Source organism: Amblyomma mixtum, chromosome 4, assembly GCF_055824585.1.
Source record: "Amblyomma mixtum isolate Tamu chromosome 4, ASM5582458v1, whole genome shotgun sequence".
NCBI classification, from domain to species: Eukaryota; Metazoa; Arthropoda; class Arachnida; order Ixodida; family Ixodidae; genus Amblyomma; species Amblyomma mixtum.
Window position 1 is genome coordinate 87,262,730 of NC_143015.1, and position 72,089 is coordinate 87,334,818.

The window sequence follows — 72,089 nt, forward strand, 5'->3', positions numbered from 1 at the left end:
ATCATATGCCGGGAGAGAGCTGACACCCCCCCTGGCGCAGTGGTGCAGCGGTTAAGCGATGCACCACTGCCCCGAGATGGTGGCTGCTCAAAAAACACAGCCACCGTTGTAGTTTCTCAGACGCAGGTTGCTCTCCGCGAGCATCGGCTGGCGACCTGTCCCTCATTCAGCTGCCACGTGCCACCGTGGATAGTTTACTCACGATACGATGAGCAGGTTGCCACCTGCCACGATTGATGTGTTTTGATGACGTCACAAGGAAACGGGGAGTAGGTGGCAGGCGGCCTCTGCTTTCTCGCTTAGAACGCCGACGCCCGTTTTTTTTACAGAACGGAAACCTTAATGCTATCTAGCTAATACTCTGGGATCCCTGTCGGCTTAAGAGTGGAATCCAATGGCATTAGATTTCGCATTTGTAGGTCGCAACTCCCGTTGCGACAAATACGTCTGTTTCTTGGCAATTTTCAGCGCATCAACGGCAACATTCGCACCGCTACCTTCAGAATAATAATAATAATAATAATAATAATCTTTATTTCCATCGGTATGATGGAGAAGGTTGCGGGTAAAAGCTGCTCGTAAATGGCAGCTTGCCAAAGGCCCACAGCCCCCCTCTACAGGGCAACAGCAGCAAGGCATGGAACAACACAAATATACACATCTAAACTCATTCGCGATTTAGCAGAGCCAAAATAAAGTACAGTAGAAAAAAAAAGAAGAAAAAACAACAACAATGCAATAAATACAGAGGGCACAAAGAAGTACAATAAACAAAAGATTAAATATACATATCACAGGAACACAGGTACAATTTTTAGGAGTGTATGCAATGAAGCTGTCGTAATTCGCGTTTAGATATATTAAACAGGTCAGTCCCGGATTTTTTATAGTTGTTTAATAGTGTTGGAAGGGTGAAGGATAATTTTTCCATTGCGCAGTTGGTTCTAGGAGTTGGTACAATGCACTCCTCTTTATGACGGGTAGGGTAACAAACAGTTCTTTTTTCCAGTAAAGACAACTCATGCAAAGATTCAAGATGATTTTTTAATTCGCGCTGGAATGCAAGTGTTAGCTTATAATTGTATAGATTGAATACTGGTATTATGTTTGCTTTTGGGAAAAGACCATGCGAGTGACTGTTGTATGATTGATTGAAAAGTATTCTGATAATTTTTTTGAAGTATGAAGATCTTTTGCAAATTTGTATACGTGGTTGTGCCCCAGATTAAAAAACAGTAATTAAGATGAGAGTAAAACAGGTAATTATGAAGCAGAATCTTTACTTGATACGGACGAAAAGCTCTGTAACGAGAAATAATGCCAACTGCTCGAGAAGAAGGTATCAGTTATGCTGTGACGGTGCCGAAATTTGCACATATTTCATGTTTTCCGATTTCTAATGTCGATTCTCTATGTACCTTGCTGTCTGGGAACTAGGCTGCTCAGAACCTGTTGGGCAGCTTGTAATGGCGTCATGAAGGCCCGAGACGCTACCTCGTCTATGCAGTAATTTTATTAGAACCTCCCACGGTGAGCACGTTGTGATGACGTCAAAAGATCACTTGACTTCTCTCTACCAATCAGTGACTTCCGTCTCTTACATGAGCGGAGATTTCGTCTCGCGCACACTTTCATGTTTTCGCATTGAAAACAACAGCCGCGCTGGGCGGAATCTTGCGCCAGTGGCACATCTTCTCAAGGGCCTCGCACGAGAAAAGTCGCCTCAGCAGTGCTTCCTCGGTCAATATGAATCGCGCAGGGGACGAAAAGTGAGCGCAGAGGAGCGAGGCCAAAAACGAAGCCATACCAAGCAGAGCGGAGGAAGAAGACCAAACGCCGCGATAAAATCGAGGTTGAGACAGTTTTGTTGTAGTTCGATCGTCGAAAAGCAGGGAAGGGTGGTGGATGAGGCAGGAAAAAGCTATTGTTAAAAAAATGAATCAGCAACGGGGGAAAGAACACTCCCGAAGAACACCCCCCCTGCCTCCAAGCAGTAGTCGTACCAACAACTGAGACGCGAATAGAAGAACCTATGTTAAATTACCATGGCTGTCAGCGGAAAGGTACAGCCGGCCAAATCTTTAGCTAGCGTGTGTGACGGCTGGTTCCTCAGCGCTCTTGCGCTTTAGGATGAAGGAAACTTGCGCAAAGCTCACTATTAAGCACGGGCTTAATGAGCCTGTGCTTAGATTTGATATTTTCGCAAGTTTGCTCCTTGATAAGCTGCAGCGGCATGGAAAGCGCGGCTGTCACGCACGTCAGCTAAAGATTTGGCCGGCTGTACGCTTTTTCTTTTTCACTGGCGGCCATCGAAGGTGCGCTTTTGATTTGATGGCTTGTATTTTAAACCTTGAGTATTCGCTGTTACTCACGGTATGTCTTCTTTATACTCTGCTTGATTAACACAAAATTCCAGGGGGGCACTTAAGTCTGCACAGGTGCAGTGATGCGAAACCATTTCACTTACTGCTGCCGATTATGCTGCTCCCTGTTCGTTTCTTTATGCCTTCGCTGCTTCTGAATCGTATTTTCGCTCTATTTTCGGTTCTACCACATCCGAAGACGTGGGTCCCGTTGCTGGAGCGTCTAGTAAGCACAAAAAAGTACTAGTTAGTTAACTACTCATTAAAGTGAATAAATAACTAGTTCAGACATTGATTCCTTGATTCGATTAAATAACCAATGAATGTGTTTTCATTAAGTAATTGAAATAAATGATTATTTTAGAATAATTAATATCCTAATTAATTAATCGCCTTGGTGACTTAATTGTATGTAGATAAATCTTTTATTTCGAAATCAGTAATTAAATAATTCGTCAATTAGATTGAAACACCAACTAATTAGAGAAGTAATTTGCTAATTTAAACTAATTACTCCTCCAAGTTATTTAATTATCTTTATTCCATGCTAATTGCATGTTTATTTAATAAACTGTTCTCTTCATTACCCCTATCATGGATGATTGACGGTTCGTGCGGACAGGCTCCGATGACACGCTCTGTCGACATGGTCTGCCGACAGGTCCTGTACAAGCCACTCAAGAGACAAGAAATACTTTCTCATCAACAAAAATAAACATTCAAGAAATGGGAGCCCCAAGTCCCAGTCATGGCCCATCCACTCTTGGGGAAGAAAGGCGAGACAAAGCCCGGGCCTTCTTAATGCGCAGCGACTCAGCAGAGTGTGTCTGGTTTCGACTCGATCCCAAGCATCCTGTTCTTTGAATCGATCGCCACCATGCAGCTGCCTGTGTTGCTGCTGTTGGCAGCGTTGTATGTTGCACTTTCTAATCAATTTTCTTTCAGCAATTCGTCATTTCACCAGAGTTCAAACTCGATGTATTGAATCGCGATTACACGAAGTTCCGGATCTAACGTACGAACATTCATTCCACGGCATGGGCTCATTCGTTCCAATGTTCACATTGAACCATAAAAACGAGACTGCCCCCACAAAACCCGGTATAACGAAGTTTTTCCTCGTCCCCCAATGCATGTGCCATCACTAGATGTGGGCACCTTGACGGCGGCAGGCCCTCATGAGGTCCTTCTCACCGTCTCTCATGACGGATTCAGTTGGCAGGCCTTTGGGGAGATGCGCCACTGGCGTGAGATTTCGCACTGCGACTTTGTTGTTCAATATGCGAAAGAATTGAGTCGTCAAAAGTTGAAATCTCCGCCCATGCCCGTAAAGAAATTCGATGATTGGTAGATGGAAGTCACGTTACCTTGTGACGTCATCACAAGGTAACATAGTCGAAACAGCTCACGTGACTTTGTAACGTCATTCATACCTGCCGACTGGTTTGTGAGCAACCTACCTCACAGACAGCAATCTAGACAGGTAATTGAACTCAAATGTGTGTACCTTCACAGCATAGGGGATAAACTCTACTGCAGCTAGCAGTCCGAATGTTGCGGTTTACGGAATGAACATTGCAGACACCGACGCAAACAGGCGCAGAAGTTGGAACAAAATACATTGAAGGAATACACAGCAACAGAGCTTGCTACAAATGCTAACTTTATTGCTATTACATTCCATTCTTAAGGTGACTGGCTTTTCCAGTGTTTTAACGAGACAGCGTTCACACTCCAGTTCTGTAGAAAATAAAGCTTCGGCGTTGTGAGCGAAAAAAGGGGGGCCCACCTGTTTAGTTACCTGCTTTCAACTGTGCTCTAAACAGCCTCCTGCTGGGCCAGGGGCGCATCGCTTAACAGCGGCACCACTCAGCCAAAACTGGCATGATTTCTCCCCACGATCTATGATTGTAAAGAGGATAATGACCACGTTTGCGAACAAACACGGAGAGAGGACCCCAGGCAACTGGAGGAACTTATACATTTGCTATCACATCAAACACCTAAAGTGGAACTGCAGTGTCCCCTCAAGATTTTTTCCCGGTCTTGTTTCTGCTCACCCGTTTTGCAGCTATTTTCTTTGTCGCCCTCTCAGCTTTGCGCCTCGCTCTACAAAATAAATTCTCAATTGAAAGTCAGCGGTGCTCCGTGTCCAGTCCCTACCGCTATGCATGTCATCGCGTTCCTTTCGTGATCTAGCTTTATCTTTTGCGCGTGGGTCCTTTTCATCACCCTTCAATACTTACTAGAATGTGGCACTAAGAGTAATGGGAGCTGGGAAGGTCACGTGTGGGCAGTCGGCGCGAACATCGCTCGTGAGGCTAGTGACGTATGTGGCCGGCACACGCTTTTGGCCGTGCTTATATGCAACTACGGCATCCCGAAGGTGCGGCCTACCTGGATCTGTGTCACTATATCCGTTGTTCGGGCTTCGGAGATTTGCTGACCGTGTTCTGCCTCAGACAATCGAAGCCAGCCCAATAATGACCGAGCAGTCGCCCGCGAGGATTCGAAGGGCTGGAAAGTTGTTGCGGCTGGGGAACAGGAGGCTTTGTCCTTTGCCGGTAGGTAAGCATGGATGATCCTGCAGTCTCTTCTCAATGGCTATTAGCGCGATAGAGTTAGAGCCTCTGTTCTCGTGAAAATCCAGTGTCGGCTTTGTCGGCGTCGGCGTTGTCTGCGAAAAATTACGTGAATCACTCTGACAGGTGGTCCCAAGAGAGCAGCCAAGGAGGCACCTAGGTCACATGTCCTTGCAGCGTCATCACAACCTGAAAACCGGTTAGTGAGAAAACTGTGGGCAGAAATCCGAGGGCATCTGCCCATATCTGGTCATGGCTCCCTTGCTCTGCAGTATTCCCTCAATGCTACCTGTCTCCGCCAGATTTAAGAGGCTATAGTAAAGGCATATTAAGGGAAAACATCAATTTTAGAAGATAAAGGTTCTCTGTAACCAGGAGGAAGCGCGACCGGTTGCTAGGTGTTGGTACAACTTCGTACGATCAAAGTGCACAACTTGTGTACGCCTTGTTCTGTGCGGTAAGCAGGCGTGGATTGTAGGTGAAACTTCGTGCGCCATGTTCCTAATTTGGCGGGTAACACGTTACAGGCCTGAGTGTAGGCGCAGTAAGTTTTCAGAGTTTCCAGCGACGAACGGGATTCCGTCGTATACGTATACTCGCCTGGCTCGTAGATAACCAACTGGCATCTTTGGCTGCAGCGGTCAGCGTCTACCTGCTTTTCATAGTGCATTCTCTGTGCTGCTTGGTATGTTTCCAAAGCAAAAGGCGTTCTTTCAGAATGACCAGACCGCTGCAGTGTGAAACTTTTCCCTACGAATCGAGAAGAAAGGACCTCGGCATAATTTGGGCGGCGATGTCGGTGGTAATTCAAACGTTAAATATTGGAACTCATTTAATTACTTTACTAGGTAACTTAATTCGCCTGTTTTTTCGCGTCCACCAAAACTGGCACTAGTATGCCGCAAAGCGCTTCCATCTACATCAATGACTTTAATTTCAAAAATCAGTAGCGTCTTTCCCTCCAACACCTCACATACCGTATATTTCAAAGACGTCAACATTTATTGAACCGAAGGAAGGAATGGGAAATTTATGTTTAATTTATTTGTTGGGATGATAAATTTGAAAGAAGACATGCGATAACTTTGTCTCTAAAAGGTAATTGATCAGAAAGCTAAGAGACGTTGTAGTGGACAGCTGTTCAATAATGAAAGTGGCAAAGCTCCACCGAGCATACTTTCATTCTTTGTAGGACAAGTCTGCGGCATCTGTACAGTTCAATACGTACTTGAACTCTAAACGAGCCGCTTAGTTGAGAACAAGACACAGGACAAGGTGAACTTTGAACAGAGCGCGTTTATTGCTGACGCTACTGATTCGCTTGATTACCTCGAGAATTATGTGTATAACGAGTACGACATCTTTATCTTCTTGTTTGTGAAGTGCGCAAGAGGCAGAATAACTCGTACATCTTGGACGATACAAAACATTCTTGCTTGTCGTAGTCGTTTCACTTAGGCCAGTGTTGTTAGACACCTGCAAAGGAAAGTGTTATTTCAGATTCACAATTTCTAAAGTATAAAACGTACCAAGGACCAAGAAAGACACTGCAACCAGAAAGTGAAAGCTGCAGATTTTGTGCACGTTTCTTAGACGCTTAACAACAAGCCTATTTCTGATTGCCGCAATGTTTTTCGATGGCGCTGTTCCATTTGTCGCCCTTAGCTTCCCTGCCCGAACTACTTTGGCTAAAATGAGCGGCTTGTGCGGGCGCACATTTTCTTTTCAATATTACGTTACATAGTAAAGGGAAGCAAACCAGATATATATTCAGGGTGAGGTTTTCTGTATATTTCCTTTCTATATTTGGTTCCCACTTTCCAAGGGAACTTACGAATATGCGAAAAAATGATGTAATTCAAAACCCATCCTCGATTCATCATTTCAATATAGGCAAACAATTCGAGATATTTATATTGTCTTTATGAAAACAATCCATGGCACTCCGTGTAAAACAGTTAAGTGCGCTTGATTTGCAAGGCTGAGAAAGCGAAACAAATAACAGGATAAATAATTTGCCCGACGTTAGCGATCGATTATAGGAACAAAATTCCATCAGCATCCTCATAATTATATCTAAAAAACGCCGCATTACTGGCTCCCTGCGATGGTTGCCGATGGGAACTTCAGTATAGGGTCACCTTATGTGCTGTAATTCTGTAAGTCTTTATCATCATCAGCAGCAGCATGGCTACATTTACTGCAGGGCGAAGGCCTCTCCCATGTCACTCCAATTAACTATGTCATTCGCCAGTTGCGGCCATTGTATCCCCGCAAACTTCTTAATCTCATCCGCCCACCTAACTTTCTGCCGCCCCCTGCTACATTTGCCTTCTCTTGGAATCCACTCCATTATCCTTAAGAACCAGCGGTTATCTTGCCTTCGCATTACATGCCCTGCCCAAGCCCATTTCTTCCTCTTGATTTCAAATAGAATGTCATTAACCTGCATTTGTTCCCTCACCCACTCCACCCTCTTTTGATCTCTTAACGTTACAACTATCATTTTTCTTTCCATAGCTTGCTGCGTTGTCCTTAACTTAAGGTGAACCCTCTTTGTTAGCCCCCACGTTTCTTCCCCATAGGTGAGTACCGGTAAGATACAGCTGTTGTATACTTTTCTCTTGAGAGATTTTTGTAAACTACCATTCATGATCTGAGAATTTCAATATTTTGGAGGACTGGCAGATTTTAACGGCGCGAAGGCTAACTGGAAGTAAAGCATCATAAGGAGCCAGGCTGTAAAATGTCGGCAATTTCCCGTCAGTGCCGCGAACACTTGTGCATGTGCCCTTGTGCATGTATGACATGCAGAACCTAAATTGTTGTTGAATCTTCAAGGACACTTTGTTGATAGCAACTTTTAATTTCGATGTTTAGATAAAGAAACATTCAATCCATCTTTCTTGCTTTTTTGACGTTTTCTGTAGCGAAAGAGGCATTCCTCGATAAGAATATTATAATTGAAAAATCTTCACATTTTTAGCCCAACTACTCTACTCGCACTCGCTATTCGTGTTCAAGACTGGTTACCACTCCGTGATCCCCGAGAGACCTGAATAGGAATGCAGCCTAGCCCCAATGATCCGCGTTTCAATTTTACATGTTGCCATATTTTGAGTGGCAAAATGTTCGTCCACATGGCAACCTATAATTCACATATTTGTTCTTAATTACTGCCTTATGAAAGCCCTACTTTCGATGAAAGTAATCTCTTCCCAGTAGAACGCAGTAATGTACTCAGTGAAGGCTAACCTCAGTTGCACTTTAATATTGATTAAGAAGAGGAAAATAAAATAATATGTCTGGTCCCTCATGAGGTACAAAGCTAATTAAGGAAGGCTGTAAAGGTCCCAAAATCATATTAATCGTCGCTCCAGTGAAAGTCTTTGTGGGCGCCGATGTGGGGAGTTTTACAACGCCAGGCTGCAACTTACATGTGACGGAGAGTCTGATGGCAGCAGCCACTGCCAGACACGCAACCTTTATTAAAAGGGTGGCAGTCACAACAGCGCTCTCCAACAAGCCTGCACAGGCGCAGGCCAGCCCGTACAGAAGGCTGCCAGGATTCGAACCAAGAAGCTTTTTCAGCAGGCACTGCAGAGATCCAGGATTGTTACTTGTCAATGTAGGAACAATTCGCGGCATTTGTAGTTCCACTTCTTATAAGGAGTTATATTGTATTGAGGACCTGACGCGCTTTGATCTATGCTCATTAAAGTCAGGTAGCGTGCTATCAGTCTGCACGCTGCGTGTACGTGCAAAATTAAAGCAGGCGTTGTAACTGTAACGTTTGCGCAGTAATACCAGAATTCCATGTTTACGTTTAGGGCTATCACGTGTAGCCGCCGTATATATCTTCCGAAAGCCACCAGAAATGCATGCGCAGGTGACGCCGCAAGAGCAGTTGCAGGTCTGCTCATGGTAATTGTGTGCGCATACGCTGTTGGTGGCTAGAGGAACCGGTATACGATGTGGGTACATGCCAGCACTAAGCTAAATAATTCAAACAAATGATTTATTTGTGCGGCAGCAGCAGCATAGACGCGAAATTTTGCTGCTTGGCTGGTCATATGTTTATGAAGGTTATTTAAGGAAAAATCCTAGAACATGCAGCAGTTCAGCATTTCATATGTTGTCGCATATTGCTTGTCAGAGCGCGGTGCTCCGGTTTAAATAGAGCCCTAGCATTCCTAACGAGAATAAATACTTCGTGATTCCACAATATTTTCGGCTGCCAGCAAAAGAAGCTTAAAAATCTCGGTATCATTGCATAAGTCTTACCAGCAAAGCATTTATAAGGCTGACGAGAACGTTGTCCTGAAACGGGAAAGAAATGGCGAGGTCACAGAAAGCACCGCTACGAAGCAGGTGTGAATGAAACATAACACTGTAAAAAACAAAATGATCTGTTTGCCGTTATTCTTGAGGCGTTGGTAGGCACTTGAGAACGCGGTAGTTTTGATGAGCGCGTTTTAACGTACTTAATACGGAGAAATATTTCTTGCATTCAAGGAAGGGGCTACAATTCCTGGTCCGCTCAAGGAATAAAAAGGGTTTTAAGGCTGTGCATACCAGGTGGCAGAAAGCAATGAAAAAGATGGTTTGAAAAACCACAAAGAAAATGAATGTGCTATAGCCCGCAGTTCAGAGTATAAAGATGGAACAATTTACAACACACAGCCACTCTTTCAGGATGTTACGGAGAAGAATGTAGTTTTAGATTGCTAAAGATTTGTCTATAGAAACCTTTCGCGATATTTAAAGGCGTTTGAATTCTGAACACACTTAAATGATATGTCACTGACCGTAAGGAAGAAACTGCTGCCCTCCGATGGCAGGACCACTGTAACGTTTTATTTTCTTCAAGAAATAATGATAATATATACGCAGGCCAGTTTCCAGCTATTTGATTTTCGTCTGGTTACTGATGCCTTTTGTTTATGTTAAGACGGGTTATTGTAGAGATTACAGTGTGGACTCTACATAAAACGTTAGTTACTATGTCACAAGGACATGCGCAAAATAAGAACTTGAATGCACTGGCTTACCGTGCAAGGACCGCCTTCATTGCAGAGGAGGAGAGAGTCGGTGAAGCACTGAAAGGGAATGATTTTCAAGCATAAAGGCAGGCCATTAGATTTCAGTAACTCATGTCACCAATCGTCCTGACTGTAGCGAATATCTGAGCAGAGGTTTACAAATGTAATACGTAATTAGTATTTGAAAGTTCTACTTTCATTTCACTGATTTTTTTTGACGGCGCTAGAGGCACATTGGGCCTCTTAACTGAAAAGCTCATCAGCATCATGACATTGAGGTAAGAATTTTTTGCAGACGGTCTGCAAGAGGCTACTGTAGGGAATATACCCTGCTTGGTGTTGGGTTAAGGCGGGCGCCTATTTCACGCGCTGTTTACAGCAACCGAAGCAGTGGAACCAAGCAGTGGAAGTCTACACGTGTTTTCACGCAGTACACCGCTGTGTATGCTTGTCACGGCCCTTGCAGCGTCTGTAAAAAGACTGCGAAGTCAGATTTGGAAAGAAGTGCAGACAGAACAGTGACTTTAGCACTGGTCCTTGTTTTTCTATTTCCTTCTTATGTCCATGCCAGAGCGTGCATTCTTTGGCTGATAATCGAGCATTTCTTTGCCTAATAATCCACCCACTTAAACTTTTTTTTGCGCTCATAGCCGTCAGCCATTCTTTTAAAAGGCCGCACTTAACCTCGGTTACCAAGGTGAAATATATTTGAGAGTGCCAGCACTAAGCCCTACATGTGCCTTTTGACCGTGGTATACCTGTATCACTTGTGCGTTACATGTCGCATTCGTCCAGTAGCAATCAGAAGCTTTATACTGCTCGCTATGAAATTTAATTTTAGCCAGTGTGAACCGTGTGGATGTCCCGGTGAGGAATTTCTCTCTGAACATAAATGCGTCAGCTAGCTGAACGCAAATCCATAAGCCACTTACACAACGGGAGTGAACTGCGCTGTGCTAAATGGAGCTGAGCTAATCGGAGCTAATCGCAGCCAGGCGATGTTCAAAGACTTAAAAACTTTACTTCGCAGCTTGAGAGGGAAGACAAGCATCTTTGCCATGTTATGACGTGTGGATGCATGTTCTGGAGATGTGGGTATATTTATGCGAGGAGTAGATTAGCGATTTCCGGATGTGTAGTGTATCAGACGGGTCTATTTTTCAAGCATTCATGAGCCTGTCTAAACTGTTTGTCTAATATGTGGAGTACTAAATGAAAATTTTACTTTTCTTGAAGATTACTACGCGCGTCTTGAAGAGCTGCTCGCGGAGGCGCTATTCGAAGTTCGTCAGCTGGCTGGCAGCTGAGGCAGTGTCAGGTGGGATGAAGGGGAAAAATAATATTTAAGCTTCGTCTTAAGCTCGTCTTAAGCTTCTTTTAACGCCTTGTCTTATGCATGTAAGCTAAATAGAACTGGAGAAAGTGGTGCTCTTTTACTGCATTCAGTAAAGACATTTCAAACACTTTAAAGGAACGAGGACATGCTAGTTATGTATTTCTGAATGTTTTCTTCCTGACGTCCTTCTGCAACCGGTGTGTCTGACCGGATAAACCAACCTCAAAAGTGGTGTTTTATGGTGACTGATGTATCTTATTTAAAACTGTAAATGGGTCAAATGACGCAAATGAAACCTTTCAACTTTTGTAGTAAACTTCTATTTTATGTGGCAATAAAGATGACTTCGTACTGTTGAATTTCGGATCTCCTTTTGAAAACAAAAATATCGACCAGGAACTTTCAATTTGTATTTTTATTGAAGTGCTATGCCAGTAGTCATCGATAATATTATTTGATTATAGTTTCTGAGACTATTTTTTGTGATAAATGACGTTTCTGCCTGTTTTGGGTATCTATGGAAATTTCATTATTAAGTTAGTCATGTCTCTAAAAGTAACAACTTGAGAAAAAGTGGCCTAAAAACGAAATAACTTCAATTGCGATGAAATGCAATTTTCTATCTGCGCCATCGGCTGCAGGGAGGACCCATCAGACATGCAATAAAATTGAATGAGGAGAACTGCCGGCTTTTTTAGAAAGATTGTTCTGCTGGTTAACCAGGTTGTGTTATCGTCCATTAGAGTTCTGATTTCACGCTCGAGTTAAAGAAAGCGGCAAGAAATTATATATGTACTTTGCAGAGGTACATAGCTGGCTAATCTGTTTCAACAATGAAGTACCGAGAGATGCCAAGTAAGGAGACCCAACTACATCTTTTCTGCGCACACAATTACACACAGGTGTTTTTATGGTGTCCTATGCTGATGAACGTATTGTTTAGGACCACAACAAGCTTATGCTCTCCCTATATTCGCGCAATGCAAAAACATAAGGCAACCGGAGAAGAACATAAGGCTTGGCTGTGAATCCGGGTTTCACCTTAAAGGTTTCTCCAACTCAAAGTAAACAACCAAACGGGAAAAAAGTCTAATTTTTGCTTATTTCTCTACTAAAGCCAAAAATACCTTTATATATTACACATGCAGTGAAACTTAGTCGTAAAGCAGAAAAAACTGTGCTCTAAATCGTTAATTTTTTCAAGATGTCAGTCATGATATCAATGAACTTGGTTGCTTCATGTTGAAAGTACAATTACATTCAGATGAAGTGTTAAAGAGTGATTAGATAAATAACCTCTTTTTCGTAAGCAAAACTGTGTCTACGCTCCCATGTAAGCGGTTTTCACTTCAAAGACTTGATCCCAAAAACTGTGATGAGCGATGTCCGCGCGGAGACAATGCAGTCACTTTCTCAGGAGCCTCGGGTCAAGCGAGAACAGTTTCTTAAGGGTTAAAGATGTATTTTCGCGCCCAGATTTTTCTTTTACATTTGTGTACGGGACTTTTACATACAACTACTGCGTCGACTCACTATTCTGGCAGAAAATGTAAATAAAGGGCATTCTCATTCCAATCATCTTTAAAATTGGCCATCACTAGGAGTATAACTTCACAATTAAAGTTGAAGTTCCGGAAAGCATACCAAAATAGCAACACAGCACAAATCGTTCACTTGCTGTCACTGCGAATCTAGGGACGGACTGGTGTGAGATATGAACCCAATTAAAACTACCATGCAAATAATAGAGTGCACTTCTTATATTAATCGCATGACATGAGCTCTGCTTTTTACGTCAGTACCGCTGTTTGGCTGCCGGGAAAAAAAAATAAAACTCAATGGCATACTTTAGATTATTTACTTGGCCAGACAAATTGCATGTGGCGATCCGTGTTTACTAGTTAGTCTATAGCGCATCATCTCAACAGAAGGGCGCACTGCAATAAATTATTCTCCACCTCATTAAGACGAGTGACGTAATTATGCGATCTGTCCCCTGGCGTCTAGTGATGAAAATAAAATTTGTGGCATCGAAGACGGCCGGAGTTACCTGTTCCAGGTTGAGGTTTCCGGGAAGAGTAATGGTGATCGGTTTCTTGCAGGTTTCAGTCCCCTTAAAGATCTTATAGCATCCTTGCACGTTAGAAACGCAGCACAGTGGCTTGAGTATGGCCGAGAGGTTCACCACATCTACAGTGACATAGCAACATAGCAAAATGAGTCAACCATGCTCCCAATCACAGCGCTTAAGAACTAAAGCGAACTGCTATCCTAAACGCTAAGCTTTTCAAAGCATTTGTGCATGCTTTTAATTGCTAAGTGAAAACGTATTGTGAAACCTTGGTAGTTCGAACATCTGACAGCTTACCGGCTGAGAAAGACGACGTTGAAGATGAAAAAGGCATTGAGTATTGCGAAGAGTTACACCAGTCAGCTGCCTGGCTTTACATTGCCATCGCTGCTAACTCATGCCGTGATTTTATGAATATATCATTTGAGCTCATTAACAAAGCATAATTGAACGGTAGCTCAGTAACATATTCAGGATAAGGACTACTTGCACCGAAAAACGTGCCACCAAACATTGAGTAACATTTTAAAAAGGCACATATTACCTGATAAGGCAATTCCGATAATTGCTAGGAACGAGCCATGGGCGAAAATTTTCTTCTTTTTCTTGAATCATAACTTAAATTTTCTAAAATAATTACTTTAAGGTAATCTAGATAATACGTTTTCGTACGCAATAATGCAAAGTTACTTAGCACTTATGCGCCGTCATGTTTATGTTCATTACGGCCATAGAGCAGTTAATAATAAAACAGGGAGGGAGATATTATTTCTATAAAAAAAGGGCACGCCCCTTAAGAGCTGTTAAAATCTCAGCTAGTGTGAGACGTAATAGACTCACCCAGGCCTAAGAGGCTGAGGACGAGTTCGATAATATCGAGCAAGGCAGCCACAGCACCCACAGCATTGATTTCCAGTAGCGCTGATATGAGGCACTGCGAAGCAACAATTTCTCATTAGCAGTCAATGTGTTCATGAAAAAAAAGACATCATGAAATTAAGAAGCGACTAGTAGTATCACCGGGAAGCATAATTTTCTCTCATTTCTGTCCGGAAGAATATTAGCCATTAGAAATTACGGACTTTAGAAGAGAAACAACCGCATATGTACATCGCTGCTGTGTAAGCTTGCTCCTTCTTTCAATAGAGGATAGGCCTGCATTGCATGCATCAGCTCAAAGGTGGGGAGAAGAATTGTTAGGTTCTGAGAGTACGGCATGTTATGTTATCCGACAGTAAGGTCGTTTGTCGTTGTTGTCCAAACTGGAACTTCTTTGGCATTTCGTGTTCTGCAAAAGTGAATAAGAAAGCTTGCCTATTTCGCTGCATGATTTTTCTTGTCTTCTACTGACCTCCCTGTGTTCGCACAAATATTCCCGGCCTGGTTGCATCTCCTCCCCGCATATTGAAAAAAAAAAAACAGAGTTTTTTCTCGGTTCTTTAAACCGGGCCAAACCACTTTAAGTACATTGTTCATATTATTCGCGAAATTATCACTACGCTGAGATTCGTTTAAAAGGGCTACCTACTTGAGATGCTTTGATATTTCAAAAATGTCTGCACAGCCTTTGTAAAAACTCTTTTTTATGTGACTAGCCGAACGACTTCACAGAAGTGTTATGTTATGGGCAACTCCACTTTATAATGAAATAGATATGTATTTTATGTCTTTCAACTTGTTAACGTAAAATGCACCAAATTCTGTATTTAAGGAATAATGCTATCTTTACTTCGATTTCATCATTCTTTATCGTCTCACTTATGCTATTCGGTCGTAATGCTAGTTGCTAAAATTATGCACACATTATCCAGTGCGCACTACACGCTTCCCTCACGGCTCTGATTACAATCAGCACTTCCGGAAACGAAAATTCTCCAATTACCGATAACTAATGGGGAGTTTGTGACATGGTTATGTAAAGAACAAATTCTTCATTATCATACAGTCGTTACAGCAGCACCGATTTTTCTGACTCTCATCTCATGACCGCAAATCACCGTACTGCGTTAAAACGAGTCAGCCAATGTAACTTGATCACGTCATCGTACATGAGGCCACAGAAAAACTAATACTCGCTTTACATCGTATACGACATGTTTGCATTGTCGCTGGTACGAAATAATCTTCCCGCAGAAATAATAGCTGCAACCTTGGGCAGTAACGATTCTGGCCACCTCTTGTCAACTCGACCGCAAGTAAAAACTACAAAACCAGTCAGAGAGCATTTAGAGTCAATTTCAGAGGCCAGATATATTCTTTACCTTCACCAATAAAGAAAAGCGCGGTGATAATTTTAAGCCCCAGTACGGGTGCCATGGCTGTTATCCAATCGCTCACCTTGGTGCTCGGTCGATAACCGCCTCCGCCACAAAAGTAGTGTATCGGGAAGCAATAAGTACGCTTCTTTCGCAATAGCTCTGGTAAGAGTACACAGAAGCAGATGTGTGGAGGGTTTTTGTGAGCGTCATGTCCAGCTTTACATCCGACTCTAGTGACTTCCAACTGCTAGCGATTCGAAGGCATAACAGAGGAGCCTCGTAGCCCCAAAAAATGTTGGCTGGGTAACAGAAAGAAGCTCTGCTTACACTGCAGCCAGTATCTCTTCCGGTTTATTCGTTAATTTGACCTTTCCTTTTCTCTCAGCTTAAATGCGGAAAAAGTCGTAACAAATCGCGCACCTCGCTGTGAATCGGCTGCATTCTAGCGCTTCGAAGTCGCAGGCTAAAAGGCGCTTTCCGACCCAATGCTGAAAGTTGAGCGCATCTGCAGAGTCGACCTAGCCACACATCCTTCTATTTCGAAATATCGCCGCCGTCGCTAAGGTTCCGTCGTAGGCTAAAGCGGCGAAGACGGTTTCATTTCAAACTTAAAGATCTGGGCTTTCCTTCAAAGCTTCAATTAACGGAAAGACGATTCCGCTGAACACGGGTACTGTTATTAACTGGTAGAGAGAAGCGTTGCTAGCGCCGCGCCAGCGCCTCAATCGTACTACAGACAGAAATGTGCATTGAAACGCCAGCTCTCAGGGCCTGATCAGTTGCAACAGTAAGACAAATTTGCAAAGAAGCCGCTATACTTAGCAGCACTGGCAGAACAACCTGCCGCGTCGAGCAGAAAATATTAGGGCGATATAAACGACGACAGAGCTCACTAAACGTTTAGATATCTCGCTTCCTTTAATAGGTGTCCCTGCGAAAGCAATAACAGGAGAAATTCGCCTGACGGTAAGCTCAATACCCGGCCATTGTGTTCCGATTTCGAGCTATACGAAATGCAGAAGCGGCTGCTAACTTGAGCTCTATCTGTTATCTAAAGAACCCAAAAAAGACAAATTACAAACTTTCTCTACTGCGCTATCAGCAGTGGCTGCAGACTTAAAAAGGCGTATTAATAACCACAAGGCAGAAGGGCAGCCGATCGAAATTCGCTATTTATTGCTGATAACATTCTAGCATGGGTACCAAAGCTCGCGATTCACTGCAAATTGTTTGTAGCTTTGTGTGCCACTGCTGACATGCTAAAAGCACAAGTGGACTTTGTGTTTCGCAGTAGCTCAGGCGGACACAATCGTTCTCGCGACGTGCAGTCAGCGAAGGCCAACACGTCCGGCGCCTGCCAGAAAAAGTCATGCGCCAGGGCAGGACATCTTGTACTTGACAGTCATCACTTTTTAAGCCACCGGCAGGTGCAATTTTTGACATTTTAATTTTCAAGTGTTCTCGGACGCTGTCATGCGTACCGCATCTTTGGAGGTCCTTACCGGATGACTCCAGCGTGACGTACGACTGTCAGGAAGGTCTATCGTCACCCTTAATTATTTGCGCGCCGTATAAGTACTCACTTTTTCCTGTTTGTCGCCTTAGCACTAACGCAGTACCAACCTCGAAAAATATTTCAGCGCCTTGAGCTTGTTGCAGGCAATGAAAAAGCACAACCGAAATGTGTGCCTCGATATCGGTCGCATGCATTCGAGTGTAAGCACAATAGGTTTGTACTAACTCGAGCATACAGTACGCTTTTTAGTGTTGATTTTGCAACGCCCTCAAAGTATAACAAATAATTCTCTTTCATAACTGTTCGGGACAGTGGTCTGGATTCGGAACTCAATTTTCTGCGGTTTCCTAACGGGCACTGAGAAAAGCTTTTTTCCAGCAGCGCCCAATCGCGAAACACTCCCAGTGCTGAACAAAGTAAATTCCACCGCACGAATGTCGACATGCGCTAATGATTATAGTACTCACCTGAACAAGCTTGCACAGGGCTGCCACAATGTCCTCCTGAGTCGCAAAGCAAGATGAAAAAAAATTGTATGCGCATTAAGATCTTGGTGTTATATCGTTTTTCCAACAATCCTTTTTTGCATTCGTTATTTAATTTCTTCGGGAGACCTGCCTGACACTGCTCCTTCCCATGAGGCTGTCGAATCAGCGCAGTCGGCATATGCTTTGCTACAGGGGAAGTTCGTAGTTATTTACGTGACAGTAATCATTTTCGCTCAGCTTTTTGTCCTCTTTCTTTATGCCCCTTGCCGCAATAGCTGGATATGAAACCAGCGCCTCGTTATTGTTAACCTCCTCACCTTTCCTACTGCATTCTCTCTCTCTGTCTTTGTATATATATATATATATATATATATATATTGTGACGGACTAGAAGACGACGGAGCGGGCAGTGGCATGGGCAGGAGTGCTCGGGCTAGGCTCGCAGACATTACATCAAATCACCGCCATCGGTCGTGTAGTCCTATCTTCATCGCTTGCAGTCATCTAACAATATATACAGGGTGTCCCAGCTAAATGTAACCAAGCTTGTAAAAAAGAGGATGTTCCCTAGCCCAGTGAGACCAACTGAGGGTTGTTGACAGTCGCGTGTCCTAGTGTGCGGTAGTTTTTCATTATGCAAAAGTAATTAATTAGCAGAGACTAATTAGCTATCTTTTTAATTATTGCCTTCAGGAAGAAAGTGTCAATGCAGGAGTTGTAGATCGCATAGAAAAATAACCGTTTGCCGTGTTTCCAACCAAGTACCACTGAGACAGCTCCTTTTATTCGCTTAAAAGAAAGCCCGCGAAATACAAAAAGAACCACCTGATATATATATATATATATATATAGGTTGCGAAATCATAAAGTACTTGACTACTTACAAGAGTATATAGCGAAGTATACGCTTCATTAAAGGAAACATATTTATTTGACTCGACGTTTCGATCGGCAGACCGATCTTCTTCAGGAGTAATTTTACTTTGTTAATGCATCCCCTTTTATTGGCGTGGGCACAGTACAGGTAAATATGTTTCCTTTAATGAAGCGTATACTTCGCTATATACTCTTGTAAGTAGTCAAGTACTTTATGATTTCGCAAACTATATATATATATATATATATATATATATATATATATATATATATATATATATATATATATATAGGTTGCTAGATCTCACATGAACTAGATCTCATATGAACATTTCTTTTTTTGCGCGACGTTCTTCAAACGATGGTAAATTTCGTGCTGCTTACGTATCAAAGAGAATATCTTGCGTTCCTGGCAGTGAACTTACGTAGAAACGATTTCATTTCGTTTTATCTTGTACCCACCTTTCCACCTCTTATTGAAATCACACCGCTCGCGAAACCAGCTGCTGTCAATTTAGTCACTTGGCTATGGACGCTCTCCGCCGCCAGTGCTTGATAGAACAGCATCATTCTTTACTGTTCATGATTATTCGGAACCAAAATACGAGGGAGTTTTTATGGTTGTACGACGAAAAATCTGACATTTTCTGGCCGCTTTAAAGCTTAGAAGAATGTCAAAAAAACAGTAGCTGGTTATCCTTAGGCAGTTAAAAAGTGCTGTTAAGGCCTCTCGCAGATTCTTTTAAAACCTTCTCAGCATCAAAATCCACTTCTTCTGCGCCTCCCGTCAACTTCCTCTTCAGTTGTCCGTGTCTGCTAGCACAGTACACCAGCTTAAAAGATGTTATTGGGTCGAGTTGCGCCCACAAAGAATTCAACATTCGATGGCCGCTGCAACAGCAGCAAAACATGCTCAGCTGTTCTCAAAATCAGAATGGCTGAGCTTAAGGCTTTTAAGTTTAAGGCTTTTAAGCTTAAGGCTTTTAAGTTTAAATTTGACTAGTGTCTTCGAGATGCGCCGCCAAGAGTAACTCTAAAATACTCTAACAACATTGGAGGAAAACCTGCTGGCAACAAGGGTCTGCAGCGAAGGGATAAAGCCCCACATGGGTGGCTCTCAGCATGAACAAATATTACAAACCCTCGCTGGAATATGGTAGATTGTTTTACATGTTCGTTATGTTATGCCTTCCAGACAACAAAAGCACTGCAGCATTGGGGACAGAAAATAAAAATTCGAAGCTAAGCAAAACTTCGAATAAACTAATACACAAACGAAGAACTTGGATTGCCGACGAGTAAATGAACGGCAGTGCGTCAAAAAATGCGACCAGCAGCGGAGCGGATGTTAGTATTTAATATCTCGCGGCAGATCTCTTTAGCGTCTACATCCGCATTAGGTTGGCCTGCGATGGGACGTTGCAGACGACCATACCAAGTGGACTCTAGATAATCGCTATATCGCGAACTTTTGCCGCTTTTTAAGCGAGGCTTGTTTGCACTCCTTTTTATAACTTTCTTTCGATTTTCATTATGCCTGATGGCAAACAGCTCGGATAAAAAAAAAATCTTCTCCGACACACATGCCGCAGTTTTACAGCCAAATTTTCCTATTTTTTTTCTGGGGTGGGGGGGGGGGGGGGGCATAAAATATTCTCGGAGGAGCACCGGTGACCGACTTCCCTAAACAGTCCTAAAACACTTCAGTGTTTCCAGAACTGAAGTTCGTTCATATGCCGTGCTCATACATTTTTGTTTTTCTGCTATATATATTCGCTTTCCCAGCTTTGCTCTTTTCCTTTAGCACAGATGGCGACCCATTGCCACTCCGCCGAAACTTTTTGTGCATTGTATTTGACTCTTTCTTCTAGTTGTTGTTCCAAACGTATAATAAACGCGACTTACCACGGTTGCTGTGCAAAGATCCAGAGAGGTCCCAAGGCACTGAAAAAAAGACATTCGCTAATTAGTGTGACATTTTTTAAAGGATTATTGTAATTGCATTATATCTTTTAGATTCTGTTCTGCCTGGTCTCAAGAGTCAAAATATTGCAAGTTTTTGTTCCGCCACCACTTGTATATTTAAGCTTTGACGAAATTTCAAGTTCCTTATTCAGGAGATTGTGAACTTTGCAGTCCTTCATATCTTCATATATCAATCAGGCATTTAGATGCGCGTTCTATTTCAAACATTTACACAACCAACTTTGTTTCCAAGACGTTTTTACTATGCATTTTCGCGAATAGACGTTTTGTAGCACACACATGTTTGGCTAATTTCTGCTGCATTGGCGGCGTAATTATAAGCAAAGACGGAGGCCATGCGCACAGTCGGAAGTTCAAAACTTCTGCTCGAACGTATATCTGGAGACCAGGAGGCATTTTTGACTGATGAAATTTCTACTATAAGCGATGACCACGTTTTCCTTTAGGGCATTTACTGGAGAAAAAAAAACCTTGCTTTCAATGGACCGTTTACAGCCTCACATTCATGGCACTCAGCTGTGCTCTAAAATGGTACCAACGACAATGATGTAGTTGCATTCACCTTTCCAATGTCCAAGATGTTCGGCAGCGTGGCATTTAGGCATTTGGGGGCTGGAAAAGAAAAAATTGTGCTTGTTACCTGAAACGTCTTAAGATAACTACTACTGCTATAGCTAATCCGTTACAAGAAATGCAGGTGAAACACGAAGAAAAGCGCGCAAATCAGCGTCACTCGAAAGCCGCTTTAATCTCCTTGGTGAAGACAATGTCCTTTGCCGTCACAAAGTTGCATTCTGAGGATGCTCTTTTTTTGCAAGTCACTTTCCAGTTACTTAAGAGTGGAACCTACTGAGGCTTTGTTGGCTCAGTCATGTATAAAAAGGGAAGCCGAGCTTTTACATGTGCCCGTACCCTGTCATTTCGTAATTCGCCGAGCTCAAACTCCGTTTCTCTTTGTATCTCTCGGTTCAATTTAACTACGGCTGTTTCTGCGGAATAAAGTCATGCTGCCTTATATTTTCTCTTTATGAACCTGCATTTAAACATACGTGGATTTTTTTGTTCTGCATTCACACCGATTATCTGTCAATTCTGTTTTATTGAATCACATATTCCCCTCTCCAGTGGATTTTCTGGATGAGGTTGTAAATTAATTGAATAGTGAAATAAATATTTACTGCGTTTGCTAGCACATGTGCGAGACTAACCCATTTCGTTTGGTGTTTGTCTTTCCTTCTTTTAGTACTCGAGGTCATTTCTTTACCAAGCGGCGCGATACTTAGTGGCGATAAATGAGCCTGTCTGCTTCATCATTTTCATTTAGTGCCTGTTTATTTGCACTGAACGACGAGGCGTGTGTCCAGAAATTGGGCTTTTGGTAAATTTTGATCGAAAACGATGAGTTATGCATAAAACCGTTTTTAGAGAGGTACAGATCCTAAATTCATTCTTTTCTCTTGCTTCTCTGGAGCTGTGCGTAAGATATTACGAAACATCGATTTCCGCGGGAGATTCCCCTGCGCTCAGTAAAAAAATTGATAAGTGAATTTCTTTCCCCGCAGAGTTCGGGTTACGCTTTCATTAGCCGAGCAACACTAGCGACGGGCCCGTTGTGTATCACATCACGCGAGGCAGAGAGATACTGCACTAAAAAAATTGGAAGACGCTTAAGCTTCGCCTTTAGGAGTGAAACGCGACAGCGTGTTGCAGCGCTGCCATGGAGTGGAACGCCATCGTCCGTTCAGTGTGACGCCTTGGCCGTTGGAAACCGCTTTGAACGCAACGCATTTCTGAGTAGAGGAAATAGTAATTGTCTCACACCTGGTTATATGTGAGACAATTACTATTTCCAGATATCAAAATTAAAGTCAACGGGAACGAGGTCCCGAAAGTAGATTAAATTAGAATATTATATATGATTAACAACCGCAGGGGTAGTAACAAAAGCCTGATTAAAGAGTTTTTAAGAAGACGTCCAACAGAAGGAGTGGCCTCACGATGGCAAGTAGACTCAGACTCGTACAAGCTTTTGTCACGAGCAGATTCTGCTAAGCGAATCCATTCCTAAATATCAACAAGACCGAAGAACGGGAAATAAGCACCATAATTAAGAGATGCACGAAGTGCGCTCTAGGGCTCCTATAACTACTTCTAACGACATTCTAGAGAAAATAGGGCTGCATAATGAGTGGAAAGAGCTGGCTGAGGCAGTCGGATATCCCAGAGAGAGCGACTCGCAGGAACGACGGCAGGTAGACAAATCCTCGACTGGGTAAACCTACTAGCGCCCGGGGAAGGCAAAAGTTTCAGGGAAAGCATAGATCGAGAAATCAGAAAGCATCTATACATCTCGCCCATACCGAAGAACATGCACCCCGTACACGACGAGGGGAGGAGGAAAAGCAGAGCTAAGCACCTCGATAACAAATTGGACAAACTGCCGCCAAGATCGGTCGCCTACACCGATGCAGCGATCGGGAAAGAAGGTGACGTAACCTCAGTCGCCCTATTAGACACCGGGGTCGCCATAGGAATCGAAAGAAACCGAGATCTACCGCCGGTAGAGGCGGAGGAGATTGCAAAAGCCATTGCCATTGCACGACCAGGCGTGAAACACGTCGTCAGCGATAGCAAAGCGGCGGTTAGGAATTTTAGCAAGGGTGGAGTCGGCAATCGTGCTGCCAAAATTCTGAACGAGTTTTATCTCGCCGAAAGCGTGACTATAATCTCGACTCCAGCACACGCCGGTCTCGCTGGCAACGAGGCTGCCCACATGCTCGCCCGTTCCTCGCCACCTCGGGTGCTGCGGACGCGTCCACATCATCATATAAAAGCACAGAAAGTATTGGTACATTTATGGATTTTACCGAAAATCTGAAGAAAGACCGGAGGATATATCCGCCACCGGATAGATCCCTGAGTAAAAAGGAGTCGTACGACTGGAGAAGACTCCAAGCTCGAAATTTCTTCTCGCCACTGTGGAGGAGTAGGACCGGTGCCAGAGGGTGGAAGAGGGACGGTGCAGAAACCGAAATTTGTAAATTTTGTGGACACGTGGCAACATTAGATCACATAATTTGGAGATGCGTTCGTGCCTCAGGGCGCAACGCGATTAAAACTAGCGATGAATGAGAGACCACGCTGAGAAGCTCCGACAAAAAAACTCCGCGCTTCGCCGTCCGCCTGGCGGCCGAGGCTGAAGACCTCTTCTCCTAGACGGGATCAGATGTCCTCCGGCCGCGGTGCGGCAGACTGCTTCCGCGGACGCCTGCTTGCGGACCCGAGGTGGCTACCGCGCCATATTCGGCGGAAATAAATGTTCTTCCTCCTCCTCCTTGTCTCACATCTCGGTGGACACCTGAACCCAGCCGCGAGGAAAGGGAGGTAGGTGGGAGCGAAAGAAGAGAGAGAGAGAAATAGGTGCCGTAATGAGGGGAACGAAAATTGGATTTGAGGAAAGGAAGTTGCAGTGACTGTCTCATACATCTCGGCGGACACCCGCAGCCCCGATTACAGGTTCCTGCCGCAAGCTCTAATTCCTGCAGCAAGCTCTCAAACTTAACTAGTGCGTCTATGCTTCTCGAAACGCTGAATGCTATTACACCATCTGGAATATTCTGCGGCAAACGGTTGACATGATAGATTTTTTTATTGCGTTAGCAATACTACCGTAGGTTTCGCCTCGTCGCGTAGCCCGGGTCGGTAAGGGCAGATGACCTTGAACAGCGTTGCTTCAGTCGCGCTCCGCCAGATGGCAGCGCCGTCGGCGCGCCGCACGGCAGCGGCGCCGAGCAGATTGCTCTGTCTACGACAGATGGCGCCACTAGGAGATCCGCCACTTCTCGCCTTCGAAGCCGGCGTTAGCAGCATTGGCGCGCAGTGCATCGATGGCATTCGAATTATATCGGTTAAGCAATTATCCTAATTTCTAGTCAGACCACATATATAAAGAACACCGAGTACTAAATTGGTCGAGTTTGGGAATCGAACCTGGGTCTCCAGAGTGCGAGACCAGCACGCTAACCACTCCGCCATGCCAGCTTTCTTTTTATTTATTGCCTGGCTTTGACACATAACATTCAACAAAACAAACAATCAACAAAGCACACTAACCGCTATGTACTTATACACGGCACTGTCGTGGTTAGCCAGCATGTATCTGGCTTCGTCAGATTAAAATTCACGCAAATTGCACAGCGGCTGTAGTCTTGAAAGCCACTTCGGAGGCTCCGCAGCGGCTCTCTGGATGGCCAGAAACCAGTCCATGCTTTCCCGGAAGTAAGTTCGGGCAGATCTTGCGTCTTTGTCATAATGATAGCTTCTCATTCTGGAGCGCCATATACAATGGAGGCCTATCAGCATTATTAAGTCAAACGGTACCCCATCCTCATTTTCTACAGATACGTACCGGATGCCATACGGGTCAAGTGGTAATTTTTTCTTTAGGATTCGCTGCAATACATCCCCAAAATAAACCTTTTCCCAACAGTGTAAAAACACGTTGTTTAATTTGCAGAAAGCCGGAAACAATATCCGCCATGCCACCTCGATGGTTTGGAATGAACAAAGGCGCGTTTAGTGAATACGGTGTCTTTGTTCGCTCCCATCTTTCTCCCTTCCCGTTACGGCGAGGTTCAGGTGCCCGCCGAGATATGCGAGACAGATACATATCCTTTCCTCAAAAACCAATTTACTACAGCCGAACGGGCGATGGCGTACTGTGGACTCCCTGGCAGCGTGCCGGAATGGTCACGTGACCAAATATGACGGCGACAGGAAGAAGCGAGAAAGCGACAACGTGCACAAGAGACGCCAGAACAACGTGAAGAGCGTCTTGCAAAGCGTCGTGCTAAGGATGCAGCTCGGCGACAACGTTCTACCGCGCAGAGTGGTTCCACGTCATCGGTCACCTCGGTCACGTCATCGGATGCAGCTCGGCGACAACGTTCTACCGCGCAGAGTGGTTCCACGTCATCGGTCACTCTCAACACCTGACCACTCAGGAACGCCGCAATGCTACCAGGCGAAAGCAACGCGCCGAAGAATCGGCAGAAGAACGCGCGCACATTACCCGGTTTAACCAGAGCTAAACCACTGCCATTTTTTTCCAACCCAATCAGCCTTCCCTTCAACTAAGGCTTTAATAAAAGTTTTCATCATCATCATCATCATCCATGGTGCCGGCAACTACAACTACTACGCTGACGGCTTTTCCACCGAACGAGCTGTATACGATGGTGCGTAAACGTCTGTGTGTGGGATACTGAAAAGAGCGCCACAGAACTACACAGATAACAGGTCGCGCTCTTATTCTCAACCACAACATATCCGTCGCTGTCGCTGAATGTCGCATTGCCACGTGGCGACCGTCAAGTCATTTGTTATTTTTTTAACTTTAACCCCAGAGTAAGAGATATGCGGGCTGTGAAGCATCACATGCGAGCGTGGAGTGCTAGCCTTCGGTCGCAAGGATGCAGATGAGCAGTGGAAGCAGAAATTAAAACACGGCCGGGGCACTCATGGCGCAGAGGCGCGTGTGTTTGAAAGCAACTGGTTGAAGCAGCAGTGTGTCAAGTTCGTTCAGCTGTGTGCTTGCACTGCTTCCCCCCCCCCCCCCCCCTTTATGCTTAGAAACTTGCAGAGGCACCCGGCGAACCCAGAAGCTGCATTTCCGTACCGATGAAAGCCTGCATGACAAATTTTGCATACGATAAGAAGTCCTGATAGTCAATACAGTAGATCAGTTAAAACCTTGTAGACTAATCTCAGCTACGACCCGGAAGACTTTTATTTGGTAATGCCTCTGGGATTTTTCGCTCACGGCCAACGCCGCCGACGACGACACCTGCTTTTCTGCGACAGGGGGCCCCTAACGCGACCGCGTTAGTAGCGCTTTGTCCAGTTGCTGTAACTCCTACTACTGATGCGGGTTATCGTAAAGGTTGCCGGGAGTTAACCTAACAACACAGCGATTATATTGCAGCATTTGTATGCGTCACGTCCACTCATATTCACTTGTCACGTCGTACACTTGTTTGACAGCCTGAAATCGAAACTGAAACTGAAAGTTATTACTGCTTTTGCAGTGCTTGAAGTTGCTTTTTTATTTTTATTTTTTGCAGCGCATCAATGAATGAAATGAGAGGCCTCATAGAATATAAGGACTTTAAGCGAGGAACCGACCCGAAATAATCGATAAGGAATCTTCGGCAGCTAGCAGACTGCCCTCTACTTCATGGTTTGAATGGGCAGGAAATGAGACTTGGATAATTACAACCTCTCTTAAGAGCCTTAGAGATTCTCGTACGGCATATTTTTTATATACAATTGGAACGATGTGTCCGGTTAGTTTGCAGCCTTTTATTGCGAAATCAGACCTCATTAGGTATCGTTCTAAATTACTGGCTGTCACGGGCGTTCTGTTCGCCGGCACCATCGAATAATACATTGCTATATTCATAACTTTTCGTCGCACATTATAAGCAGCATTACACCTCCCACGTGACCGTATCCTTAGCGTAAGGAATCTTCGCTGACCCTGGCATTGTGAGGCTTCGGCGACATATGCGAGGATAGGATCTCGTGAAATTTCTTAAGATTGCGGGCACTATACTCAACATGAGAGAATCAAGAATGTGAATGCCTGTAAGATGAGTTTTGTTTGAATCTGTAATTCACTTTCTAACATAGCATTACTCTGTTCGTGCAGAGAAGCTTTTTTAGATTATATTGAGGCACGGATATTATCAAATCGTGTACATTTTCTTGACAAGCATGCCAGAGAAAACGGAACATTGATGCAGAGCTGGAAAGGTGGAGAAGGAGAGCATGCAGCCTTTGCAATCTTGGAAGCGTCATCAACTTTGTCATGATTATGTATGAGGTTCTTATTGACGCAGATTTGTGTATTGAATTACAGGAAACTCTAAATTTGGCCCGCCGCGGTGGCTCAGTGGTTACGGCGCTCGGCTGCTGACCCGAAAGACGTGGGTTCGATCCCGGCCGCGGCGGTTGAATTTTGATGGAGGCAAAATTCTAGAGGCCGGTGTACTCTGTGGTGTCAGAGCACGTTAAAAAACCCCAGGTGGTCGAAATTTCCGGAGCCCTTCACTATGGCGTCTCTCATAGCCTTAGTCGCTTTGGGACGTTAAACTCCATAAACCAAACCAAACCAAACTCTAAATTTGAGCTATGGCTGTTATGCCTAATTTCTGAAGCAGCTAATCGATAATGAAAAAAATAGAAATAAAAACAAAACACACATCATTTTTCTTGCTAGTGCTACCCTTCATTTATATACCTATCGGTTCGCAAGAAACCAAAGCTGGGTGAAAGTTTAAAAAAGGTTCCTGTCTTTATTTGATATTTGATTGAAGTAGCGGCCAGCGCTAATTTACGACCTTCCCAAAACACCCTGAAGCTGATGTTAATTCCCGAGTTTTGCTGCAGCATCAATATTATTTCTTTAATTTTTAGGTGTGCCTAATACATTCTACCTTTATCATGTGTCCCTAATTTTCCAGGGCACACGTCAGATAGCCAGTGCACATCGGTGCTATGCCCAAATGAATGTAGAATCCGGAGACGCTTTCACAGCCAAGGGCAAGCTGCTGCAGATACATATCGAGATGTCATAAATGTGAGAAGAGTGCTTTTCAATTTTGCGCATGTTTTAGAGTTGCGTGGTCGCATTCTATACGAATAGGACGTGCAGAGAAAAGTGTTTGCATGCTCTATGACATTCTTTTCAACAGCCAGCTTGGGCACAGCCGTAAATGTTCGATAACCTTACGTTGAGTTTTGACAACTGACCCTCAAAAGAAAATAACTTTGCGGTGATTTTCCTGCATGTACATTTTAGGGCTTTGTGGACATTGTTCTAATCTGATTATTTTTTGCTTTAGGTGGAAGGTGGGTGGTAATATAATCTCAGCCTTCCGCGGTAATTCTTATGGTAAAGTGCCTTTAATGAGCGCCATTTGCTCCGCCCTAAAGAGAGAAAGGTGTGGCCTTTCCTGATTAGTGCAGCGGCAAGTGTTTTGGTTTTGGTTTTATGGAGTTTAACGTCCCAAAGCTACTTATGTTATGGGCAGTGCCGTAGTGGAGGGCTCTGGACAATTTCGACCACCTAGGGTTCTTTAACGTGCACTTACTTCGCACAGCACACGCGCCTCTAGCATTTCGCCTCCATCGAATTGCGACCGCCTTGGTCGGGATCGAACCCGCCTCGTTCGCATCAGCTGCCGAGCTGTCTAACCACTGAGCCACCAATGTGGCTAGCTGCAAGCGTGGTCTTCAAACTTGCATCTTGCTCCACTAAAGTTACGCAAATTGTGCATAGTTTAGCATCACCTGCTCAATCCCACTGCCTCGGCTGCGCTATGAAAAAACTGGAGCAGTGAATAGAAAGGGGATAGGAGGATAGTTCGCTACCGTTGTCACCAAAATAGAATCAAATATACCAAGAACGCAAATTACGTCAGCGATAAATGGTTTAGTCAATATAGGCCGACGTGACCACCTGAATGGCTTTAAGAGAAAAGGCCTCCAAATCAATAATGAAGCAACTAACCGATAATGAAGCAATACAAATAAAAACAAAAAATGTGGCGACACTAAGCTTGAGAATGGGAACACACGCGTTTCCTGCACAAATTAGAGTGAAATAAACTTGAGGAACACACTGCGAGCCAAACACATCTGAAATAGCGCTAACTGGAACACAGAGTCCCGGCGATGAACAGCCTCTGGTGGATAAATTGTAAGCTCATATCCTTCTTGTGGTTCTGTGATCGCTCACAGCGAATGTATCATGAGGCATTAACACTTATTGCCCTGGACTAGCTTGGTTCAAAAGGCGCCATGGTTACCATGGTTGGCCTGCAGAAGAGGTGCATTCTTCCCAGGCGTATACCCCAGAGAAGCCGAATCAATCAAACAGGGGGAAAACCTATACCGTTTGGAAAAGCTTTCGGCACCCTCCGGCACTGGGGATCGCAGCCCGCCAATCTGCCTCACTTTAAGTACAATGGTTGCTTAATAATTGCTCTTTTAGAGACTAATGGTTGAAGTAACTCTGTGAGTCCGCTCCAAAGCAGCCCTGGTTACCGATGAAGTCCCTTCTGGTTCAGAGTAGTATTCACGAGAATAGGAAAATTAGCGTCGGACACAACTCTGCGCATCATTTCTGGTCGGACGAGAGGCAGAACATTCAAAGAAGGCAAGCATCGCAAGAGCCTAATTTCCCGGGACTAGAAAGACAAGCCCTTATTACGTTATCTTCAAAGAGGAGTCTCCTTACGAGTGGTGGTCGTTGCCAGAGCAGCAGGCATCAGCAGGGCCAGGACCAGGATTACGGGAGCCATGGTGAAGGATCGTGCACTTGGGATGCGAAATCACTCTGATGGACTCAGATGAGTGCAGTAACTTCAGACTATCGCGACGAGTATTTATCAGGCTTGGGAGAATGGACATTTGCTTTTTCTTCCCATAACATGTGCTGTCCAGAGTTCCTGAGCTGAATTAAAACATAAAAGGGACGGAAGGAAGAGTGCACAGGACGCGCATATTTAAACCTTAATGTATCTATCGATTGCTTCAAGCGATAAAACATGCCATGAGTCCGACTGTAGTGGAATGAACTCAATTAGTTTATTGCGTGCTACATTTGTAGCCGCTGCGTGCGAGAATATTGACTTGCTCTCCTTGACAAGAGCATTTTACGCGCGTGCCCCGTGGCTTCCGGGAAGATGAATCAGCTACCTGTACATTGGGTATGGAAACCATACCTACGCGATTGGAAAACACGAGCGTCAGGGCTTCCTGCCTTAGTAGCGCTTAGCATCAAAGTGTCCCGGATATGAGGAGGCTATTTTTCATTAGGGGTCAAGTGGACACAGTGCTTCTGCGATAAGCGCGTGCGTCTTTTAGGTTCTGACATACAGCCATTTCCTAAAACACTAAAAGAATTTAGATAACACGTATTTTGGGCGTACACGTGCCTTCAAAATCAGAAACTCCAGAGTTGGGTTTCTAACACAGTGAAATATTAAATTGTCGTTGCTAACAGTAAGTGTTTGTGCTTGGTTCTGTTTGGTTTAGAGGCGCATAGGCATCTAAGGCTATCATGCGCCAAGCTCTAGCTATTTGGAAAAACTTTTCCTGCAGAATATTAAGAATATGCAAAAACCAAGGGTTGTGTAGAGGGCCTAAAAGTTAACGTTACCTAGGGATGTCAAAGAACGGAATTTTCGAAATGAATAATAGTAAGACTTTTAAAGTAGCTCGGAAACTTCAGCCACCAAACTTGGCTGCGCAAGGGTCTAGAGGCTCCCAAGCAAACAAATAATGACCCCGGACTACTCAGGAATAATAAAGTGGCTGAAGTGTTTCACAAAATCAAGCAAAGCACTGAATCAGAATTCACAGCTTCTGAAGAAAATAGGCCTCTCTTAAAAAGCTGCGAATATAAGGCATACCAACAATTGCATTATCACCTAAGAGCAGCGTTGTGTGAAATGGGACTCGTTAAGTTGAATTGACATTAGTTCTATAGCGCATAGGTAACCAAGGCCATCCTGCTCCAGACACAATGTTTAATGAGTTGTTGAGTGGTTAATAAATTCAAACTTTAGAAATATTATAAGTTTTTATATATATTATAACTTTTTAACTATAAATATTATAACCTTTTATGCCTTCTTGTTCCTTTTACTTGCTTGTGTGTCGGGTATTGTCAGAAGAGCAATTGTGAATGATTTAATTTTTGAACCTGATTTCGGTTTGGTTTGGTTTATTGGGATTTAACGTCCCAAAGCGACTCAGGCTATAAGAGACGCAGTAGTGAAGGGCTCCGGAAATTTCGACCGCCTGGGGTTCTTTAACGTGCACTGACATCGCACAGTACACGGGCCTCTAGAATTTCGCCTTCATCGAAATTCAACCGACGCAGCCGGGTCGAACCCGCGTCTTTCGGGTCAGCAGCCGAGCACCGTAACCACTGAGCCACCGCTTCGGGGCCGGAACCTGATTTCATATTTTTTATGTAATTTGGCTGTTTATAGATGAGACATTACCTGCCATGATGCTTTCTGAGCACTACGACAGACGTACCGAGCTTTTAGCTCTTGCCTTTGTAATACTCACGAGGTTCCCCTGTGTAGGGTACCTGCGAAACGAACCGCGAGCTGCAACGTTTTAGCAGCAAAAGCGCCTTTGGAAAAAGAGTTTTAGAAAGCCTTAATGTCTATCAGAATTAAAACCACGCGAATTGTATCATAACTGCAGCACATAGCCCCGCCGCGGTGGCTCAGTGGTTATTGTGCTCGGCTGCTGGCCCGAAGGACACGGGTTCGATCCCGGCCGCGGCGGCCGCATTTGGATGAAGGCGAAATTCTGTTTAGAAAAAATTTTATTTACATATGTACACATGCCAAGGTTACTAGATACATTCACATTTACAAGAACACATGACACATGTAAGGCGAGACAATTAAAGAGGTACTATAAACATTTCTAAGTAACTAACAGGATTGGGCGATGTAAAATAGGAATGCATATATACTTATTGTCAGAAGAGCGAAAAGGCAATAACTGGACATTGAAACATTGAAAAGGATACTTTAGCGCCAGTTTGGCCTAAAAACCAAGACAATACGACCGTTATTTACAGAAATAAATGGGCATGACCACTGTCGGAGAAACTCTTCCTCACCCAAGAAAAAGAGTTCCTCGGACAAAAAACTGATCAGCTCCCGTCGGAGACGGCCGAGAATTGGCCACACAGCGCGGCGTCGAAAGCCACTAGCGACCGCGGCGCATCGACTGCGCCATAAACTAAAAAGACCTCCAACTATTAACAGGCGAGCAAAACGGCCGCTGGGGAAGCGGCCGCGGGAGACGAAGCACGAAATGCCCTGCCCACGAAATCCCGCATGAACCGCGCGCCAAAAGACACGCGCTACAACACAGGTGACTTTAGCGTGGCGATTAGATTCCGGGAGCGGGCAATTCGGACAGGTACTGGAGCGTAACACACCCCACCGTTCTAACCGATCACAAGTAGGGAGCACTGCCCAGCCAAGTTTCCAGACAAAGTCACGTAGATGATCTGGGAGAGGTGTCGACGCTAAACGCGCCCACTGAACCAGGCGCATAGGTGAGCGGCGAGACGCCGGCACAACAGGTAACAATAGCGTGCCCATAATGTCCACCACACGGCCTGCAACGATGTTGACAGCAGGTGCTACTGCTCTAACATGCCTGTAAAAGGCCACTGATGAAGCGTAGAAAGCTGTAGGTTGCTCTGACTGGGGTCCATGATTAACAGGGGCCGCCGGATCCAAAAAGCGTAAAGAAGGGCCCAAAAAGTACCGAGCCAGGATTCGCGCCGGAGACGCGTTTCCTAGCAGGATACGCAAAATACTCTTCAACGCTAACAGCGAGGACGTGACGGACAAATTTGGAAAGGCAAACCCTCCTCTCTCCCGTGGTTGTCCAAGAACAGCACGGGCCACAAGTTCGGTTCCGCCTGACCAAAAGAACGAAAAAACTGTAGTCTGCACTCGCCTTATGACACGGAGGGGTGGTTTAACAGTGTAGCAGAGGTACCAGAAGGCACCGAGCATGACGGACTGAACCAGGTAGCGCCTCTCAAGCAGAGGCAAATCGAATGTCTGCGCCCTTCGCACACGAGCTGTACTGTCTTCGACGACCGAAGACCACACACCATTCCATATTCCAGCACAGTCGTAGGTCACACCTAAAATGCGCATCTGCGCGCACCACTGCAAAGCTATTGAAGATGTAATACGAGTCTGGGTAGACCCCACAATAAAGTAACAACTCTTCGAGTAATTAAGAGCAGCCCCAGACAAGGAGGCGTACTCACGGAAAACATTTAAAGTTTCAAGCAGGCTGCGTTCATCAGCTAAGTACAGAGTGATGTCGTCTGCATAAGCAGTGACGCGTACCGCTTCGCTGCCTGGCAAAGCCAGACCTCTAATAAAGGAGTGGCGATTGACTGCCAAGAGGAAAGGCTCTAATGCTAAGACAAACAAAAGGGGGGAGAGCGGACAACCTTGACGGACGCCGCGGCGAACATCAAATGCGGTACTTTCCCGGCCATCGAGGAACAGAGTGCTTGAAATATCTCTGTACATCTCTTTAATGAGAAGCACGAAAGAAGGTGGGAAGCCGAAAGCATCCAGCATCCCGTAAATGTACTCGTGCTCTAAGAAGTCGAACGCCTTTTCCTGATCAAGGGAAACAAGAAGACCCTGTGCGCGCCGTCGTAAAGTATACGCTAGGATGTCTCGCGTTACAGAAGATAAACTGTGTATTTCACGGCCTGGGATGGAGCAAACCTGGTGGCAGGAAATAAGTGACGGGAGGAGAGCTCGTAGACGACGAACGAGTAATTTTGCTAATACTTTGTAATCTGAATTTAGCAGGGTGATAGGGCGCCAATCTGCCGGACATGTCGACATAGGAGACATAGGAGACATGAGACATAGGAGACTAGTCTCAAGCTCATGTACTGTGAGGAACATGAAAGTTGCAACGCTATCACACTAGCCTGCTCCCGTATCTGCAATGACAGCCATTGAACAGATTTTATACTGTAATTCTTGTACGCTATATGTGAATTAAAAGTGATATCTTAAGCCGCGAAATTATAGAGGCCCGTGAACTGTGCGATGTCAGTGCACGTTGAAGAACCCCAGGTGGTCGAAATTATTCAGAAGCCCTTCACTACGGCGTCCCTCATAGCCTGAGTTGCTTTGGGACGTTAAACCCCAATAAATCAATAGCTGCAGCACACTTAGCTATTCCTCAGTTTTCAGGCGTGTCACGACAAAGCCACAAAGTGTAGTACATGTGGCCCAACACTCGCCCGACCTCGGTATTTCTTGCGTCTCAATGAAGAGCACTCCTCTTCTGGTGGAAACAACGAAAACTGAGCCAGGTTTGTTGAAAGTTAATACTTGTATGCGCTGTGCATGTACGATGAATACCACGAGGGTATTCAACAATGGGAAATTCCCATGGAAAGGCAGTCTTTTGTAGAAAAACTCGGAATGGTGTTTTCAAACAATAACATATGGCAGAAAGAAAACCTGGAATATTCCCGCAGGATAGCTAAGCGGGTGAGTTGGTGATACATTATGCAAAAAACAGCGCGAACAAACGGGGACGAAAGGAAGAACACACAGGAACAAGCGCTGACTCTCAACTAAAGTTTATTCACTGGAAACACGCTTATAAAAGGAAACATAAAACAAAAAAGAAACCAGAACCAGAACCAGAAAAGAACCAGAACCACCTGTCTCTCTCATATCTCGGTGGATACCTGAACCGCGCCGTAAGGGCCTTAAGGGAAATGAAATGAAATGAAAATTCCTTTTAAGGAAAGCAAATGCCTGTCTCTAATATTTTGGTGTACACCCGAAAGGAATGCACACCGCAGTGCATGTCTCTAAAGCAACCTTCTAAGACAGCACCGTATTCACTACACGCGCTACTCCTCCTCCGTCTCGCCGCAGCTTTTCGCTTCGAGATAGCCAGGCTTAACCTTAGCTAAGCCCCAGCCAATTTTTTTGTTTTCTGCAAATAAACAGCGCTTGGGCCTTAGAAGCAAAGCTCATGTACTGTGAGGAACATGAAAGTTGCAACGCTATCACACTAGCCTGCTCCCGTATCTGCAATGACAGCCATTGAACAGATTTTATACTGTAATTCTTGTACGCTATATGTGAATTAAAAGTGATATCTTAAGCCGCGACATTATCAGCTTGGAAACGGCACTTTTTACTTTCGCTCAAGCAGCAATAAATTTCGCTGTGTAGTTAATCTTTGTCGTTGCATTAAGCACAAGTCAAAAAATATTGTGCGACGAAAAATTCTCCTTACCGTTTTGATCATACTCCACTATGAAACCTAGCAAACCACTCATCACAACTATGGGCTTCATAATTCTTTCATTTGTAAAGCGCTTACATGCGGGTGTGGCCGCATATGTAATTACGGACACTGTAATTGTTTAACTAATTGTTCCTCAACTTTTCCTGCTTAGCGAGTATTGCATTTCACGTGACAGCCACGGTAATTCCGAAGGTGTCATGTCCGACGCTATGGACGAGGGTGGCGCTGGTGAACATTCTCAAGGCCTGTTTACAGGAGGAGGAGGAGGTAGAAGAGGAAAGGCAGGGAGGTTGACCTTAAGAATAATCGGTTTGCTACCCTAAACGGGGGGAAGGGGGTGAGGGGATAAAAAATGAAAGAGAAAGGGGAGTAACAGAAAATTGACGACACTCTAAAAATGAAATGAAATGAAGATTTTCGGCCACTGGCCGCGGCGATCGTCGGCGGTTAAAGCCTCCAAGGCACTGCTAACCTTCTTGCGGACTTCTGGCCTGCACGATAGGTTGCGACTTCAGCGAACGCCTGTTTACACGCAACAGAAATACCGCCAAGATAAAGATTGGAGAGACGTCATAGCTCATTTTCTAGCGCACCGTAGTGATATGCGGAGGTCATGGGATGGGATCCCATTCCAATAGCGGCATGCGGTTATTTTAGGGCGCTAAAACTTATAGTTGCCATTCCTGCATTTAGCCGTTGTCGGTTTGTCTGAAGCCTGTTCTGTGGCACGCTGCTGATCTGCCCACCAGATGGTGGGCAACCTGCCAGGTATGCGTGCGTGCATTTGTGCATATATGGACTTTAACCCATTATCGCTATCCTAACAACTACTATTCGTGAACATTGGACGTGAACACCGTAGCCGAAGTCAAACCCGAACTGCTAGCGCACCTAATTCGCATTTGGCCTGACTACGTAAATCGACCATGAGATTTCAGCCGCCTTTATAATCAGTTATATTTATCGAATTGAATATTTACGCTTAGTTTTTCATTTATCATCACCAGAAATTAAAAATAAAGGAAGCATTTATGTTTTTCTTGGTTTGGGTGACTGTTGGTATTCTTAATACGTAGAGTAAACTGCAAGGCACACAACATCTGCAAATGTGGATGTCACCCCTGCAGTAAAGGTCTTTGCAAAGTATTCAAACATATGCGAACCGCATGTTTCGCGACGAATACGACAACAAGTGTTTTAACATCTAATCCACAGCTTCTTTGACTGCGACCTGTTAAACATTATAAAACTTTTTAGTGCAGTCCATGTCAGCCGTAATACTATTAATTCTATTGAGCATTCAGTACAATAGTCACCACGCTAACTACAAATCCCTTCGAAGTTTTTATTTGACAAAACGTACAAACTTAGAGAAATGCCCATTTGACGTACTAAAAGTTATAACCCTAAAAAATGGTTTCAAAACACGGCAAAGCATGAACATCGATATTCTTAATTCAAAGTAAGATGTCAATATGAAAATTAGTCGTCGGAATACGATGCCGGTTGCTTGGAAACGCCTCTTAGACGCTCCATGCTTGTCTGTCTGTGATTTATAATTATTCGTCGGGAGATATGCTCAGCCGTGAGCCACTTCGATAAAGGGGCATGGGAGTTGGTCCTTTCGCATACTAACTGGCCTGACATTGTCGCTTCTTGTGACTAAATGGAGAGGTGATTAATCACTGGTCCTACTATCAATTGTCTCTTGCACTGAAAACGTTTGTCCGAAGAAAACAATGGATGAAATATTACAGACATTCCCGTTCCCGCTGTACGAATCGAACACCGAACTGCTCCCATTCCGAACAACGGTGACGCTGCGCCGGCATCCGCCACCCCAACCTTCGTTATTTCGTGGCCTAGAGGTCTCGTTGCGTTCTCCGGCAGAGATACCGTTCATGTCGAGGATCGAGTCAGTGTGCGTGAGCGTGTTTTAGTGAAATCCGCTTATTTGTAATTAAAACGCAGAAATTCATGGATGCGTACCAACTTAGTTTATCCTCAATGTCCCCTTATTCAGTGTGTCGCTGCCTAATCCACTCTGGATCTGACAGCTGTCACTAGTAATACCTACGGTAGGCTAAATATTTTATTCTGTAAGCGGCGTACGCTTGCTCCTTTGTTGTGAGAAGGCCGTTCGGTGCCCACTACTTAACTTACGCAGATGGAAGATAGACAATCAAGCAAAACATCTTGACTCATCGTAGACTGACAGCTACACTTCGAAGTTGAATTTTGCCGAGCAGGCTCTCGAAGAATCTTGAGAAATTTTAGTGCAACGGATTTATCTTTTACCGTCACGAGCCACAGTAAGCCGACGGCAAGTTATGAGAAAGTGTACAAAGATTGCCAGCCTTCCCATTTGTGAGGACCAGAGCATCAACTTCCTCGGCGATCTTTCCTTAGCTAAGTTTACCTTTTCTTCATCTAATTTTCCCTCAATTTGTTTATTATTTTCGTACTTCACGAAGCTATCGATGGTGCGAACTCGCTCTACTGTAACGGAGTATGGCTGCCGTGCACGTTTCTCAGGGGCACTTGCTCACGCGATACGTGGACACGCGTGTTCTGTGTGTTATTAGAACCGAGCGATGCCAAATCCAGCACATGCAGCATGCAAATGCACGACGATGATGCACGCTTTTCCGCCTTCCTTCTCGTACGCCTTTGTTATACGTGGGGTTATATGAATATGCTATTCTCGTCCGGTTTTAACGAACGGCACTAACGGCCAACTGTGGCGTAAAAGTAACAGGTGCAAAAAGGAAGGCCGGCACATGGCCCCTTCTTATCTCCATATTCGTCCTTCACTTCCTCACTGCAAGAAAAATATTCTGTAAAAACAACGAAAAAGTGGGCGCCATGATCGTCATGGGCGTTACTGACGGCAGCTACTGAAGACCTTGGCCTGATTAACATGAGCGATTGCAGTCCTTCACCGAGTTGATAAAAGGAAAAACCGCTCAGTCGTACTTCGAGGCACGTGTATGCTCAAAACACGTGTGTCATTCAAATGCATATAGTACATCATGAAATGGGCATTTGTCAGAAATTTAAGGACGCAGGCGCCGTCATTGCTGTAGCCTGGTTTCCGCTGGTGTCCTTGAGGGAAAACTTGCTACTGACTTCCAGGACTCTCCAAGGCGACTACAGTAGTAACCAAAGAGGAAACACCGAGGTCATGTTCAGCACCCGAGTAGAGCTGGTTACTCAAAGCTCAGATATGGATGTTTTGAACCGATGTAGGTGTTGCGCATTTGTCCTTTTGTCCTGTTTGGTTTTATATTGTTTTCTGAACTCGAGAGCGCACGTGGTAAAAAAATTTGAAAACGTGAAGGTTGTTTGATCCAGATAAATGCACGTAACATCAGCCGCCGAAGACACAGCACTCTTCTGCGCCTCTGAAAGAAATCGCAGCCTGACACCACCATCCTCTGCCATGTCTCCCGTTATCTTCGTTTTGGCTCTGCTGGTTCCCGCTGCCCTGGGAATGAAAACTCGTAAGGCGGCCATTTTCTCGAGTAGCATAACCAAAAAATAACTTTTTTAAAGCCTCGTGCAGTTCAGCTCTTTATAGAAATTGGTGGTCGTTACGGTGATGTTCGCACCTGTTCACATTTTCATTGCACTTGTTTGCCCACAGTCTATCATTACCCTCACAAAGCACTTTTGCTCCAACAGCTCGGGTCTTAAGTGCCTCTTTCGTTCCTCCTTTCTTTGCGCATTTTACGGTGATCTATCGAGTTGTCGCGCTTCTACTTTTCTACGTACAAAAGTGCTAAAATATTAAGAGCTTCAAGGGTTTTAGTCTCAGACATACAGTGGAACCCTTAGAAAGTCTAACATTGTGGAGCAAGGAGGTAGGGAGCTATACTTTCCTTCGTTAGATTTTGAACGCTGCCGATGCATAGCCAACCATAAAACGTGGTGTAGACGGATAGCCCATGGGTTTTTTACTGGCTGTGGATGCCTTTACTAAGTTCTTTCTTTTAGTACGCTCATGCCTTTGTACTTTACGCATGCTTGATAACGCACTTAGTACTCTCGTTTTGTTTTCCTAATTTACCGATATTTGTCTACTGTTTTTTTTCTACATTTGTTAAGAGCAGTTGAACCGCTCATGGATATATACACACTGCATCTTACTCGTCTCGTGTGGAGCAGTGTGACATGGCGGGATGACCTTCGCCCCTTTAATCATAAGAATAGACTAGAGCTATGTCTCCTACTCTAGGACAAAGCATCGGCATGTTTTTCAAATATTCAAGGTGCGTTGACATGAAAAATAAATATTGCAGAAAAGTGACATTTGATTTTGCTTCATCTCACAACCGCTGCAAAAGGGCGGGTTGAGAACAAGTCTCACTGCTTTCTTAATGCTCTGGGGGGTCAATCCTTGCAAGGCAGCTCTGGTTTTTTGTGGCGGATTGTGTAACCTGAAGATAGGGCTATGTAAACAAGCTGCTTTGTGGCAAATAGCCCCGTTTAAAGCTCTCATGCTTCTTGTCCAAATTCTGTAAGCAAAGACGAAGGTTATATTCGGTTGGTATTGTTAATCAGCTCCGAAAGGATTTAAATTACAAAGGAGAACATTAAATATTCTCTCAGGACACCGCCATTGTTGTCAGCATGAGGCAGCGGAATGGAATGTGGAGAGCAGGGTGGAGAGGAGTTTAGAGGAGAATAGCCAATCAGAGTCAGCGGAAGCAGTCAGGTGGAGAGGAATAAGCGCGGCTGCCATTCAGAGGCATGGAGACGATGTGAGGACACACACGCTTTATAACACGCTCGCGGTGGTGCCCGCTCCTTCAGTTCTTCATACTTTCAACTGGTCGGACTTATACTAAGAATCCTTCTCTCTCTGAAGCCGTGAGATTCGTGTCCATTGAACAACGGCATCAACAGGGAGGAGACCAGGGATGAAGTCTGCCTGTTCGGTCGACGGTGCAGAAGACTGCAATCCACGGCGGGCTGAGGTTAAGCGTCTTAGAATGGAGGGGCAGTGGGTTGTTGGGAATCACGCCATTCAAAGCAACGGGTGCGTCACTTCGGCGGCAAATCTCAGAAGCGACAAGCGGAGAGTGAAGACAACATGCAGCGCCAGCAGCGGAAGCTTGAGACACAAACAGAAAGTGAAATATGAAGCTAACGCATGCAGCACTGCATAATTTGCATTGATCACATGGAATTTCTTCGCTGTCCTTAGCGTTTTCGTATTACTAACGTCGACCATCTATGACTATCAGCCTGTTTTGAGCTGTCTGGCTGCGCTACCCAAATGCAAGCATCAATCTAAAGCACCAGTCTTCCCTCGCGTCCTAGTGGGCAACCATCTTTCAACTAATGACTTGTTTTGCTCCGTGTCAAGGCTGAGGACGTCAAACCAGGAACACTGCAAAGAGAAGGGCAATCTTGAGCGACGAACTCCAAAGTGAGCGTCATGCAGGACCGCAACGGTATTGCGCGCTCATCGCAAAATAAGCAGGAAATATTAATATAGCAATCAATGATTAGCTTGTGACCTTGTCAAGATAAGCCAACTTCCAGTCTGCAAAGGAGTCCACTTTGAATGTTGATGGGTCTTCTTTTTTTATCGTCAAGAAGAAAAACTGGAACAAAGCATGTTTCAGCGCTGTGTCCTGATCCCAGTCGTATCGCTTTTCCGCACAGGCTTCCCCGCATGTAGCTGGTTGCTGATGAAAATTACCACTTTGATTGTTAATACTGAAAGTTTGTTCAGCCCTGCGGTGCACTATGCAGTTTTTTCTAAAGTGTCCCTACGCTGGCTTTCTCTAGGGTGAAGTGAGACTTTATTAGTTCTATGCATACATCAATCCTCAATTAAGATGCCTTCTTTATGCGATGCACCCAGTTTCTCTTTAGGCAGTGATTAGCTAGAACAATAAGCTAACTTAAAGTATGTAATTAAGACAAACGTTGTTTGCCTTGCAGCCAAGTGCCTTAATGCGACTATACCTGACATACTGGACATTGGAAAAGTGAGTACTCGTATTACATGAATGTCTTCCTTGGCTCCCTCCTATGTCCATCTTTGTCTTTTGTATCATAACGGGACACTACTGCCTGCGAGTCTGAAGGGAAGATTATAAAGATATATGACGGCGGGTACCAGTATGAATACAAGAAGCTTTTTTTCTAATCTTGTTGGGCAAAAGCTTGCAGAAAATGCTACGCTTGCTCTCTAAATTCAAAGAAAGATAGCTGCTAAAATATGTTTCATGGAAAAATCGCAAACTACAAATGATCTGGCGTACCACTGCGCCGACGCTCTGAAATTGAGGACGCTTCGCATGGACTTCTGTGTATGCTCACACCTCCTTTAAAAAATGAAGCCATCAAGATAAATCCTAAAAAGTACTTTTAATTGTTTAGGCGCAACTAGGATAGATAATGTGATTTTCTATCTAGCAGTCTGCTCAAGAGCGGAAAATTGAGACCCTCGGCATTTACTGAATCAAAAAGATTAGATATTGAGAAGAGCTGACACCTCGGCTACTAAATGCAAACAATACACAAGTATTCACTTTTTTGCTCTCCTAAGCAGGCAGTAGAGAACCCTGAATATTGAATCTGGCGATGAAAATTGCTGTGTTAACTCAAAAATGTTTTTACTTTCAGTGCGTTGGGAATTGCCTTAACCTATGCAACGCAACTGTGGTAAGCCACATTTTATGAAATGTAAACGTTAGAGACAGGGTGAAAGAAGGGAGATAAAGAAATAATCCTGTTGGCGTGAAGACGCTGAGTTACCCACACTAGGGAAAGGAGAATAGGACCGAATGAAATAAAAAAAAGATAACATGCAAAAGGAAGCCCGCGCAAGTCCAAAGAACTCAGGAAGCACAGGAGGGCCTCAAGCATTCTCAGGGACGTAGCCCATCCTAGCTTAATTGATATAATTCACTGCCACGACTGACCATGGTCGTTGTGATTGTCAAGTTCAGGTTGCAGCGGTTGAGACTGCACGAAGACACGAATGCGACAGCGCAGTCTATTCAGAAGAAGGTGTCAGGAAGGACACGGTGTTAATCGCAATAAAAATCGCAATAAAAGAATCACAAGGCTGGCCGGGCAGCGGGCAATTTGGCGATAATAATTTATGCCATCAGTACGTCTGACAGGACCTTACGGCAGCACAGAAGGGGTACGGAAAAGAAATAACCTAATCATTCGTGTGTTGTAGTAAAATGGATAGGCAAAAATGGCAACGAATTTTCTTGGAATACTGTTATCATCCCAAAATTAACAATGTTTCCTGTTCTCTTGCAACAAAAATTGAAACTCTTCCTACATAAATAACAATGACAAAGCAGTCACTATGATATCTCGTTCGTCTTTCTTTCAGATAATAGTGATCCCCTAGGCACACATCTGTGAACAATACCCGAATGCTTTCAGTTCTCACGGGTCTAGCTGTTAACCACTGCGTAAAGGACTTTTCTTATAAACGGTATTACCCTGCGATTCTGTTAACAATATTTTTGTTTTCATTTCCTCTCCTTCTGGGTTACAGACGAACGTTCTAGCTGCCCTGGTAAAACTTCTACAGGTCAGTACAGATTTGCAGTCTATTTCAATATTCACGGAGTGGCAGCTCGCAGTTTTCCACTATGCGATCTTAATAAAAGTGTCTTGTAGGGTCAGGTTTGAAGTGGCGGAGAAATTACCGCTTACCAGAGAGCACAGTGTGAAAACAAAATGCAATTGTTGCTTACCAACCAACGTCAGTAATAATTCTCGAGGGGGATGCTCAGAAGGAAATGTCTCAAAGAAAAAAATGTCGTTACTATTGGGTTGTTAAGTCAGGGGTGTAATATTAGGAAAGAACCATATTTGTTGATACTCATTGCGTTGGTGCAGTAGTTAAGCTTCTGCGCTGGGGATTACCTGCGCGTGGGATCAAGCCGCAGTCGTACCGACAGCCTTCAAATAAATATTATTTATTTATTTATGACATACTACAGGCCGTGAGGCCCAAGCAGTAGTGGATACAGAAACAGATCACAAATTGAGCAATAATACCAAAGCGCAAACAGAGCACGAGCAGCGCGAATTGACATGTAAGAGAAAAAGAACCTAACAAAACAAACTAAAAAACAAACTAAGAATGGTCACTTATCAAGTCAAGAGACCGTACACACGAGGCTGGTAAGCTGTTCCAGTCACTGATGGTTTGCGGAAAGAAAGAGTGCTGAAATAAGTTAGTCTTTGCAAAGTACGGGGTCAGAGAAAGGGGCTGGGAGTATCAGGTTTTTTTGGTGTTCTGTAGATTAAGGTACGGCGAAGAATTTATTCCAAGTTTATGGTTAAATAACAAAATAAAAATTTCAACAGAAGAAACTTCCGCCGGGACTGAAGGGTTGGTATTGACCCTTGGAAAACGAGATGAAAAACGAGGAATGCAAAACGAGATTTACGGCGAGGGATGTCGGTGCAGGTCACACCTGTAGTTGAGTCTGATCATAAGCCCTCCACAGCGTTGTTTCTTATATTCCACGACAAATATTGGGATGTTAAGTTTTGATCTGCTCTCGCATGCCATACCTTACCATACCACACCATACTGAAGCAGCTGCAATGCTCACCTTTGACCTGTCAAAACTCGCACGAAGTTACCAGGCTCGAATTTCCCGTGGCCATCGCTACTATGTTGTTCTCAATACTGTTTTTAGAAGAATTCGCAAACACAGCCTGCTTATTAGGTCCCAAGATGAACATTTGGTTATCCTGACCTGCCACTCTTTGTGGCATGCACTAAGTATATGTTATGTTTGCATTAAAGAAGTTCCCTTGTTCTTTAAATGCATAAGGTAAAGCTCTGATAAAGATTTCCGTGACAGCCGCATAGCACACACAAAACTCCTCTCTTGCACTTTATAAGCGCTTACCAACTACTCCGTTAGATGAGCATCAAAGGCGCCTTCTGCTTGTTGAAAGATACGTTGTTCTCCAAGTTGGAAGGAAATTTCGGCCTATACGCCATACACGGGATGCATACAAATTCATGCAACGGAGCTGAGGGCTACTACTGGGCCGAAAAAAAAAATAAGCATGGGTCTCAAACTATAAATGCGCAGTGTTCTTACATACGCTCTATAAATGATATTGTAGCGTGCAACGCCAAAAAGAACACCCGCGCAGAGACGAAAAACCTGCGGCGGTCCCCTAGTGGTTCGGGCGCGCGCGAGAGAGCCAACTAACTTCTTCCTCTTCTAGCGCATGCGCTACTTCTGTCTCTTCTTCGAATGCATGTATCAATATTAAGCGAAAAACACGCAATCTTCCACAATTTCATGAGATTAATAAGGGGTAATACAGAATTTTTAACATAACTGCCGGTTGTCATACTCAAATACTACGATCTGATACAAAGGGTCTTATGTCCAAATGAAAAAGGAAAGTGTGATTCTTTTCTTATACACATTGAGTACTGATTGGTTGAATGCTGCCGCTGCCTGTACAGATAAAATTTCCTTTCCTCCGCAGTGCCTCTTCACAGCACTTGTGAAATTAAATGTCGATGGCGCTGTGGCCGCTTTCCTGGAGATCATCGAAATTGTACTCAGCCTTTTAGGCATTGGTGAGTCGATTAAGCGTTATATCTGCTGGAAACACCAACAACGAACGTGTGGGCAGCAGTTTTCTGCACTATTTCTCTAATCCGGCGGAGCACGCAATGAAGATAAATTCCTATTTTTATGCACATTTAGACAGAGGTGAAATGCCGCACTCTATATGCGGCTTCAGAATTCAGACTACGGCGTTATATCAAAGCCTAGACAAGACTTTCCTCTGAACTCATTGCACTTAGTCGTGTTAGTGGAGCCGCTCCTGTGGCTCAGTCGTTATGGTGCTCGGCTGCTGACCCGAAAGACGTGCTTTGAATCCCGGCCACAGCAGTGGAATTTCGACAGAGACGGAATGCTACAGGCCAGTGCACTGAGCGATTTCAGTGCACGTTAAAGTGCCCAAGGTGGTCGAAATTATCCACAACCCTCCGCTACGGCGTCCCTCATAGCCTTAGTTGTTTTGGGACGTTAAACCACATAAACGAAATGTTGTGAGTGGCCCCTGTAATTGCAAAAAAGAAAGCCTCCGCGCCCTCTAGCCGTGTTTTATTTTGCCGTACTGACACGAGTGAAAAAGTATGTTTGCAAAATAAATTTTCTTCATGTTCCTTTAAAGTGAATTCTTTAAAAATCACATATATTAACTCGAGTGCCAGTGCAGAATCTTGTTTCACAAATTAACACTGAAGAGATACAATGTCGAATAGCATCAAATTCTCATCGTGACAAAAATGGGTTTTATAGCTCATCATGGCTATTTTGACACTTGTCCGGTAGTAAAAGGCGCATAAAATTCGAATGAAAGATGGATCCTTTGGCTTTTTAGAAACACGATTTCAGCTAATGATGACAAGAACAGAAAGGCTCCGGGATCAATGTTGGTCAGTGAATGGAGGTGTAGCCTAGCCACAGGGATTCGCGGTTGACAACCTGATTTGCTTTGAAAAACCACTTACAAAAGCGCTTCTTGTGTTTTACTTCACGACCTCTTTTTAGCTTAGGAAAGCTGCGTTTTCACTGAAACTCGCATTTTTTTTTACTATAAGGTGGTAATATACCGATAGAGGCGACCTTCATTTAGTCTTCGGTGTTCCTTTAAAAGCCAAAATTTAACTCATAATCTAATATTTCCTCGCTCGTTTTACTCCTCAAATGAGAAGAAAAACAGCTACATATTCCTTTAATGGAGATTTAGACTTCTCCCTACAGCCTTTACTGTATGACCTTTCACTAACTGAAATATCAGCGCTAGCTTTAGGCTTGCGAAAAATAAGCAGAAAAGAGCAAAGCATTTACATTTAATCCAAAAACGCGGTCAATTTCGTCTAAAACTCCGTAACTGACTGCAGGAAGGGCCTCGAAAGTTGCAAAGTAAATTAAAACACCGAGAACTTAAACAAGACCATTCATAGCTTGCTGTCAGAGCTTGAGGTATGCGTGGCATGTGAGGTGCTGGACTTAAGCCATTGCTGCGAGAACATAAATGCAAGAACGACACTGCTCACCATGTGTTTTAAGTCATGAAACCAAAGTATCCGGCCTGGTGCCTAGTAGCATAGATTATCAGCGAGTAACTGCTCTTCTTCACAATGCGCTGGAAAAAAACCTGATTAAGGACATAGTTCATATAGTCTTATGACGTTGCAGATTTGACTAAAATTACGGGATCAATAAAGCCGATGTGCTGCGTATCCAACGTGTCCGGGTGCAAGAAAGTTATTACCGGCAACCCAATCTGCAAGAAGCCGCTCACCATTACTCTCCCCGGAAACCTCAACCTGGGACAGGTAAGCCACGTCGCATTGGAGGCCTGACATAACTTTACCACTAAAGACTACTGTCCTTTATCTGTAACTCCATGATGCGATTGAACAGTCCTCCAAAATTCTGACACTTACTGGGCCTTTCCTGTTCTCATGATGGTGTTCAGAATCTACCCCTCGAAAAAATGAGAATCGCGTCCACACATTTGTTGCAAAAATACATACTCAAGTCTGTTGTCTCGCTCTCCGAACGCGAAGATAGGACGACTAAGCCATAGGCCTATCGATAACCAGCCCAGCTCGTTCTTGGGGAACAATAGCAAGAGTAGTTTTCTAGGGAGCCTACTGCCGTTGGTGTTGCTCGAAATGCGTGGAAGAGAGTGCCCGGGATTGCCCCAGGCGCTAAGCACTGGCTAATCACCTGCTGGCCAAAGTTAGTCAACCGGGTCCTGCACACATCGTTGAGTAGTTCTTGCACGCAAAACTACTATCGGTGTGAAAACTTCGCCCTTGGGGTGACGAGTCGAACATAGCGGTCTTATCGTGAGGTTCCGATGCCCTAGCAATAGAGAAGTGTATCCCCGGGACAAAGTTTTGCACTAGCGTCTTGTGCTTACATCTTTCTCGGGCTGAAGAGAGATGGCGCTGACGATTCATCTCTAGTGAAAGCTCTCGTTTCGTGCGGCTTCTCATCATACAGAGGATGCCGAAGCCTAGCTGATTAATTCCTCCCGAATAAGGAAAGAACCTCGCTCAAGCGTTTTACTAAAGAAAATGGATCATCAGTGGCCACCTTTGTGGGGAAGTCTCAGCGCAGACGACAGGGTGGCTTAGCCGAGAGAGGAAATATTCCGCTCTATTTGAGCGACATTGCGATCTGTATGTAGGACCGCCTCCTCTGTTTGTGCAACTAAAGCGGTTCCATAATGCTAAAGGTTTCCGTTGATGCTTGCAATTACTCCTTTTGCAGTGCTTGACCAACACCCTGGTGCTTTGCAAAGAAGGCGACCTTGTCACGGTAAGCCCTGTACATTCTACACCTTTAGCTGTTTGCCCCGCCATGATGGCTTAGTGTTCAGGGTGGATGTTTGGGCGAGTTGGTTGCTCATGATGAAAAACTGTAGCGCTCGAGACGAGGACACAACGTGTGTTATCGTCTTCGTTGTGTCCTCGTCTCGAGCGCTACAGTTTTTCATCATGGCTTAGTGGTTACGGCACTCGGCTGCTGGCCCGAAAGACGCGGGTTCGATCCCGGCCGCGGCGGCCGAATTTCGATGGCGGCGAAACTCTACAGGCCCGTGTGCTGTGTCAGTGCACGTTAAAGAACTCCAGGTGGTCGAAATTTCCGGAGCCCTTCACTACGGCCTCCTTCATAGCCTGAGTCGCTTTGAGACGTTAAACCCTAATAAACCTAAAAAGCCTTTAGCTGTTTTGTGCATCTGCCTGGCCCATTTCCCTTGTAGTGTGGAGTCGGCGTTCTGCAGCCCTGCACTGAACAAATGAGCCCATAAGGCAAATCAGTTGTGGATGAGAACACATCTGTGCAACACTTCTGCCTAGCGCTACATTCGGCGTTTTAAAAGGAAACCAGTTTACTTTGTTATGCTGTCCAACGGCCACTATGTTTTCCTACCGGTGTACGAATGCCTGTGCATATTTTCAGCTGCAAGTATTCTTCAACCATAATGTACACGTGAGCTAGAACTAGATCTTCCACTAACACACTTAGCCGCACTCTGGGCAGTAGCTCTGTGTGCCTACCGGGTTGGGGGCAAACTGCCCTACGTGACCTACCTGCCACCTAGGTGGTTCCCTTGGCACAGGCTAAGTTTTAAAGCCACAGAAATCGCTTTATCCCCTTTACAACATGTCAAATGATCTACAAGAAGGAAATATATTTCACTATTTATTTTTATGACCTGAAGTGCCGGCATTTTGGCATTTCAATGTCGAGCGCAAATTTTTTATCATGGTGCTTGCCATAGTTCAACTGTAGGCGATTAATTTTCAAAGATTTCGACAGGTGTCGAGAGCTGTCATAATATGATTACAAATTGATGGCAAGACATGTGAGTATTGTGGAAAACAAATTTCATAGTGACCGTGTAAACCTCCAAGAACTACAGCACTGGAGCAAGTAACACACAGAACCTCCGTTATTATTCTAAGATAACTGCGCGCATCGGTATTATTTTGTGAAAGTGAGTTTTTGAAGGTCTCGCTTTTTTTTTCGCTTTCAGGACGAGCTTCTTGCAAAACTGGTCAAGGCTTTGGCGGTAAGATTTCGGCAGTGACTAACATTTAATGGTTTCTATAGTCATACTCTCATAATTCACCTCGTAGTGAGCGGTCTTTCAATGCTTCATATGCATGCTCATTTTCTCTTTAAATTCAAGTAGAAATCCAAATACAGGAACTGCGATAGCGTAGACTGACTATAACGCTCACCTAAGCTACAATTTTCGGGTTGATTTTGACTCTGTGCAAAGCAGAAGAGCAAATAAATCCACTACCGCGTTCCTTCGAGCACTCCGCAGCCAGTATAGTGTGTTAGTACGATGTCGCTAAGGAACCCGCGCCATTAAATATCTGCGGACAGTTGGCTGTGCATGCAGTCTGTGCGCATGGGTTGCCAGAATACTGCAGTCGTAAAGGGTGCGGTATGGGGCAATGACATCAGAAAAAAGGCTCTGTAATTCTGGTTACAAAAAAACAGCAGTCGGTAAGGAAAAGACAAAAGAAAACAAGTTATTCAGTTTATGTAAGGTACTCAGTTGTTCATATAGTAATCTCGCTATGTAACAAGATAAAATTTTAGTCTCTGTTCTGTTTTCTTTTTAGCCAGCTAGAACATTTTTTTTGTTCAAGGTTGTCATAACTCTTAAATAAACCATTCTGCTACAGCATTGTACGTCTTTTTCGGCTTTCCGCAGTGTCTGCTGAAAACCCTTCTTTCAACAAATCCTGGTAGCCTCATCGACGGTCTCGCCTGCACAATTCATAGCCTGCTGCAAAGCATCGCCTCGAGCCTGAGTACTGTACTAAAGAATGCGGTGCTCTCCGTGGTCGTTTCCATCAATTCCGCATGCAACTGTAAGTTCCTATCCAGCCTTTCTTCGCGCTCCACCTCCTCATACGTGCTCTAGAAGCCTTGTAAGTCAAGGAAGACTCACTGAGTCTTCGGAACATGACAACCTTTTTTTACAGCTTTGAGTCCGAATGAGATCATTCAAACTAGCCATTTTTCACGTTTCAAGGACGGGCAGATAATTAAGATTGTGCATGTTGCCTTTCATAGATGAGTGTTCAACGGCGCCAATGCGGAGTTGGCACATTTTCTTAGTTTTTGATGACCTCGGTGCTCATTTCCCACGTGCGGCTGGTGCCATTAAGAGCAGTCGTCAATGTAATGAACATTTTGAATTTTTCTTGAGAAAACTGAGAGCATTAGCAACAGTACTCGCCTCGGCATGAGTAGCTCTGCCAGCAGCTACAATAACTGCTTAAGACTTCAGCAGTGGCGACGGGGATTATGACAGACTGTCTTCGGCGTCGTGGTGTAATGATTGATAATCATTAATGATTCGCGACTACGTCAATTATTGTACACACGCAGATTATTATTTACGCGCTTAAGTATACTAGTTCCTTTGCTCTCCCCTATAAAACATTAAGTTGGGGTACCTTCTACGAACAAACCAATTACAGTGGCCGCAACTGGCGAATGACAGGGTTAATTGGAGAGACATGGGAGAGGCCTTTGCCCTGCAGGGGTGTAGTAAGGCTGATGATGATGATTATGATAACGATGATGATGATGATGATAGCTACACGACACTGCAGAAGTTGAGCCTACACCAAGGACCTTAAGAAAAACGGGCAGCACCAATTTGCAGTTGTGCGTTTGCAATTTTGGCGAGCGCTAAGAGCTCTGAATTCGGCGAATTAATAAGCACGTTACCATAAATGTCACCGTACACTCTGCGACAAAACATAAAAAAAGAGAATTAGTGCATACAGTTGGGGTAAGCACCATCGGTAATTCAAGTTTTGTGACAACTAGGAAATAAGTTGCTGTTTGATACTTTAACCAATGCGGTACTGTGAATCGCCATCAATGCTTTTTTTTTCTTTTTTTTTCAGGTGCCTAAACAAGAGTGACACAGCTCGTCTGGAATTATGCGCGAGCTTTTACCCTGTCACTCACTCTACAACCAAGAAAGAGAAGAAACCCCGGTCACGTAGTTATTTACGCGGAAATCTTGGGGCAATCCACTGCTACCAATGCTGTCAACAATAAACCAGTTCTGTTCAAGACAATGTTGTCCCATGTCCTTGTCTGAGCCCTGTAACTCATTTTCAGTTGCTCAGGCGCATAGTCGAGAATGCAAGGGAAAAGTACTTCACTTGAAGCGAGTAATTAAGCGAAAGATAGACACGCTTCTAAAGTTAGTTTGAACGTTGCTAGACAGACTAGAAAGGTGCCTATTGGAAGGCTCCATGAGACTGGTATAGCTCCAGAAAGATGAAGCTGATGCTAACTAGAGAGATTGCCAGGAGGTTTCTCAATCACTCTATTAACCGGCTTATTGCCGCCTCGGTGGCTCAGTGGTTGCGGCGCTGAGCTGCTGACCGTAAAGATGAATGAATGAATGAATGAATGAATGAATGAATGAATGAATGAATGAATGAATGAATGAATGAATGAATGAATGAATGAATGAATGAATGAATGAATGAATGAATGAATGAATGAATGAATGAATGAATGAATTTTAATTTTCGTCACAACGAGCGAAGACTCTGACTAAATGCACAAACGCCTGACAAAGGTCCCAGCCCTATATCAAAAACAGAACAGCGGTGATAATGAAATCAAATGTATACATATAAAGGCACTTACATCTCACACAAAACGTTTTTTCAGTAACTCCTTAGCACAAACACGTTGCATAAGACAGCAGAAACAAAATCCATGTGCACTTTTGGTTAGGTTATTATATTGTCACGTTGTAGTGACGGCAATCCAGCAGTCAGGAAAACAGCAGCAAGACTTTCAAACGAAGCTCTTTATTTGGGCTGACTTGCGCCCGCAAAAGAACTTAATCGCTCGGCGGCGGCGTAAGCAACAAACGAGCTCGTCGGTCGTCGAACTACGAATGTACGCTGCACGCGGCATCGCTCAATTTAAAGCCGGCAAGGAAACTTCCACATAACAAGACAAGATCATCTACAGAAATCTGGAAAAACCTAGATGCAGCCTTTCATGGCTGCGATCAATCGAGATTAGACTGATCGCTTCTCTCGTCACGAACAAAAATGATAACAGCCCTTTCCTGCAGCCTTGAGCGTGAATGAACAAACACTACAATGATACGTGGCAATATACACACAAATATAAAAGAACAAATAATCAATGAACAGGAAAAGCAAAGGTATCTGTTGGTAATAATGTATTAAGCCCTTTTTTAAAGCAACTTCCGGAGGCGTTTAAATATAAAATTTCTCCGACCTTGTTTATATTTCTGTCGTCAGATATATGAACGTTGGTTTTCCATAATTTAAGCTTATCTTCGCGATGTGTGTCTCCTATTCCATCGTAAAGGTTTACGAGATGTTTCTTGACTAACTGTTCTGGCGAATAATTTTGTTTATGTATGGTAACCAAGGGCTTCCTATATATTTTGTCTCCACGAAGATGTGAGTAGCAGTGGAATAATGGAGCTGTTTCAAAGTCTACGTAACGGCCATCATATTTCCAAAATACACGGAGGATTGGTTTCTGTGAAAGCATTAACCTGTTGTAGTTCGTTTTTGATGTAGTTTCCGACACCAAAACCCTGTAACATAGTTTTGAGTAAAAGAGAGCATTATATAACTCTTGTTTGAGCCAAAGCGGAATCAGCGGAGTAATCCTGTTCATAACACCTACATATTCGTAGACATCTATGCATAGCTGCCTTATATGTGAACCCCGAGATAAATGTTAATGAAACCAAACGCCTCAAAATTTTTGTTCCTTCACATGGTTTATTGTCGCACCCTTGAAGTAGATGATGTCACTGGACAAGTTTTTGTTGCGATTCCTGACTAAAATGTAAGTCGTTTTTGCAGTATTTAGTTGTAGGCTGTTTATTCTCAGTAGGGGTGTGCGAATATTCGAAATTTTCGAATATAATTCGAATATCATACATTTAGTATTCGTATTCGATTCGAAAACCAAGTATTCGTGCTTTATCGAATATTCGATCCGACGCGAATATTCCTATTTAGCCGAATAGTCGATTGCGAGCACCGGCGTTCATTTCAGTCCGCAAGTCCTATCGACATAGACATAGCAACATGGCGGCGCCCAGAGCCTTGAGTAACGTTAGGCCATGCCGTAGCTGACTTTGCTGGTGACCTCCTTTGTGGCTATACCTGCGACTGCGCGTCTAAATCTGATTCGTGCCATGGCGAACCAAGCCTGTGGGAAGCCATCCGCAAAGCTGACGGACGATGTGGACATGACGCCGAAACGAAAAAGAAAAAGTGTCGTATGGAAATACTTTCTGAAGACATCGTCATTGACGGCGGAGTGCGCGACGTACAGCAAAGTGCTTCAAACGCCTACAGGTACGACAACGCCGCTTGTCAACCATTTGAAACTGCATGCTGCCGAGATGAGACAGTATCGAAAGATGGCTGCAGGTGTACCGGAGAAAGATCAACCGACAATGACCGACTTTGTGCGCCCGACAGAGCCGCTTTCAGAAAAAAGAACGCAAGCACTAAACAGCAAAGTCGCTGCCATGGTGGCGCTTGATCTTCGCCCTACAGTATCGTTGAAGACCGCGGATTTAAAGAGCTTTTGGCAGCTGCTGTTCCAAACTATCGCCTACCGTCGCGCTCTACACTTTCGCGGGTGCTTGTTCCGCGCATGTAGGACGATACGCGGGAGAAGGTGAAAATGGAGCTCAGCAACGCTTTTGAAAGCGGAACGGCAGCTGTTGCCTTTACCAGCGACATGTGGACATCGCGAGCGAACGAAAGCTACACGAGCTTCACCTGCCATCTCCTAACTCCTAATTTTCAAATGCAGCGGTTCACGCCTAACACTTTGCTTAATGGCACTTTGCTTAATAGCGACATGAAGAAACATAGGAATATGTAACAAAAACAAAACAAAAAACAAACAAGAGCATCAATGACACAATAGGGCACGTGCTCTTTGCCTAAACTGATGTACAGATGCAACATTTTTTGCAGTAGCTATTATATCTGGATAGGAATTGCAGAACCTTGAAATTTGATGTTCGATAGTTTGTATACCATAATTTGTTCTTGGCCTTTCTATCAGTAAGGTAGTACGGCGCAATGAATAACCGGTATCTCTATCAAGGTACAGATTACAAAACGCCGCAGAATTTGTTGTCATCTCTTTATATATATACAGACTCAGTTTCAGGTGAAAAAACATGAAAGACGATCGATTGTGGCGGATCATAAGCTCAGAAGCACTAACTTGTCCATTTGCTGGCTGAAATAAACGTGCAGCTTTCCGAATGAGCATACACAGTCTTTCGCGATCAGTTTTTGTGGTAGTTCCCCATACCAACAGACAATAATTTATATGAGATTGAACAAGAGAAAAATACAGTCGCTTCTTGAGCCAAACGGGCAACAGATTGCGAAGCCTGTATAGCATGCCAACTGATTTTGCAACCTTGATGCGGACATTATTAACACGATATGACCAACTAAGTTTCCTGTCAAAAGTAACTCCTAAAAACGAAAGATTTTCAACCTGCTCAATCTCAGAAATTCCAAACGACAGTCGCACAACGTGGGATATGGGCTTATTTTTTCCACAAAACAACATAAACTTCGTTTTATTTGTATTTAATTCAAGTTCATTTAGGAAAAGCGATGTGCTAAGTTCCAGTAGCCAAGTATTAGAAATAATTTCAAGTTGTTTAAGATTTTCACCATGAAAGAAAACGTTAGTATCATCGGCATATAAAATTATATCATTGGCTAAAGGAATGTTTACTATATCATTAATGTAAATAATGAAAAGTAAACGCCCTAGTATAGATCCCTGTGGAACTCCATATTTTATAACATTCATTGCGGATGAAACACCGTGCACTGATGTATACTGCAGTCTCGACTGAAGATAACTACGCATTAGTTGGTGTGCAATACCCCTTATTCCATAAGCTCAAGTTTTCGTAATAAAATGTTGTGTTTAATAGAATCAAATGCTTTTCGAAAGTCTAAAAAAATTCCTACAGTAAAAAGCTTGCTCTCTATATTGCTAAGAATACTATTTTTAACTCGTATTAATGCGGATTCAGCCGACTTGGCTTTTTGGAACGCATATTGACAGTTCGTAATTGCATGCAGTGACCAAAGAAAGCTAGTCAAACGGACATATGTAACACGTTCTGGGACTTTGGAAAAAAGCAGAAGAACCGAAATAGGCCTATAATTACTTAGATCATTATATGGTCCTCTTTTGTGAATTACAGCAACCCGAGCGATTTTCATTTTTTCTGCAAACCAACCGGTCTCGAACATACGATTGCAGATGTGTGTTAACCCTTTGAGGGTCGAATTATTTTGAAGAAAACTTTCCCAGGTGGTCAAATTACTTTATTGCGGATCTTGAATCTACAAAATGTATATAATCGAGAATAAATAGTAAAAAAAAATTAGGAACAGTACTTTGGTGACAGCATCACTCACAACTGGAAAATGTTCAATAGAATAGAATAGCAACGGTGATAAGCAAGCTAAGAGCAGCACCAATAAAGATAGAAATCAACTTTCGCCGCCTCTGCAAAACAGTGCTGCGATCCCGCGGCGGAATCGAAACCGCGTAGGCGCGTTGCCACAGAGGGCGAGAATACCTCGCGAGCAACGGTGATAAGCAAGCTAAGAGCAGCGCCAATAAAGATAGAAATCAACTTCGGCAGCCCCTGCAAGATAGTGCTGACAAAAAGAAAACTCAAATTTTGCGCGACTCCGTTGCGATCACGAGGCGAAACCAAAACTACAAAAGGGGTGTTGCCGCAGTCTGTGCCGCCGCGCTAAAGCTAGACATAAGTTCTGCTTATCTCCGTAAGAAGGCAGCACAAAACTCAAACACTTCTTGTAAGTCCTAAGAGGTGGCAGCACCCCCCAGTGAGCACGCATTGTTCTTTTGGCGCAAAATTTCAAACGGAAGATCGAAACCGTACCCGTACGGCAAAGACCTTGCGGGACAGAAAATCGCCGCCGTACATATACGGCAAAAACCTTCAAAGGGTTAAAGGTCCTGCTATAAATTCAGCAACTGCTTTTATTGGTATCATTATTATTTCATCTTCGCCAGCTGCCGAACTATTTTTTAAGGAATTAATAATAGAAATAATTTCACCCTCTGACATGGGTTGGAAGAATAAAGAGTCGCTGATTGTTGGCTTAATATACCGTTCACAGCTGCGTTGTGAAGAAACATGAAATGTGGAGGTCGATGCCCCCGCGTCTAAGAAGTGGTTATTAAATGCGTCCGCAAGCGCTGCACCTTTATAAGCCTTTCCACTAAGAATCAATTCAGCTGGTATGCCAGCCGCGTTGCTGCCGGTTAGTGCGCGATATGTTTTCCATATTTTACTGCAGTCATTTTTGCAAGCTTCAAATTTACGTGCATAGAATTCTGATCTCGCCTTCTTTAGGTCACTGCTCAGTTTGTTTCTGATTTGTTTAAATTCCTGTAGTAGTACTGCATCACGTGTACGCAAAAACAAGTTAAATAATCTATCCTTGTGTTTAATACGCTTGTAAAGCTCGCCAGTCGCCCATTCTTTTCGAGCCTTTTTGTGCTTAATCACAGGTTTATAAGGAAATACATCATTATTGCATTTTTCATTCTAGTAATAAATACATCGTAGGCTTTAGAAGGATCCATAATATCGTATATATCTGCCCACTTCTCCTTCTCAACCATAGACATAAAGGCTTCAACCTTCTGCATGTTTATGAACCGTATATGAACAGTTTCATGTACAACACTCTGCCGTATTGGAAAAGCCGCAAATATTGGTAAGTGGTCACTAATGCCAGAGCTTAAAACACCAGATCTAGTGGCATTCATAGAAAAGGTACTAAAACATAGATCAATTAGTGTACTAGAACTTAGGGTGACTCTTGTGGGTGCATCAATTATATTCTCACAACCATTTGCTAGCATACATTCTAATAACTGAGTCTTTGCGGGTAAATTTGAAAGCAGGTCAATATTAAAGTCGAATCCAACTTCGAATCCAACTTCGAATCCAAATTTCTTAGAAATAAATGCATCTTTCGCTGCCGGCCAAGTGGCAAGAAAGCCATGAAATGCCAAACTATCGGATTTTGCTGTAAAAAAATATTGATAGAGCTCTCCTCACAGTCCCTTTAAATCTAAGAAACGTCCGAGTGTAACCTTTTGTCTTTCGATGTTGTGAATAATTTTATCTTTTATATCCACAAGAGTTTGTTCTGCCGACTCATGTTTTTGAAATCCGTGTTGGAACTTGGATATTACGTTATGTTTAATTATGAATGTCCGCAACCTGTCACATATAACACTTTCAAACAGCTTTGAAAATATGTTTAAGACGAAAATTGGACTGTAATTTGAGACCTGATCTTTCGCGCCACCTTCATGATTTGTAGTAGTACTATAAAACTTTACTCCGCAAAATGGGATCTGGTGTCGCTTTTGCAGTTTTTATGCGTCAAGAAAAATACTTCAGGATACTGATATATTCACAATGTAAGCAAGAACGTCACTTATTTCGCTTGAGAAACTCTTAATCGGTTCCGGCCGAATTCCGTCAGGTCCAGCTGTGGCAGCATTCATCTTGTCTATCAGGCTCCTTATCTCAACGTTGTCCAGGGGTTGCATGAAGATAATGCTAGTCACAGGTGGTGAGTCAGTGGTGCGATATTTTCTAAATATCGCACCACTGACTCACCATCTGCTCTGTTGCTTCAACATAATATACAGTCCCTTGAAATTCGGCGTAGAATACTAAGGTTAAGATTTCTCTTTCTATTGAAAACTAGCAAACTGTCAATGGCCCCCGATTTGTATCTCCAACCGATAACGTCCAGGTCATCCAGAAACAGGCACACTGAATCGTTAAAACCTTACTTTGCCAGAACTAACATATTCAAATTCTCTTTTTTTCCCCGCACCATTAACGAGTGGAATCAGTTGCCACCATCATCAACAGTTGACATTGATGCCATTGAACAGGCCGTTCATTGATTTTTTTTACTTGCCTTGTACTTTTTGTTTTGTGCTTTTTTTGTATTGTGTTTATTGTGCCCCTCCTGCAAGGGCCCTTCACTGGGCCTGCAGTATGTCCTAAATAAATAAATAAATAAATAAATAAATAAATATCGATTGCATCCATCCCGCTTCCAACACTTGCTCTGAAGGCACTTGATCCCGTGGATTCGGTGTGGGTTCGATCCCGGCCGTGGCGGTCGCATTATGCTGGAGGCGAAACGTTAGAGTCCAGTGGGCTGTGCGATGTAAGGGCAGGTTAAAGAACCTCAGGTAGCCAAAATTATCCGGAGCCCTCCACTAGGGCGTCCCTCATAGCCTGAGTCGCTTTGAGACGTTCAACCCCATAAATCCAACCAAACTAATTTTCTTATTCTGGGCTCATAAATTATACACGACATGGCAAGCGAGAAGTTATTACAGCAGTTGGTTATTCCTTCCTCAGTTTAGAGGGGTTTGGGCTACCGGTACTCACTTATGGGGCATAAACGTGGAGGCTAACAAAGAGGGTTCAGCTGAAGTTAAGGACAACGCAGCGAGCCATGGAAAGAAAAATGATTGGTGTAACGTTAAGAGATCGGGAGCGGGTAGAGTGGGTGAGGGAACAAACATGCGTCAATGATATCCTTGTTGAAATCAAGATGATGAAGTGGGCTTGGGGCAGGGCATGTAATGCGAAGGCAAGATAACCGGTTCTCCTTAAGGGTAACGGAGTGAATTCCAAGAGAAGGCAAACGTAGCAGGGGTGGCAGAAACTTAGGTCGGCGGATGAGAATGAGAAGTTCGCAGGGATACGGTGGCCACAACTGGCGAAGGACAGGGCTAAGTGGAGAGACATGGGCGAGGCCTTCGCCCTGCAGTGGGCGTATTAAGGCTGATGATGATGATGATGGGCTATATGCCCTTTTTTTACTTTGCAGCAATTCTAGTTCCTCCTAAAGTGGGTCAATTATTCAAGGCCTACTGTGCCTGCTCAATACACCCTACCTTCTATGATATTTGCCTAGGAACATGGAATGTATAAGAACGAGGGTCAGACCAGCTGTCTCACAGGCATGCAGTGAACGGTTAGACCAATGATGGCACTAGCTTACAGCGACAAGAAAGAAGGCAAGATTGGGAACGTAGGTCCTGATTCAGTGAAATTTGCCACCGTTTTTGGTCCCCTGTCGTTTAACCCGGGAAGTAAATGCGCTAGAATAAATGTCCCAATGATATCATTTAAATACGCTGCTCCTTGCAATCATCGTTTTCCTTCTGACGATTGAACCCTTCCTTAGCATTTAAAAAAAATGTTCTGAAAAAGCCACCAAACACTTCCCCTAGAACAAGACAAGGACTTTGGTGTCTGAAAATTGAAGCATTTCAAATCATCACCCGAGAAACGAACCTAATATTGAGTGCAAGACGGCGGTAGTCGATTTTGCATCTACAGCTGTATGGAGTGGATAGCTCGCACATCGGCGTTGGCCTTCTGAACCCAAAACCAAAGCGCCTCACATCAAAATGGCGAAAAACCCGAAATCTGGCCTAAATTATTGAGCATGCTCATTTAACGTCTCTCGCCGTTTGCCATAATCAGTCTAAACCGAGCCGCAATCGAGCGAGTCGAAACCACAAAAAGGCGAAGAAACTTCCCTGTGAAAAGTTGAAATAAGGATATCGAGAATTTCCTCCAATCCGGCAGGCTTCATTGGTTAGACCACGTGTTTTATAGGAGCATGCAGATACGCTACAACGTGTAATAAAGAGAAAAGTTGACTACGCATAAGCTATGCTTATATGTTGCGAAACTGAGCGTTAGAACATGTATTAATTGTTATGTTTTTTTCTCAAATATCTGGTTTTATTTGGTTCTATGGAGGTTTAACGTCCCAAAGCTACTCAGGCTATGAGGAAAGCCGTAGTGGAGGGCTGGTTAAAATTTCGATCACCTGGGGTTATTCAACGCGCACTAACATCGTACCGCACACGGGCGTCTAGCATTTCGCCTCCATCGAAACGTGACCGCCACGGCCAGGATCGAACCCACGTCTTCACGGTCAGCAGCCGCAAACCATAGCCACTCAGCCACCGCGGCGGCTTTTCTGAAATCTCGATCGCTTCATCTCTCACCATTCTAAGGAGGCCTGCGAGGCGGCGCTGCCCGGCTGCCATGCTCTTCAGCCTCAACGGACCTTGGTCGCTAAGGCGCGAGCGGCGTTTGACGTCATTGGGGCTCCGGAATAGGAACTCCACCTAGATTTGGGAGGAACTGGTCTAAGAAGGCCTGGGCCCAAACATCTTCTTGTCCATAAATGTTTAGCACCGCCAACCGCACTGCTTCATTACGGGAGGATGGTGGCCTACCACAATTACTCAATTTGTTTACCATTATTTGTGCAAGCAAACTGAAACTTTGCTGGGCGCTTACAATATTTTGCTACGCCATGAAAACGAAGTTTCTCTAAAATACATTGAAGTATGCTGTTATTTCCGTGGCATGGCATTTCGGTAATCGGTAGTGTGCTTTTGCCTTTTCTCTCCCTATGTTCCTGGATGCCTTTTAGAAATCCCTCTCTCTCGTGAACACGAAGTCAACGAGGCATTGATCGTTCGCTATTTTTGCAAGTTACTGAGCACTGGCAACTGCGACCAAATAAGATGTTGTGCCTAATGATATTTGCAGGTATTTTGCAATGATCATCATCATTATGACTACACCCACTGCATGACAAAGGCTTCTCTCATATCGCTATAATTAACCCTCGCCTTTTCCAGCCGCCACCCGCAAATGTTATAACTTCCTCCCCCCCCTCCCCCATAACTCTCTGCGCTTCCCTGCTATGCTTGCCCTCTCTTGGGATTCAGTTTGTTGCGTTAACGACCATCGGTTATTTTTTCTTGATACTGCTCTCTCATACTGCTCTTTCACCGTGCATCAGAAAACAGTTTCTTATATGTCATGTGTCATGTTCTGCTGCTTTTGCAGAATCTCAATGCTCAGACCATGTTTCTATTCGTGCATTAGGCATAATGCACTTTTTAATGAGACAAGTTGTTTGATTTAAATTCTCCCAAGCAATTTCTCGGAAGAAGTGCTTTCTTGAACATATCCTGTGCATACAAGCTCATTTTCCCTATATGGACATCCACCTGTACTTTCTCATAGGCCGGTAGGTTATAAAATTATTATGCATAAAATTAATGTGCAACAGTCTCGGAAGGGAACAGCAGTTGAGGGTAGGTAGCATGGAGTACATCTACTTAGAGCAGGTAGTGACTGCACATGTGTTCCACGAGCGCAAACAACTAGAAGAGTAAAACGAGATGAAGCCTATTTGGCAGGCACTCCCAGATCCCCAAAGGAAGTTTACCAGTATCCCTCGACAAAAATTTACAGGAGCTGTAGCCTACCGGCACTCACCTATGGGACACAAACGTGCAGGATCACGAATTGGGTTTGACATAAACTGAGGACAAAGCCGATAGCTACGGAAAGGCAACTGAATTATGTAACGTTAAGATAGAGGAAGAGAGCAGAGCGGAACGTGAAATAGACGCGGATTAAAGAGATTTTAGGCAGAATCAAGGGGAAGAAATGGGCTTGGGCAGGGCATGTAATGCGAAGGCAGGATAACCGCTGGTCCTTAAGGGCAACGGACTGGACTCCAAGGGAAGGCAAGCGCAGGGGGGGGCTGCAGAAAGTTAGGTGGCGGACGAGATTAAGAAGTTTGCGGGGATAGGGAGGCCGCAGTTGGCACAGGACAGTTTTAGTTGGAGAGATATTAGAGAGGCCTTTATCCAGCTCTGGTCGCAGTCAGGTTCTTGATAATGATGGTTTATGGTTTATGGTTTATGGGGTTTAACGTCCCAAAGCGACTAAGGCTGTGAGAGACGCCGTAGTGAAGGGCTCCGGAAATTTCGACCACCTGGGGTTCTTTAACGTGCACTGACATCGCACAGTACACGGGCCTCTACAATTTCTCCTCCAAAGAAATTCTAGCCGCCGCGGCCGGGATCGAACCCACGTCTTTTGGGTCAGCAGCCGAACACCATAACCATTGAGCCACCACGGCGGCCTTGATAATGATGGTCTTAGTCTAAGATAGCTCTGTTATATTTGCGACTGCCTCAAAATAAACCTGGAAAGCGACGGCTTATTAGCTCTATTCGTGATTTGCGCAGAATATATCTATAGCAGGACGAGGTTCCACTACAGTGACTGACTACGGAAGCTGCTCCTGTATAAATTTTTCCATGTGAAAATTTTCTTCTTTACCAAAAAGCTGATTCTTATTCTGAAGACAACGGCTTATTAGTCTAATACCAATTCCAATATACTGTAGCGCAGCAAAAGACGAGGACACAAGAGACGAGAGACGAACACCACGAGCGCTAACTTCCAACAGATTTTATTCTCCTGAAGCATCACATTTATACGCCAGAAAACGGTAATCACATGTGCGAACAGTATCAATTCCTCAGAAAAACAAGCTCTTTATCTGAGAGGCGAATGGAAGGTGTGCTTACACACGAGCATCCTGACCTATTTATCTTTTCAGCTTCGATGATTTCGCGCGTTTTCTTTCTCTGCTTTTTCCTATTACGACACTTTTAGCAAAGATAAGCTTACATGTTTTTGACTTGCATGCGAGAATGTGGTCAACCAGCGACCCGCCTTGCCCGTTTCTGACGTTGAGTCTGAGTCTGACGTTGAGTTCTGAGTCTAATTTTTGGAATCATTCACGAACTTCTTTTTATAGATTGAGACGAAGCTAGCGTTGTTCCAAGCTTCCGGTAGCGTGGAGGTAGTGCGGTAATGCGAGCACAACTGTAAATTTGACCTCGCCACTCATAGGTTGTACTTCAAGCAAGAAAATACGGGAATTTTCTGTTATACATGGGAAGCGAACAGAGACACCTCGATAAAGTCTCTGCAGCACGTCTCGTAACACCACTTAAATTCCACGATTGGTAGCCCTCGCTCTACAAACCAGAGTGCCCACACTGCGGAAAAATAGCGACGACTTTTCGCATAATGTGGGCATGCCACTTCAATCCTGGCATAGACAGACTTCCCAATCCCGATTTGGAGCAGTGGGAGGCCATTCTGCACAGCGAGGACTCCGACCAGAAACAAGGACTGGTTCGCGGGGCCACGCTACGGCGCAGGCTAATGGGCTGCCGGAATAGGCGGACCTTTCAAGGCTCCAGTAAATTCTATTGTTTAAATAAAATTTTCAATTAACCAACCTACTTTCACCGCAGAAGAACATCTTTTGTGAACACCTTGTGCGTAAATAAATATGCATATCGTACAAACGAGAGGGGTTGTCCTTTAAACTGCAGCATTTCCTAAAATACGCTCTGGTGTGGGTAACAGTATACGCACAATTTTCTTGTTTGAACCGCGCATCTACAACATATGGGTTCATATAATTATTCCACAAAATAACATGCACACAAAAAGGTAGCACATGTGTTCTGAAAACGGTTTCCTCGGCTCATGTTTTATTCATGTCAAATGCAATTTACAAAAAAAAAAAGGCAGAAACAACAAAATATCCTCTTTTTATGCGTAGCGTTCTCTTCAGTGCATCTGGGTATTTCGCTCTTCTTTTTCATTCTCCATATTTAAAGAACGTTTATTCTTGTTTTATTCTTGTCAAATGGAATTCAAGAAAAAAAAAAAGCAAAAACAGCAAGAAATCCCCGTTTTATGCGTAGCGTTCTCTTCAGTGCGTCCGCGCATTTCGCTCTTCTTTTTCATTGTCCATATTTAAAGAACTACTGCCGCTACCATGGCTCAAACGAGGACGCTGCTCGGCCATCTGCCTTGGGAACGCAACACAGCGCGCTTCTATGCAAGGCTGCTACCTGCGGCCTCTTTCATTTACCTCTGCATAACGCATTAAGGCCGACCGCGACACTACCACGTGCGACTACAGGACGTCCTCCTCGAAATAAAAGAAAAAAAAATGCCACGGAAATCAAGGCGGGTAGGTGGCAAACCTGCCTGTGTGTTTCTTTCCTAGACTTGCTGGCTTGTTGCCAGCCGCGTACGTACCCGTATTAACAGCGTGAGCACAAAAGCCGAATACGAACATAGTGCCTCCCTATTAGCGCGATAAGGCTGCTATTGCTCCTGTTATGGCCGTTGCCGTGTTGATCAAATCAAACAAAATGGTGGGCGCATGCGCTGAAACATTTCGCTGCAAGAAAAAAAAATGAAAATTAGTTTTTGAAGAAAGGAATAGTAGTATCTGTGTCACATCTCTGCGGATGCCTGAACCGCGCCGTAAGGGAAGGAATAAAGGAGCGAGTGAAAGAAGAAAGGAAGAAAAAATTCTCCGCCAAGGCGGTGGTGTTGGGGGGTTCTGGTGGTGGAAACTTTTTATTCGGTGATAGTTTGAGGCAAAGATGGCCCTTTAGATACGTGGAGTTGTTAGTCCGGGACCCCTCTGGACTTGCGTTCGTTGGACTAGAGCCCTCTGAGACTCCAGGTCGAGCAGTTGAGCAGGGCTACCTCCCATGCCTCGCGAGAAGGGGAAGGGTTTCGGAGAAAGGAAGGATTCTCCTGACAGGCCCGAACCATGTCGAATTTATCAGACACTTCCCCACTATGAGGGCAGCGCCGATGTTTGTGGTCAAAATGTTTCGCTATTGCATGACACTTGGTCTGCAGGCGCCTCAGAGTTCCCTCATAGGCCTTACTCAAGCCCTTAGCCGGACAGGTAAAAGCAAATGTTCGCAATAGTGTTCCAGAATTTCCCTGAACCGCTGCAGCGGTTTTCTAAACTCTGAGCCGGAGGAGCCTGGATAAGGTGCCCGGTGGGCATGCGTGCGGGCGGCCGCGTCCACAGCCTCGTTACCTCTAAGGCCCTGACAGCCCGGTGTCCAAACTACGCGATTTGGTGAAGGGTCTGCTTCCCTTAATACCATCTTTAGAATATGGTAGGCCAAAGGAGAAACTTCGCCAGCCAAGTAGTGTTCACATGTGGTGGTGAAAAACTTTAATACTCAAAGAGAGTTTGAGGGTCACAACACCCCGCTGCATGGTCGGTATCCTTAGTCCGGGACACCGCACGACGAGGCCCCGTCTCGCGCCCGCTTTACTAGAGCCCTTTGAGACTCCAGTGTGGAGCAGTTGAGGAGGGCAGTCTCCCATGCCTCTCGGGTAGGGGTGGGGGAAGGGGGAAGGTGAGGATTCTGAGTACATGCCCACACCATGTGAAATATACCGCAGATCTCTCCACAGTGCGGGCAGCGCCCATCTGTGTTCAGATCGAAATGTTTTGCTATGGCAGGACAGAGAAGAGTTCCTGTCTGCAGGCGCCGCAGAGTTCGCTCCTCCGCCTTACTCAGCCCCTTGGCAGGTGCCGGGTAGAGACAGTGGCTGTCGCAATAATGAATTAGGATTTCGCGGAACTGCAGAAGCGGTTTATGAGCTTCGGAGCCAGAAGAGCAGGAATGAGGAGCCCGGTGTGTGAGCGCTCGGGCGGCCGCATCAGCGGCCTCATTGCCTCGTAGACCCTGGTGGCAAGAAGCCCTGATCACTTTTGTGCGAGTTGGACCGGCGGGAGCGCGTCATAGAACGTGGCAGCCAAGAGGTGATATTTCCCCTGCAAGATAATGTTCACAGGCCCGGCGAGAGTCTGTGATAACCGCTCTCGATTTTGTGTGTGCTTTGGGGTGGGGGGGGGGGGGTCCCGGCTTGATGACCTTGCGGTACTTGCCCGCGCAGCCAGGCGTCCCGGTGGGATGGCTGCCTCCGCAGATGAAGCAGCACGGGGAACACTGATGTTCAGCTGGGCCACCGTCAGGAGCAGCAGCAACCTGAGCCCCGAAGCATTCACAGCGTCCAGGCTGCGGCCGCGGGCAGGCGTCGGCCCGATGCCCCACCGTGCCACAGCGGGGGCAGGCACGGATCGTTTTCTTATTGAAGCGGACGGGGAGACGCTCGCAACTATAAAGCACTGTCCGCAGCACATGCTCGACGCGAATCTGTGATGATTAGCTTCGAATTCGGGTTCGAGACGGCAAACGAAATGGCCACCTCCTCGGCCTGAGCTGAATTTGGAGCTCGATATGAGAGGCCGTTAACGTGCTGGTCCCGGTGAACTACGGCGGATATAATCCAATGGGCGACGCGACGGCTCTGCCACGTCAACGTAGAATATACCCGGTTTGGATCCGTGTTGGTGTTCGGGGGACCGACCGTGGGACTCTCGACTGCATTCGTGTGTCTGCGTGTCCATATTGCGAAGGAGTGGAAGGACCCAGAGCTTGAGACGCCATAGCTCCGCAATCCGACATGTATCCCCTGGATTGCACTCGTGTTGGATGTGCAGGCGGTCTGGCAGGCGGCGCCCGGATGCCGTCTGAGAGAGTCGCGTATACTGATTCCCGAGGTGGGCCTCCTTTAAAGGGCCTGTGAAAGCGGGTCTCAAAAAAGATGCGATATGCCTAGGATGCTAAAGGACTCAGTGTCACAAATATCCGCCAGCAAAAATTTTTTTGTGAGTTTTGTGGAAGCTGAGGTATTTGTAGTCAAAATTTGAATTCGTGCCTCTTTGCGCCTTTCGCTCTTCTCTCGTCACTTTTTGCACGCTGAAATGCCTGTCCGCCGGCTCCACGCGCTGGGCCCCTCGGCCGACTGCCGACGCGCGTGGGAATTCCCCAGGGGGTGGAGCCAACGCCTCCTTAACTGGTTTGGCGTCGAGGGCGCTGGCGCGGGGAAACAATGATGGCATTCCGTTGTTGACGCAAAGAGCGCCACGTGAGGCAATGCGCGCGGTTTCAGGCGAAAGCTCGGCACCGCTGGTCGCCCAAAGGCGCGGAATCGGGAGCTCTTAAAACTTTATTGTGAATTATCGGCTCACTTTAGAGCTTTTGAGGACTTGTACGTGGCATGAACGCTCTGTGGCCTGTACTCTACATAATGCAAGCATTTTGTAGCCAACCTCCAACACCCTTTTCAGGAAACCATTCACTCCTGTAGGAGTTGAGCACCCCCAACCAACGCCGACAACATAGCCGACAAATTTCCATCAACACTCCTCAGTGTTTGGCTTAAGAACGTTAGCTACGTGAGCTCCAAGTATTTGCGTCGGTTCAAGTGTTTACATCGTTGTTTTAATCGTGCTTCTGGCAGGGGCCCACCTGGCCACCATGTTGTGGGCAACCTATCCAGGTGTGTGTGTCTGTCTCTTTCTCTCTCTCTGTCTCTCTGTGTGTGCGTGTGTGTGTGCGTGCGTTGCGTGCGTGCGTGTGCGTGTGTGTGTTCGCGCACACACACATACACACCTGGGAGGTAGTGAATACGGCACAGGCAGGTTCTCATGACTTAAAAGGCCACGTGACGTAGGTGGCAGGTGCACCACCTGTTTTCCCTCTCATCACTCTGCAACCGACGACGACGACACCGGATGTTCTGCCTAACGGGAGCCGTACTGATGTGCACGCATAGAATGAATGCAGTAAAAATTCTGTCATGTATCGACTGTGCTTCAGCCAGAGCATGCAAGCACGCACAACATGTAAAATACTCTTGGTTTGGTTTGGTTTATGGGATTTAATGTCCCAAAGCGACTCAGCCCAGCAGAGACGCCGTAGTGAACAGCTCCGTAAATTTCGACCTGCTGGGGTTCTTTACCATGCACTGACATCGCACAGTACACGGGCCTCTAGAATTTCGCCTCCGTAGAAATTTACCCACCGCGGCCGGGATCGAACCTGCGTCTTTCGGGTAAGCAGTCGAGCACCATAACCACTGAGCCACAACGGAAGTGTCAAAACACTCTTGATATACCACTTTAATCACATAGAAATATCATGAAATACAAAGCGTAACCACAATAAACAATGGAAAACAATGGTCACACAGTGCACACGCACCTAATTTGCTTTCGCCTATCTACGCAAATACACCCTCATTTTTCTTTACGCAACGTCGAAGAATGCACCTAAATTTAATGATGACGTTACTGAAGCTGGCTTGCAAGCAGCTGGCTTGCAAGTTCCGTCACAACATTTGTTAAATAAAACTACCAGAAAACCTGTCAACTCAATACGTTTGATAACATTGTTTCAAAAAGAAAAATGCTGGGTTTTATATCTTCAAATATTTTTTTAGTTTTAAATACTCTATATTTTTTAATCACATTTAATTGGAATTTGTTGCACTTTAACTAAAGTGACAACAAGTTCATTCTCATTACGAAAATGCACAAGCCACCATACGATGTCATGCGGCAAATCTATGTTGCCAGTATTGATTAGGATATCGGGAGCAAAAGTCTTCAGCGTAAGCAAAAAGTCAAAGAGCGCTGATGAACGTAACACGCATGGTCACTCTACCCTCAGCTCACATCCCTCACTTCACCTGTCACACAGGTGAAGGATGGCCAATCGTTACACAATCCAAGCGTCCGGCATGTTCGCGGCATCGCCAGTGGCGACGACGTAATTTCGCCGAACGAGCATGATACGATTGCCATAGCAAAAGAACAATTTCTAGCTTTCGTGTAGCACCAAGCGTCTAGGACTCCGAGTACCAGCTGATCATAAAGTTATATCGAATAATGATTAAGCAGGCGCGAGTTTAGCAAAGTCTACATTTCTACGATGAGTTCGGCAATAGGTGCAATGCTCCTTGCGCTGGGAGCTAAACAGCAGGGCCATTCTTTGAAACAGGCAGAGTCTGTGCAACTGGGATAATCACTCGGTTTCCGCAAACTTCTTGCAAAGCGTATCTTCACCCTCCTGTGTATCGCATGAAATCCTGAGGACTTTTCTTGATCACCAAACATCCTCCCCCCCCCCCCCCCCCCCCGCCTCCCACCTCTTACGGATGCTTCAGAAGTGGCACAGTACCTGTATTGCATTGTTGCTTCGGCAGCTTTTTCCACGATGTAGTGAGATCGATTCCCGTCTCTGGCGGTCACGTTTGCATTGAAAACTAAATGCAGAAACGCTTCGCGGCTATGTGACGTCACTGCAAGTTAGGAACCCCAAATCATCAAAATTAGTCCGGAGCCCTCTATAATAGTCACTCTTTCTTTACATACCGTATTTTCCGGTCCATAACACGCACCCTTGTATAAGACGCATCCGCCATATATGCAGGCTGTCATTGAAAAAGTTGGTATATAAGACGCACCCGTGTATAAGACGCACAACAATTTAACCGGTTAGGCTAGTGAGAATGAAACGCGCTTGCGCGAGCATCGCGAAATTCACTGTACCTGTGACAAATTCTTAAGCAACGCTAAGTGATCGAAAATGGCAACACTCACGTTATATCCGCCCACGTTTCAGAAAAAAGAAAAAACGAAAGTGCTCTGCATTATGTCCATAACAATATTTTATTTCTACTTAAAACCTATGAAGTCTTCATCTTCGTATACGCTATCAAAAAGTTCGCCCATTTCTGGCGGCAACGAGGCTAAAACATTCCCTTCCTACTACGTACACGGAGCAAAGTTGCAAATGGTGGCTAAAAAAGAACACCGGCTTGTCTTGACACTGGCGAGAAGCGCGATTGTCTTCATCTTTTGGCATTTCACATTACTTTTGTTTGGGGCCTCCGAAACGGTTGCGTGTTTGTGATCCCGGAAGTCGTCATCCCAGCTGTTTCATGATAAAGTTCACCTAAGAAAAGCTGCGCACGGCGGTCCCCGTATTGAAGTATTAACCGCGTTACAACCGCGTCATTGGTAGTGATATTTTTACAATGAAAAAAGCTTGAACATGAACCTGAGTAACTTCTGAACTCGCAAATAAAACGCGAAAAATTAGCGTATAAGACGCACCCTTGTATAGGACGCACCAGCAAGATTTCTGAAAAAAAAGCCGCGTCTTATACACCGGAAAATACGGTAGTTACTTATAAAACAGCGCCGAGAACGCAGGAATTAGAAGGATAAAGCGCACACACGGCGTTGACTTTCAAACTCGCCCAATCTGCTGTTCTTCGACGCAGTAGCTCAGTGGTTATGGCACTCTGCTGCTGACCCGAAAAACGCGGTTTTGATCCCGGCAGTGGCGGTCGAATTTCGATGGAGGCGTAATTATAGAGGCTCGTGTACTGTGCGATGTCAGCGCACGTTAAAGAACCCCAGGTGGTCGAAATTTCCGGAGCCCTTCACTACGGCGTCCCTCATAGCCTGAGTTGCTTCGGGACGTTAAACCAGCATAAATCCAAACCCTCTTAGTGCTCATTTTTCTTTGCTACTTCGCCCTCTCCTTCATCACCCTTGCCACAGTAGAGGTATCCACCTTAAAGGGGCCCAGAAACACAATCTTAGTTGACTGTTTTGCCTGTTGATCGCATACAGTGAGTTACAATGGTGCTATTAGCGTCGGTAATACTACATATATTCCGTTTTACAATATTTTAATGTCCTCCCAAAACCAAATTCATGGCTCTGATTGTGTCCCCACACAGTGGTGGGTTTTAGCAGCGGATATGACATCACCTGGCGCGAGCTTGATGATTGTCAAACAGTAAATACACTGTAAACTGTGTGAATAAATAGAGACACATTTTGTAATCTGTCGGTGTTTAATATTAGATAAAAAAACAACTTGTTTGTCTTAGATAAAAGCCCTGCAAAGCAAGTAAAATAAAAATACACCACCAGGGGCTCTGGCAAGGAAACGACGCTGCCAGTCTCAGCAAGAACGAGTTACAGAGAGCCGGCAACCATAGAGCGCAAAGTTCCGCGACATGCTCTGGCAGGATATCTTGATTGGTTGCGCCAGGTGCCGTCATTGGGAGAGCGAAATAAGAGTGGAAAGCCCCGCCAAAATCGCGTTGAGGGCAGCATTTTGTTTGCTTGTATTTTGAAATTTCTTCATTGAATAACTCCCGTTCCTGTGCATAGATTCTTGTAATTATTTTTAAGCCAGCATCTGTGCGACATAAAGAAGCCACCTGAGGTATAGCCGGTATCCCCCCTAGCAGTGTTTCGCAGCCCCTTTAAGTCTTTCTCTGTACTTTTATTTTATTTCATTTTATTTTTCATTTATTTCAGATATTTCGTAAGCGCGCTGTCGGTCTCAAGCCTACTGGGATCGTATGGCAAGATATGCCACTCTGCTACCTCCTGTTCCCTTTGAATGTGGTACATATGAATAGGTCATTAGAAGCCCTGCCGTAAAGAAAAGGTTTTTGGCGGCACAGTGTAGCGCCACGGTTGGCAGGCGGCAAAGTGGAGAGTGGGACATACCTTACTCCTCTTGTAGAAAAGAGTATTGGTTTATTGGTTTATTGGGGTTTAACGTCCCAAAGCGACTTAGGCTATGAGGGACGCCGTAGTGAAGGGCTCCGGAAATTTCGACCACTTGGGGTTCTTTAACCTTGCACTGACATCCCACAGCACACGGGCCTCTAGAATTTCGCCTTCATCGAAATTCGACTGGCCGCGGCCGGGAGGGAACCCGCGTCTTTCGAGTCAGCAGCCGAACGCCGTAACCACTGAGCCACTGCGGCGGGGCGTAGGGAAGAGGAGGCAGGGGCAGGGAGGTGGCTGCAACCGTAAGAACCCGGAAGGTTGGCCATTGTGGACGGAGGTGGTTCTGACGCGGACGGAGTATGCGCAACCTGAGTTGGCTGCCCCGGCACAAACCAGGCAGGTGTCTTATCATGGAAGGTGGAGGGCCAATCAGCCAATGCCAATCAGCTTTTACTGATTAATGCACTAGGCCAGCAACCTCAGCACTTCAAGCAAGAAGACCTAATGCTAACGCACTGCCACCGCATTAAGACAATTAGGCGCCCTCGTAACTTTTTTCGCAACGCAAATGTAAAGCAGGTGCCTTTTGGTTATCACACATTGGGCAGATAGTTTCGTCTAGAAAAATTTTCTCTTCTGAAGAGAGGTATGGACAGCTGTGCCATGCAGCAAAGAAGGTGGTCTGGTGCAACTTCAGTATTTTCGTGGGGATTCATGATATTGGCGACTAGACTGAATCTGCTGATTTCTGTTTTGATCCACTGGTGCAAA

At 44.7% G+C, this 72,089-nt stretch overlaps 2 protein-coding genes across 2 annotated transcripts; one reads left to right on the plus strand and one right to left on the minus strand.

Moving 5' to 3' along the window:
* Positions 1-6,299: 6,299 nt before the first annotated feature.
* On the minus strand, positions 6,300-29,883 carry LOC149347314 (uncharacterized). Its single transcript, XM_089541543.1, has 10 exons — positions 29,820-29,883; positions 21,081-21,130; positions 20,438-20,476; positions 17,636-17,671; positions 14,235-14,328; positions 13,374-13,513; positions 9,997-10,044; positions 9,230-9,265; positions 8,383-8,542; positions 6,300-6,421 (listed from the first exon to the last, which is right to left on the minus strand). Exons 1-10 carry the CDS (start codon positions 29,881-29,883, stop codon positions 6,414-6,416), a joined length of 675 nt encoding a protein of 224 aa, XP_089397669.1. The 3' UTR covers positions 6,300-6,413.
* Positions 29,884-38,882: 8,999 nt separating this feature from the next.
* Positions 38,883-50,947, plus strand: LOC149347315 (uncharacterized). The gene is made up of 10 exons (XM_089541544.1): positions 38,883-38,943; positions 41,396-41,442; positions 42,083-42,121; positions 42,978-43,013; positions 44,951-45,044; positions 46,681-46,820; positions 47,767-47,814; positions 49,037-49,072; positions 49,730-49,889; positions 50,940-50,947. The coding sequence occupies exons 1-10, from the start codon at positions 38,883-38,885 to the stop codon at positions 50,945-50,947; spliced, it is 669 nt and encodes a 222-aa protein (XP_089397670.1).
* Positions 50,948-72,089: the final 21,142 nt, after the last annotated feature.

Bases quoted from the DNA above. Each gene is read 5' to 3' on its own strand.
- LOC149347315 (XM_089541544.1), top strand. From the start codon at position 38,883: ATGTCTCCCGTTATCTTCGTTTTGGCTCTGCTGGTTCCCGCTGCCCTG. The intron at 41,443-42,082 runs GTGAGTACTCGT...TTTTACTTTCAG, and splicing joins ACATACTGGACATTGGAAAA to TGCGTTGGGAATTGCCTTAA. The intron at 46,821-47,766 runs GTAAGCCACGTC...CTCCTTTTGCAG, and splicing joins GAAACCTCAACCTGGGACAG to TGCTTGACCAACACCCTGGT.
- LOC149347314 (XM_089541543.1), bottom strand. From the start codon at position 29,883: ATGGCTCCCGTAATCCTGGTCCTGGCCCTGCTGATGCCTGCTGCTCTG. The intron at 17,672-20,437 runs GTAAGTCGCGTT...TTTGCGACTCAG, and splicing joins ATCTTTGCACAGCAACCGTG to GAGGACATTGTGGCAGCCCT. The intron at 8,543-9,229 runs GTAAGACTTATG...GGATCTCTGCAG, and splicing joins GCCTTATAAATGCTTTGCTG to TGCCTGCTGAAAAAGCTTCT.